Consider the following 70,554-nt stretch of genomic DNA (forward strand, 5'->3'; position numbering starts at 1 on the left):
ATCCCCCGCCATGGCCAGCAGGTGCCAGGCTGCTGACACAGGCAGGACTGTCTGCCAGCAGGCAGCCTTGGGGGATGCCCAAGGAACTCAGACGTCCCTCCTAGCTCTGAAGCCCAGGGGAATCCAGGGGCCTAATAAAGCCCAACTACCAACCAGTCAGAGGACACAGGGAGGGGCCCTCGGCTCTTCCCTGGGTAGGTGACTGTCCAGGAGCTGGATCTGTTATAGTTTCACAAAGCAAAGGCTCGAGGGTGACTTGATCCCAGTCTAGCAGTTCCCAGTTCCCTGGGGAACAGAAATTTGCTAATAAAGGACTCCTGGCAAACAAGGGTCTGACACCATCCAGTGGCTGCCCCTGAAGTGAGCAGAGTGGATTTACAATTAAACACAGAGGGCCCTGGCTCGGGGGCCCCCAACTACAGGGGGCCCCACGGCCGGCCAGCCCAGCACCATCCAGCACCCCCTGCGGGGAGAACCGCTGCAGGGGCAGAAGCTGTGGGGGAGGGCAGGGAGGGATCTGTTTAAGAGCCATGATGGAGGTGTGGCGTGCAATGCGCTCTCCCAGCCGGTAAGCTGAGCTCCTGCTGGCTCCTGGGATTCCTGCTGCAGGCTGGCACTGGTGGCCCTGCATGCCACAGCAGGCAGCCGGGGGGGGGGGGGGACACAGGCTGGTGAGGAGCTGGCTGGGGGCACACTGTGGGGGAGGCGAGTGCGCTCCCCTGGTGAGGCATCTGTCCGTGCCAGTCCTGCTCCTCTGGACGCTGGGCAGCGCAGGTGTAGTCCCTGGCATGCACTGCTGCTGGCGGCCCCTGGGAAAAGGCCAGAGGAAGGGAGCCACAGGCCAGGGGGTCTCAGCTTTCATGTGCTGCTGCCCAGCTGTAAGGTCTCCCGCCACAATACATACACACATCTCCAGCCATGAAACAAAGTGCCAGAGATTTCAGAGTTTTCAACTAGTTCGAAAAAACCTGCTTTAAAGAAGCATCGCCCCAGTAAAACTCTTTCTGTTTTTCTGACCAGAATACTCTCCCCGGAAGGAGACACCCCTAAGCAATGCAATGCCAGCTCAATGCATGGGATAGATGGAGCAAGCCCCTAACCCAACTCCCTGTTCTAAAAATTAAGGTAAGATACAGTCTACACCAGGGGTAGGCAACCTATGGCATGAGTGCGGAAGGCAGCACGAGCTGATTTTCATTGGCACGCGCACTGCCCAGGTCCTGATCACCTGTCGGGGCGGGGGGGGGGTGCTTTGCATTTTAATTTAATTTTAAATGAAGCTTTTTAAGCATTTTAAAAACCTTTTTTACTTTACATACAACAATAGTTTAGTTATATATGATAGACTTACAGAAAGAGACCTTCTAAAAACGTTCAAATCCTTAAATCAGAGTGAATAAATGAAGACTCAGCACAGCACTTCTGAAAGGTTGCCGACCCCTGGTCCACACAGAACAGACATCTCAGAGATTAAGCTGATAAGAACAGATATAACTTAGATCATACTTTTACTTCAGGATCTAAGAGGCACAGATGAGGTTTTTATCTCAAAACCAAAACCCCCAAGACACTTGATCACACCTGTGTGCCTGCCAACAAACTATTCACACTTGATTTTAACTCATAGACTGAAAAAGCAATGCTGAAAAACTGACATACACCCACCCCTGCCCCTAATGCTCTTTACCTCGCCGTGACCAGCCATGCAACAAACACCACAACTGGGTATCTCGAGGTTTCACTTCCCCGACATGACTCCAGTGGAAGGATTCAAAGCAAGACCCCTGAACACACAATTCTGTTCAAAGAGAGAGAAGTCTTGCAGCTGCCTTCCTCTTGCTGGTTTCCCTGTACACTCCTAATCTGCATAAACCCACCCACTGACCGGTGACTCGCAATCTCTCACTGTTCACTCTTAGGCTCTTTTCTGCTGCTTCCCATGAAGAAGGACCGGGTTGCCAATGGTGCTATTGGCCTATTCTCAGGGCAGGGGGCTGGGCGTGTGGGTGGGGGTCGTGGGGGTGCTCCCAGCCCCCTGCCCTGACTCCTGCACTCCCCTCACCTCCCCAGCCCCCTGCCCTCCCTGATTCCTGCACCTCCCCACCTCCCCACCTGCACCCCTCGCACCAAATAGGAGCTGCTCCAGGTAAGTGCTCCACACCCCAACCTCCTGCCCCAGCCCTGAGCCCCCTTCCTCACCCTAAGCCCTGGCCAGACCCTGCACCCCAGCCCTGAGCCCCCTCCTGCACCCTATCTCCCTCCCAGACCCTGCACCCCCAGCCCTGAGCCCTCTCCTGCACTCTAACTCCCTCCCAGACCCTGCACCCCCAGCCCTGAGCCCCCACCTGCACCCTAACTCCCTCCCAGACCCTGCACGCCCAGCCCTGAGCCCCCTCCTGCACCCTAACTCCCTCCTAGACCCTGCACCCCCAGCCCTGAGCCCCCTCCAGCACCCTAACTCCTGGCCAGACCCTGCTCCCCAACCCCCAGTCCACTCCTGCATCCTAACTCCCTCCCAGACCCTGCACCCCCAGCCCTGAGCCCCCTCCTGCACCCTAACTCCCTCCCAGACCCTGCACCCCCAGCCCTGAGCCCCCTCCTGCACCCTAACTCCCTCCCAGACCCTGCACCCCCAGCCCTGAGCCACCTCCCGCACCCTAACTCCTGTCCAGACCCTGCACCCCAACCTCCAGCCCACTCCTGCACCCTGCACCCCCAGCCCTGAGCCCCCCTGCACCCTAACTCCTGGCGAGACCCCCACCCCAACAGGTTTTTTTACATTTTTTTATAAAGGGCTCTTCTCCAAAGCACTTTACACTAGTTAGCTAACGGTACAAACAATATTTGGGAAGATCATGAAGTGGCTCGCCGAGACCCCTGGCGATTTTCAAGTGATCTGTTGAAAAATGAGTTAAACTAGAGAACCAGTCGTGGTACCTCACTTTGTTTTCAGTGACTTGCTCTTACTTATAGGAGGAGGATGAAGGGAAAACGAATGAAAAAGGCGGGGGAGGGAGATAAGAGAGAATGGTCTTTTTCTTGGCTGGGTCCCAAGGAGGGGCCCCAAAAGTGAAGCTGAGCACAGGGCCCCACTACCTCTAAATCCGCCACTGGAAGCGAGACCAGTTCAGACTGGTAATCAGGCGTGAATTTTTAGCGGTGAGGGTGATTAAGTATGGGAGCAACTCACTTGACTGGGGATCATGGTGAATTCTCCTTCACTGGCCATTTTGAAATCGGGATCAGGTGTTTTCCTGAAAGTGCTGCGCTAGGAATTATTTTGGGGAGGGTCTCAGGCCTGTGGGTGTGTCTACACTTAAAATACAGTGGCGCCGGACCAGGGAGGATCGGGGGTCAGGGCCCCACCACATTTTACCTGCTGTAAGGGTGAGCGATGGGGAAGAGGAGTCTGGGGGGCAAGAGGTCAGGCAGGAGAGAGGCCTTGGGGAAGGGGTGGTGCATGGGTGGGGCCTCGGGGAAAGGGGACAGTGCGAGGACGGGGACTTGAGGGTGGGGGGCTCATGAGGAAGGGGCAGAAGCGGTGCCAGGGTGAAAGACCTGCCACCGAATTTCCGCTGAAGGCCTGGAGTGGAAGGACCCCCCTGCCGCTGAATTTCCGCCGAGGGCAGCAAAATGCCGCCCTGCAAATCCTGCCACCCTAATGGAAGCGCCAGCCCTGGGAAAGGGTGGCATGGGGGTGGGGGCTTGTGCAGTATTGTGGGTGGGGCCACAATTCAGGCACTGGGGGTAACCCACCTCCCCGGCAGGTGGTAGCTAGGGTGATGGAAGGATTCTTCCCCACTGCAGGTTCAGTCACTCTAGCTCCATCTCTCCGGGATGCGGATGTTTCGCACCGCCTGAGCGACGAGGCTATGCCAGTGTAAGTGCCAGTGTAGACTCTTCCTAAGATGGGCACACTGGTCCCATCTGGCCTTGGGGTGCAGCTGCTGGCGATCACAGGGCAGAGAGAGGAGATTAGTGACACTGGACAGAGGCAAGAGACTGGAAGGTCTTCGCAGGGAGGATGGCGGACTCTGTCCTCCAGTGCGAGGGGCCCAGAACCCTGAGCCCAGGGACCAGGAGAGGGGGAGACACATGGGATATTGACTGACTTGGGCTGCGAGCTGCTTTGCTCCCATAAGCTACATTAAGCAGCTTTGCATCTGGCCACGGGAGCTTTCCAAGAAAAATCCTGAGGATTGACAAAATGGGTTGAGTTTCCCAGTAAGCGGAGCTGTTAATATTACCCACAATGCCCCAGTGGGGCGCTAGGGGGTGCTGAGCTGCAGGAACCAGGGTGCAAGGAACTCAGCAGGGGGTGCTCTCTCCTCGCAGTCACTGCTGGTCCCAGGGTGGCGCTAGGGGGCGCTGTGCTGCGGCGGCTGGGGTGGGAGGGGTTCAGTAGGGGGCGCTCTCCCCTCGTAGTCACTGCTGGTCCCAGGGTGGCGCTAGGGGGCGCTGTGCTGCAGCGGCTGGGGTGGGAGGGGTTCAGTAGGGGGCGCTTTCCCCTCGCAGTCACTGCTGGCCCCAGTGTGGTGCTAGGGGGCGCTGTGCTGCAGGGACCGGAGTGTGGGGGGGTCAGTAGGGGGCGCTCTCCCTTGCAGTCACTGCTGGCCCCACTGCTGCACTAGGCCCCCCCCCCCTGTGCACTTTCCCCCAGGCTCCTCTCCCTCCAGCGATGGCTGTGATTACAGGGTGGCCCTGAGGAAGCAGGGGGCTCCCTGCCCACTCGGTGCCCCACGGACGAGACCCTTTGGCAGCCTGGCCCTGGTACCGGGACACAAAGGTGGCAGGAGGGGGTGTCTGTGTCCCTGGAGGCCGTGCGGTGGGGGAGGGGTGTGCGGAGTCCAGATGTGGCGGCCGTGGACAATAGCCGAGCGGGAAGGGACAGATGGGGCGGCGCACACAATGCGGGAGCCGTTTAGCATTCAGGAGCCGTGCTCGGCTGCCTCCCCTCCTCCCCCGACACTATTGAGCCCAGCCAAAGGCTGCAGCTCTGCCTGGCAGGATGAAAGGGCCCATCTGCTCCCAGCTTCCCCATTCGGCCCAGGCTGGGACACCTGGGAGGCTCCCAGTGCCCGGCCGGACTTGGCCGCAGCCGTACAAATGGGCCCTTTCCCTGCCCTCAGACCCACTCCAGGGGGGCCCAGGGAAGGTTTGCCCCTTCCTGGGGTTTCCCCCAGAATCCATTCCAGTGAGGGACATGGAGCCACTCCGGCTCTTCTCCTCCTGCACCCCAGGGTCTCTCCCTCGAGGAATCCAGGGCCCCTTTGCCTCTCCTCAGCTCCCCCGGCGCTCCCCGGGGACTGGCGTTCCTGTGCGACACGACCCTCGCCGAGTGTCAGCAGCTCTGCAGGGTGGTACTGACCCAGCAGCTGGCTGGCTGGACCTGTCCCAGGTGGCAGGGGCCCATTGGCACTGACTTCCCCCAGCAAGGACACTGGGGAACTGTACCAGGGAGCCAGGGCCCTTCCATAAACCCTTGTGTACCCAGCTGCTAGAGCAAAGCCCCTCCCCCCCCGGCTTTATTTTGAGCTGTTATTTCATGATTACCTCCTTGCTTCCTCTTTCTCCCTAGATGTGCTCTAACCCCCAGCCCATGCTCCCTCTCGTTGCTGGGAATAGAACCCAGGAGTCCTGATTCCCCAACCTTCGCTGCGCTAACCCCACAGCTGGAGAAAGATCCCACGAGTCCTTCCGCCCAGCCCTGCCACTCTCACTATCAGAACCACTCCCCTCCCAGAGCTGGGATAGAACCCAGGATGGAGTCTTGGTTCCCAGCTCCCCTGCTTTAACCACTAGACCCCACTCCCCTCCCAGAGCTGGGAAAGAACTCAGGAGTCCTGGCTCCCAGACTGCACTCTAACCACTAGACCCCTACTCCTCTCCCAGAGCCGAAAAGAGAACCCAGGAGTCCTATGCCTAAAACCCACAATGACCCCCCTAAAACATTTCTGTATCGAACTACCCCGTACCCACCCATCCAAGCTGAATGTCACTGGGTGATCGCCCTGCCTCACAGCTCAGATTGTCCCACAGAAGCTGCTTCTGGCTGGCCTGCAGGGTGAGATGTAGCAACTAGAAACATCCCCCAGGGTGGGGGTGGGAGGCCTCTGCCTCCCTGCTGGCCTGTGGGCCCACACCCCAGCCTCTCACCCCTGGGGGGGTACTGGAGACAGCCAGGAGTGGCTGCACCCTCGGAGAGTTCCCTCCTTCTGGGATTCCCATCCTTGCTGCTCTGAAGGACCCCTCGCCACGTCCCACTTGCAAAGGTGGCGGGTATAGGAGGTCAGGGGGCGGCTTGGGGCTAGCCAGCCAGTGGCCTGGGAGCCAGGATGGCACTCTGGGGCTGGCCGATGGCCTGGGAGTTGGTTGGGCAGGCCGGCAGCTGTGGGGTTGGGCTGGTGCTCAGGGCCAGAAAGCGACCCAGGGATTGGGGTGGTTTCCAGGGATCGTCCAGTCATGGAGGGCTCAGAGCTCTGATGGGTGGGGGGAGAAGGGGCAGGGCCTCGGGCAGAAGGGGCAGGACCAGGTGGGGCTAGCCTCCCCAAAGGGGGCATTCAAGAGCCGCCCATGGCCACCTGCCAGCGGGCAGCATCTGTCAGCAAAGGTGCAGCACAGGCCTGAGATGTGAAACACGCGCAGCGTGATAGAGTTTCAGGCCAGAAGGGACCCAGTAGCCTGCCCCCCTGGATAGCACAGGTCATTCCAATCCCCCAGCTCCCCTGTATTGGAGCCGTCAAGAGATGGAGACCCCAACACTTTCCCGGGCCACTTGTTCCGAGGGCTGATCACCCGCATCGTTACCCAGCTGAGCCTGTATTTCTCCTGGGGATTCACCTAGCCACAGCTGCTGACAAGGCTGGGTGCAGCACGCCCTGATCCACCACCGAGCCTGCTCTGTAAGGGGGAAGAAGGATGGTTTTGCACCAGGTGAATTAGAAAAACACCAGGTGGTTCTGTCTATTGCACGCAGCCCTAACACATGCCCCTGTGAGCCTCCATTTCCCCATCCGTACAATGTCCCTGTGGCACGTGCTTTGAGATCTGCCCGACGACGGGAGCTAGGAATGGTTCCTGCCGGAGTTGTTGCTCTTGTCTTTGGGCCAGCACCTAGAGGGGAAGGTGGCCTGCAATTCCTCCAGCACACGGGTGGTCAATGACTATTTGCCAGATGTCAGCTGAAAGCTGGGGATCGCAGCCTGTGTCCCGGGAGGGCAGTGTGGTGGAGTGGTCACAGATGGGGGTGGGGGCAGGTCACTCATCTAGAGAGCAGGGCCAGGGCTAGGTAGCTGCAAACTCGCTAGCATTTCAACTCAGCATGCCACCCCTTTGGCTTGCAGGGGTCTCCAGGGCGAGCTTAGGGCTGGAAACATGGTGGCAAGAGCAAGTCCCGCTGACGCCAGTGGAGTTAATCCGGATTCACACCTGGGTCAGTGAGAGGGGAATCAGTCCTGCTGACACCGGTGGAGTTAATCCGGATTCACACCTGGGTCAATGAATGGAGTTAATCTGGATTCACACCTGGGTCAGTAAGAGAGGACTCAGTCCTGCTGACACCAGTGGAGTTAATCCGGATTCACACCTGGGTCAGTGAGAGGGGAATCAGTCCCGCTGACACCAGTGGAGTTAATCCAGATTCACACTTGGGTAAGTAAGAGGGGAATCAGTCCTGCTGACACCAGTGGAGTTAATCCGGATTCACACCTGGGTCAATGAATGGAGTTAATCTGGATTCACACCTGGGTCAGTAAGAGAGGAATCAGTCCTGCTGACACCAGTGGAGTTAATCCGGATTCACACCTAGGTCAATGAATGGAGTTAATCTGGATTCACACCTCAGTCAGTAAGAGGGAAATCAGTCCTGCTGACCCCAGTGGAGTTAATCCGGATTCACACTTGAGTCAGTAAGAGGGGAATCAGTCCTGCTGACACCAGTGGAGTTAATCCGGATTCACACCTGGGTCAATGAATGGAGTTAATCTGGATTCACACCTGGGTCGGTGAGAGAGGAATCAATCTCGTTGACACCAGTGGAATTATTCCAGATTTACACCTGAGTGAGTGACAGGGGAGCCAAGTTCGCCACAGATGGTCTTTCCTTGAAAACTCCAGAGCAGGGTTCACAAAATGATGCTGGTTGAAAAATTTAAGTTATGAAGAAACTGAGGAGTGTGTGGAGGGGGGTTTGGCAGAAAAAGGCTTTTTTGACCAAATGGAAATTTTCATTGATCGCATCCAGGTTTGCCAGAATTTTTTTGTTTCTTGTAAACAAATGAATGGACGTGACAGGCCGGCCTACTGCAGCCTGTCTCCACTAGGCCAACAGGTGTGTTCTGCCTGCTGCTTTACCTAACACAAGGTAACATCACACACCGCTTATCCAGGACTCCTCCAGTTTGCCCTACTGTGCTAGGGAGTCTCATCTGTATGGGAACCGATAGGACCATGCTCCTGCTTGAAATGGTTCCCTGGATGAGACGCCAAACAGACATTAATGATACCTGAGATCATTAAAAGGGGAAATCAGTTAAAATCCAGTTCGCTTGCCTTCATTTCCCCTTCACTTTTTACTGTGTCATTAGCACTTTCCATACCAAAGTTTCATTCCTACCTACACCTGTCACCTATAGAAGACCCATTTGTGCTCAGTTGCTACTTCGATTCCAAAGACACCAGCCTTCTAAAACCTACCACCCCTGGCGTGAAGCTGTCTGCCATTTTGCCCCCAGTGACAGGGTTCCCCATCTTTTATTTCACCAGGCCATTGATATTGGAGGATCAGGCCTTTTTCAAAAAGGAATTATCACACACACATGGCAGTGATTGATCAGCTGAGCCTTTCCCATGGCAACAGCGTGTTTATGGTCAGTTTCACCTTCAAGGTCCTTATTACTGCACAAGATGGGTGTCCGGCACTCCAGGGGATGGGTATTTTCACTCCCGGGGATAGGTGTCCAGAACTCAATGGATGAGTGTTGTCACTCCACAGAATGGGTATCTGGCATTCCAGGGGATGGGTGTCAGGCACTCCCAGGGGATGGGTGGCAGGCACTCCAGGAGATGGGTGTCAGGCACTCCCAGGGGATGGGTGGCAGGCACTCCAGGAGATGGGTGGCAGGCACTCCCAGGGGATGGGTGGCAGGCTCTCCAGGAGATGGGTGTCAGGCACTCCCAGGGATGGGTGGCAGGCACTCCAGGAGATGGGTGTCAGGCACTCCCAGGGATGGGTGTCAGGCACTCCAGGGGATGGGTGTCAGGCACTCCCAGGGATGGATGTCAGGCACTCTAGGTGATGGATGTTGTCACTCCCAGGGATGGGTGTCAGGCACTCCCAGGGATGGGTGTCAGGCACTCCAGGAGATGGGTGTCAGGCACTCCCAGGGGATGGGTGTCAGGCACTCCAGGAGATGGTTGTTGTCACTCCAGGGGATGGGTGTCAGGCACTCCAGGAGATGGGTGTCAGGCACTCCCAGGGATGGGTGTCAGGCACTCCAGGAGATGGGTGTCAGGCACTCCCAGGGGATGGGTGTCAGGCACTCCAGGAGATGGTTGTTGTCACTCCAGGGGATGTGTGTTGTCACTCCAGGGATGGGTGTCAGGCACTCCCAGGGATGGGTGTCAGGCACTCCAGGAGATGGGTGTCAGGTACTCTAGGTGATGGATGTTGTCACTGCCAGGGATGGGTGTCCGGCACTCCCAGGGGATAGGTGTTGTCACTCCAGGAGATGGGTGTCAGGCACTCCCAGGGGATGGGTGTCAGGCACTCCAGGGGATGGGTGTCAGGGACTCCCAGGGGATGGGTGCTGTCAGTTCAGGGATGGCTGTTGTCAATCCAGGGGATGGCTGTTTTAAGGTACATCAGTTTTAAGACATTGGTTTTTCACAGGTTTTGGTTTCTTGGTTTTTTTTTTCTTGTTCTTTTGTTTTTAAATTGTGGCAATATTTCCTACTAGGCTCAGATTATATAAACAACATTAAAGTTTGCTGGCATGTATTTTATCAGAGCCCCCGAATTAGAGAAAGAGCTTGGGGAGGCACTGGGCAGCCAGCCAGAGAGATAGACCTGAAGAAGACCTTGAAAACTTCTCTCTCTCATGAACAGAAGAGGGTCAAATAAAATACATTTCTTCACCCACCTTGTGTGTCTAATATCCTGGGACCAACATGGCTACAGCAACACTGTGTAGATAGCTCGATGTGGAGTGTATAGGGCTGGATAGATAGATTGGGGTGTTTGGGGATAGACCGATGGACTGATAGATTCATAGATAGAGATGTGTATAGCAATAGATGAGTGAGTACGAAGGGACAGATCAATCGACAGATAGATTGATAGGTGTCTGTGGGGATGGATAGATGGATCGGGGACTAGGGGGACAGGCAGGTGTAGGAAGGGATAGATCAATGGATAGATAGATAGAGGGGTGTTATGGGGATAGACAGACAGATAGATAGATAGATGTGGTGTATGGGGATAGATAGATGAGATGTATGGGGATAGATAGATAGACAGATAGAGGGGTGTTATGGGGATAGATAGATAGATAGATAGATAGATAGATATGGTGTATGGGGATAGATAGATAGATTGATAGATAGATAGATGTGGTGTATGGGGATAGATAGATAGATAGATAGATAGATAGATAGATAGATAGATAGATAGATAGATAGAGGGGGTGTATGGGGATAGATAGACAGAGAGATAGATAGATTAGTGTGGGGCCAGGCAGATGTGTAGGAAGGGACAGATGGATAGATGGGGTGGATGGGGATGTATAGATGGATCAGGGTGTGTGGGGCCAGGCAGATGTGTAGGGATGGATGGATGGATGGATAGATAGGGGTGTATGGTGAGGGATCGGGGTGAGTGGGGGCAGATAGATGTGTAGGGAGGTATAGATGGATGGATAGATGGGGATGTGGGAGGATGGCTAGCTGGATGGGGATGTGGGGGGGCAGGCAGGTGGTTAGGGAGGGACAGATTGATAGATGAATGGACAGCTGGATTGAGGTGTATGGGGCCAGGCAGATGTTTAGGGGGGGATTGATCAATGGATGGATGGATAGTTGGCAGTGTATGAGGAGGGATAGATGGATCAGAGTGTGTGGGGGAGGACAGGTGGGTTGGGAGGGACAGCTGAATGGATGGATAGTTGGGGTGAATGGGGATGGGTGGATAGATCGGGGTATGTGCATGCAGACAGGTGGGTAGGAAGGGGCAGATGGATGGATGGATATATGGGGGTGTATGGGGATGGATGGATGGATCGGGATGTGTGGGGACAGATCGGGGTGAGTGGGGGCAAACAGGTGGGTAGGGAGGAGCAGATGGATGGGTGGATGGGGATGGGTGGATGGATGGATGGAAGGGGGTATATGGAGATGGATCAGGGTGAGTGGGGGCAGACAGGTGTGAGGGGAGGGACAGATGGGTGGAAAGGAGCATATGGGAATGGATAAGGCTGAGCAAGGGCAGACAGGTGTGAGGGGAGGGGCAGATGGATGGATAGATGGGGTATATGGGGATGGATCAGGGTGTGGGGGGGCAGACAGGTGGGTAGGGAGGGGCAGATGGATGGATAGATGGGGTATATGGAGATGGATCGGGGTGAGTGAGGGCAGATAGGTGTGAGGGGAGGGGCAGATGGATGGATAGATGGGGTATATGGGGATGGATCAGGATGAGTGGGGGCACACAGGTGGGTAGGGGGCAGATGGATGGATATATGGGGGTATATGGGGATGGATCAGGGTGAGTGAGGGCAGACAGGTGTGTGGGGACGGACAGATGGATGGCTAGATGGGGATATATGAGGATGGATGGGGTGTGTGGGGGCAGACAGGTGGCTAGGGAGGGGCAGATGGATGGATAGATGGGGGTCTATGGGGATGGATCGGGGTGAGTAGAGGCAGACAAGTGGGTAGGGAGGGGCAGATGGATGGATAGATGGGGGTCTATAGGGATGGATCGGGGTGAGTGGAGGCAGACAAGTGGGTAGGGAGGGGCAGATGGATTGATGGGGGTCTATGGGGATGGATCGGGGTGAGTGGAGGCAGACAGGTGGGTAGGGAGGGGCAGATGGATTGATAGACGGGGGTCTATGGGGATGGATCGGGGTGAGTGGAGGCAGACAGGTGGGTAGGGAGGGGCAGATGGATGGATAGATGGGGGTCTATGGGGATGGATCAGGGTGAGTGGAGGCAGACAGGTGGGTAGGGGGGGCAGATGGATGGATAGATGGGGGTCTATGAGGATGGATCAGGGTGAGTGGAGGCAGACAGGTGCGTAGGGAGGGACAGATGGATGGATAGATGGGCGTCTATGAGGATGGATCGGGCTGTGTGGGGCAGACAGGTGTGTGGGGGGGGCAGATAGGTCTATTGGGGAGGGAGTGTAGCGGGATAGACAGATGACAGTAGCCCAGGCCCAAATCCACCCCCTTCTTGCCCCCCTCTGCCAGCCCCGCCTCCACCCCTGACACGTCCCCCCACCTGCCCCACAGCTCCCGGGCTGGCAGCCAATGTGCTGGGGGCGGGGGAAGGCGCGGGGCGTCGCTCCGACGTCAGGGCTGGGCTGGGCCGAGCCGGCAGCTGGGGCGAGGATGCTGCACTGGGGACCGGCGGCCGCGCTCTCCGCCTCGGGCTGCAGCGATCGCGGGAGGCTTTAGCCCTTCGCCTGTGCCCGCGGCCGGCCCCGCCGCCCCAGCTCCCGCCAGAGCCGCTCAACCCTTCCACCGCCTTTCCCCCCACCTCTCCCCGAGGGGCAGCCCGCGGAGCCCTTCTGCCTGGGGGGAGCGCAGGATCCTTTGCGCCTCCATCCCTCTCTTCCTGCCTCCTTTGTGCTCGTTCCTCCCCAAGCCCCCGCCACCCGCCCCCGTGGGGGGCGAGAGGGAAGCGGGGGGGGGAGGGCCTGGTATCACCCCCCTGAGCCCGGCTGCTCGAGCTGCCCTCCTTTGTCAATTGCATCTGGAGGCTCCCCTCCCCCAGGGCACCCCCCTGTGACCCCCTCAGCCCCCCCACCTGTGCCCCTCTCTTCCCCCTCTGCCCCCCACTCCGTGAAGCCCTAGGCTCTACCCCCCGCCCGTGCACCCCTCTGCCCCCCACTCCGTGAAGCCCTAGGCTCTGCCCCACGCCCGTGCACCCCTCTGCCCCCCACTCCGTGAAGCCCTAGGCTCTGCCCCACGCCCGTGCACCCCTCTGTCCTCCACTCCGTGCACCCCCCTTTGTCCCCACCCCGTGCACCCCTCTGTCCCTACCTCAGTGCACCCCCCATCCTGTGCAGCCCTCCTCCCCCTCCCTTCTCTACTCCCCCCCCCTCGCCTGTGCATCTTCCTCTTCCTCCTCCTCCTCCTGGCGAGGCGGCCGGATCCCGAGCAGGAGGTGGGAGATTCGCCCTGAGGATGAAGATGATGGCAGGCGGCTCGGTGCACCAGAACGGCATCTTCTCGGCCTCCCACCAGCAACCCCAGCAGCCGCCGCCCCCCCACATGGAATCGGACCCCCCCGACTCCAGGAAGAGGCCTCTGGAGACCCCCACCGAGGCCATCAGCACCAAGCGCAGCAACACAGGAGGTGAGCGGGGGGGGGGGGAGGCGGGAGTCTGCAGCACCCCACTTCCCACTGCAGGGACCTGTGCTGCCAGGGCAGATTCTCCATCCCCCCCCGAAAGCCAGCCTGCCCCCTCCCGTTCCACCCCCAACCCCCGCCCCAAGGACAGGGGTCTCCTACTCCACCCACCCGTTCTGCATGCCAACCCGATCTACCCCCCAACTATTCCCTTCCCTGCTTCCAGCCCACCCACCTGGAGAGGGGATCCCCACCCCCCATCCCACTCCCTCCCCTGATGGTGATCCCCTCATCCTGCCCCCTCCCACAGATGGGGATGTGCCCCATCCTGCCTCCCACAGATGGGGATCCCACCACCATCCTGCCCTCCACCCCACATATGGAGATTTCCTCTCCATATTGCCCGCCTCCCCACTCCAAGGATAGACAATTCCCCCCCATCCTGCCCCCCACCCTATAGATGGGGAACCCACCTCTCCATCCTGCCCCCTCACCCCATGGATGGAAATTTCCCTTCCATCCTCCCCTCCCTCCAAAGCCCCCCTGCATCTAGGATGTAAACCCTATTGCTTGGATTCCCCACCTGGGACTGACACCCCCCCCATCACACAATCCTAGTGTTAAAAAATCATAATCCGATTGCTGTGAAACGCTGGGCACTGGCAAGCATCTGCAGCCTTTGGCCAGGGGGCATGGGGGGATGTAAAATCCCAGCCCTCTCCTCCCTTTTCCCTGTGTGCCTCCCCACACACACCAAAAATAATCTCAACAGACATATCTATAGCCAGCTGCAGTGTCAAAATGGAGGCGAGAATAACTGTCCATTTGATAGCTGCTTGGTGGGGGAAGACGGGAGGGGGGTGGGTGACACACAAACACACACGCAGGATGGCAAAGCTGTCACCTCTTCCCAGCCTTTGCTGGAGGATGTGAAGGGGGCAGAGGGCAGGAAGGAAGCGGCGTGGATGCCGGCAGAGGGCGAGGGAGGGTGGCAGCTGGGGTATTTGAAAGACACTGCGTGCGTGGGGCGGGGGAAGGCTCGGCAAACAATACGGCTACATCGAGAACCTTGCAAAGGGCCAAGATGCTGGAGCTTTCTGTCTTCCCCCACGAGGGCCAGAATGCAAACAGTAAGCGGCCCGGCCGCATTCGGCGCGCCACTAGCCCCATGTGAACAGGCCCTCTCTCCAAAGCCGCTCGGATCCCTGTTTTCCGAAGCGAAGGAGGAAACTGGCGGGGGCTGAAATCCTCCACACCAGGTGGAGGATGGCACTGAAATTTCAGGCACTGGGTCGGTGCCGAGGGCCACCACTCTGGGTCTCGGCCTCGGCATGTCCTTGTGGCCCGGGATGGTGCCGATGTGCGTGTGTGAATTGGCCGCCGCGCTCGCCCACCATCACCCTCATGATGTAATTAACATTTAGAGCTGTTTGCATTTGGCCTTTTGGCGAGGAACGATAAATAGTCCAGCTGAACGCAGATTCCTCCAGGGAATCGGCCCGGCGGATTATCATCGCTGTACTGATGGGGCTAATGTACCGGCAGGGAGGAGATTTCCAAAAGTGAGGCATAAATTAGAGCGATAAAAGACCAGACACCGGGATAAAAGAACTGGGGCATCTTAGCTCCGTGGGAAGGGCTGGAATGACTGGCCGTGGGGCTGAGGGAAATGACACTGAAGCAAGGATCTGGGCTATTACCCGGATATTTGGCCGTTGGTTTTTTGGTCCTGGTTGCATTTTGTGGCGTCTCTGTTTTTTCATCGAGGACGGACGTGGGGGGATCAGATTGATCTCGGCGGTGCTGAGGTGTGTGTGTGGGGATCTCTGATTGGGGGCTGTGATGAAGAGACGGGTCGGGTTGTTGGAATCCGGCCTGCGTTGGCAAAAGGAGGCTGGTTGCCAGGGCAATGCGCAAGAGCAGATGTGTGGCGAGGGGGAGGGATCCCGGTCAAAGCTCCAAGCCAGCTGGGGTGGGGGATGCAAGGGGCGCTGGGGAGTCCTAGGTCTGAGTGGGAAAAGATCGGGGGTAGGGGAGAGTGGAAATGGGGTGGGGTTTGATGTTGTAGAGCCCCGACCTGTTTGAGGAGAGGAGTCCCCTGCAAACCCAGGCTCCATCTTAGCTGAACCCCTCAAAGCTCCTGGTCCAAGCTGCTGCCAGGGGATGGGGCAGCAGGATGCCCTCTGGCCTGAGGGTCCTTCCTCTCGGCAGGGAGGGCCAGTGTGGCTGTCTCTCACTGGCAGCCCCCTTGCCTGCTGGGGAAGGGATCTTGGCCTGGTTTGCAGCGAGGTGGTGGGTTCGGCTGGTGACCCTGGGCAAGGAGGACCGAAGCCAAGGGCAGGAAGGTGAGCGAGGCTGGCACGGGGCCCTGGAGCCAGGCTGGAGCAAGGATCCCCCAGCCCAGTTGGGATCAGCCACAGCTCCTGGTTCCCATCCCCCGGGCCTGAGACCAGCTCAGCCCACAGAACCATCATCAAAGGCAGCCTTGCGCTTGGGTCCATCCAGACTGGCTGGGGGGTCCATGGGGCCCAGCTGGGCCATGCTTTCCAGTGATGCACTTGGGGAATTTCCCAAAAGTCTTTGCTTTAGGGCCCAGCCCAGCAGCAAGACTGGTCTGACTGCTCCCCCCAGGATGGGCTGGGCGGTTTCCCTCAGCCCACACAGTGTGGGCAGCGGTGCTGGGCACTGGAAGGGTGGCAGGATTCCTGGCGTGCACTGGCACAGCAATGGTGGCACAGGCCTCCAGAAGGGGGTTGATGTATAACATGGACAGAGCCAGGTCTGGGTCTGCCTGTCAGTCCCAGCAGATAGCAGTGAGTCAGGGGGACCCTCTGGTGGGGATTTGTAGGGCTGTGATCTCAGTCACTGTGTGTCTGGCTGGGCAGCACCTGGTGTGACAGGGCCCTGATCTCGGTCACTGTGTGTCTGGGCAGCACCTGGCATGACAATGCCCTGATCTTGGTCACTGTGTGTCTGGGCAGCAACCGGCCCAATTGGGCCCTGATCTCACTCACTGTGTGTCTGGGCAGCGCCTGGCATGGCAGGCCCCTGATCTCAGTTCCTGCAAGGCTGCTGGAACAATTTATATAGTGGGTGTGCTGAGAGCCATTGAACCAAACTATAAACCCTGGATATAATGGAAAGCACTTCAAGCCTGGGCATGCAGCAGCACCCCCAGCACCCCTGGTTCCAGCTCCTGTGGGTTACTGTGTGTCTGGGCAGTGCCTGACACTAGGGGCCCCGAGCCCTAGGAGCTCCTGTAACAGCCCTATTAATGAGCAGAAACCTCAGCCCGCCTCCCCACACACCCATGCACTTCACCCCGTGTAAACGGAATGTGATGTCTTTGCCTAAAACAAATTGAGGGAGGCTGAAAAATACAGGGGTGCCCGACCACCTGCACAGTGGCAGGGAATAGGACCCAGGAGTCCTCACTCCTAGTCCTCCTGCTCTAACCACTGGCCCCAACTCCCCTCTCAGGGCTGGGAGTAGGCCCAGGAGTCCTGACCTGAAAGTTCCTTCTTGGGATGTACCTTGCACACCCAGAGGGGTGCGGGCCCATGCCTTAAAGGGACAGTGGCCCTAATGTGGCTCCCGTGCCTCCATCCTGCCTCTGGGACTAAGCGTTGGGTTTCTTAAAGCCTCTGTGCTGAGCGGTGGTTCTGAGGTCCGCTCCCTCCAACTAGGCCGGTGTCAGTGCTCTCCACAGGCGAGGGCTGGCACCCAGCAATATTGACCTAGGATCCTTGACTTGACATAGCAGAACCCCAGTCAGGAGGCCCCTAAATCCTGGGGGAGGGGCGGATTCAGGTTAAAATCTCCCAGGGATCAGGGTGCCCCTTGACACAGAGTGGGGGGTCCCAGTCGGTGGCCAGGGCTCTGGCAGAGGCAGATGCTCCGCGAGGATTGGCTTGGAATCCATTGCCTCCTGTAATGACTTAACTGGCCTAATCTACCCCAGAGGTGCCTCTTTAAGTGGATTTGGGCTGAGAAGCCTCCCCGTCAAGCCGGCTCTGTGGCAGCTCAGGGAGGCTTGAGCTGGAGATGTGCCAGCATTTCTGAGCGGTGCAGACATCTGCTGAGGGATGGGCGACATGAGATCTTGCACCTACACCCCCCGTATGGGCCCCAGAGTCCCAGCTCTGAGTGGTGTTCTGGACAGGGGCTGGCATAGGCCCTGCTGGTGGCTGGGAGACAGGTGATCGCAGCCTTACAGGTATCCGGGGCTGGGTGGAAGGGCCAGGGCATTTCCTGCTACTTCCAAGTGACAGAACTAGGAGGCACCTAGCTTATAAGGGGAAAAAATCAGGGTGACGTCAGGGCAGTGGTCTACTATGGAGGTGGATGGCGGAGTATCCAAAACACAAGACCTGGTAGTAACAGGGGACTTTAACTACCCAGACCTCGGCCGGGAAAGTCACACAGCAAACCTCAAACTCTCCAATAAGTTATTGGACTGTACTGGGGACAGTGTCTTGTTTCAGAGAGTGGAGGATGTAACTGGAGGGCAGCTGTTGGATTCTGACAGACAAAGTAGCAAATCTGAAGGTGGAAGACAACTTGGATGAAAGTGTCTGTGAAATGATAGATTTCATGATTCCAAGGAAGGCAAGGAGTGAGTGAGAATAAGGATGGTAGACTTCCAAAAAATATTTCTTAACAACCTCAGAGAGCTGGTAGGTGAGGTCCCTTGGGAAGGAAAACTAAGGGGTGAAAGAGGTCAGGACAGCTGGTGGCTGCTCAATGAGACAATAGTAGACGCACGACTGCCAACTGCAAAGGAAAGCTAGGAAGAACAGTAAGAGGTCAGTATGGCTCCATCAGGAGCACTTTAATGCCCCAGAAATCAAAAAGGAATCCTACAGGAAGTGGAAACGTGGCCAGATTGCTAAGGAGGAGTACAAAAGAACAGCACAATCATGCAGGGACAAACTCAGGACGGCTAAGGGACAAAATGAGTATCTTCTAGCAAGGGAAGTCAGCAGCATAAGAAGAAGGTCTTTAAATGCATTAGGGGCAAGAGAAAGCCGAAGGAAAGTGCAGGTCCTCTGCACAGAGAAGAAGGAGAGCCAGTAATGGACAACATCAAGAAGGGAGAGGTGTTTAATGCCTATTTTGCTTCAACTTTCACTAAAAAGGTTAACGGCGACCACAAGATACTCAGCACAATTAACAGTAACAAGCAAGGGGGGGGGGGGAAGGAATTCCAGCCACAACAGAGAAAGAACAGGTTAAGAATATTGGAATAAGGTAGATGAATCCAAGCTGGCAGGGTCTGATGAAATTCACCCGAGGATACTTAAGGAACTAGCTGAAGCTGAATCTCAGAACCCGTTAGCAATTATCTCGGAGTTTTCACAGAGAACGGGTGAAGTCCCAAAGGGCTGGAGAATAGCAAACATAGAACCTAGCTTTAAAAGAGGGAACAAAGGGGACCCGAGGAATTATAGACCAGACTAGCTTTGACACTGGGAAAGCTACTGCAGCCAATTTATTAAACAATCATGTTGTTCAAACCTGGAGGACAACAGGGTTAGAAGGAATAGCCAGTATGAACTAATCTGCCAAACAAATATAATTTTCTTCTTTGATAGGGTTACGGGCCTAGTGGATGGGGGAAGCAGCGGGAACCCTGGGTCAGAGCAAGTCTAGGGGGGCCCTCCCCTCTCCTTTTGCCTATCGTCCCGCCCCTTCTGCCTGCAGCCCCACCCATGGCCCCACCCCATTCTGCCCCTTCCCTCCACAGTCCCACCCCTGTTCCACGCATGATCCTGCCCCATTCTGCACCCCCACTACAAACTCATTTGCTCCTTTTTGCCACCACAAGATCAGAGAAGCTCTGTCCCCGCCGCCATGGCCCCAGCCACAGCAGGGAGCGAGAGCTTCTCCAGTCCCGGGGCTGCCGCTGGGTCCGGCCACTGGGGCTTTGCCCAGTGCTTCTGCCAGGAAGTGGGATCAGGGCACTAGGGCTTCCCCTGCCCCAACCGCCTGGCGCTTCTACTGGGGAGCAGAGTCGAGGTGTGAGGGCCTCCCCCCCCATGCCCTTCTGCTGAGGAGTGGGGGCAGGGCGCAGGGACTTCCCCTGTCCCTCCCTGCCTGCCTGGTGCTGCTACCAGAGTCGTGGCATGGGGACTTCCCCTGCCCCGCCTCATCCACCCAGTGCTTCTGCCGGGAGGAGAGGGGTCAGGGCCAGGGGCTTCCCCCACCTGCCTGGTGCTTCTTCTGGGCCTCCGGGCCTCCGCTGGCCAGCGGTGGATTTTTTGCCAGGGCCCCCGAATTGGCCAGGGCCCCTGGGCATGGGCCCCATCAGCCCAAGGCTAATCCACCACTGGATATATCTTGGTTTTAGAATGGATTTTGACACACTCCCTTCACAGCATTCTCATGAGCAAAGTAGGGAAAGGTGGCTCTAGATGAAATGACTGTGAGGTGGGTGCGCAGCTGGTTAAAGGATCGTACTCAAAAAGCAGCTATCAGTGGTTCGCTGTCCAACCGGGAAGGCATCTGGGGGGTCAGTTCTCGGTCCGGTCTGGTACGAGTCAATATTTTCATGACTGACTTGGATAATGGAGCGGAGAGGATGCTTATAAAGTTTGCAGATGACACTAAGCTGTGGGGGAGTGGGGTTGCAAGCATTTCAGGGAAGGGCAGGCTGGGTGGGGGGACAGGATTAGAATTCAAAACGACCTTGATAAATAGGAGAATTGGTCTGAAATGAACAAGATGAAATTCAATCCAAACAAGTGCAAAGTACTGCACTGGGGAAGGAAAAATCGAATGCACAGATACAAAGAGGGGGTCTAACGGGCTAGGCGAAAGCGCTGCTGGAAAAGAGCTGGGGTGATGGTGGATCACGAATTGAATATGAGCCAATGAAGTGACACAGCTGCGAAAAGGGCTGATATCATTCTGGGGGCATTAACAGGAGTGTCCCGCTCTGCTCGGCACTGGGGAGGCCTCAGCTGGAGTCCCGTGTCCAATTCAGGGAGAATGTAGATAAACTGGAGCGAGTCCAAAGGAGAGACAGGGCCAGGAGAACTCTCTGGGCGAGCGGGCAACTCAACGGCAGAAGAAATTCAGTGTCGATAAATGCAAAGTGATGCACATGGGAAAACTTAATCCCAACTCTGCATACAAAATGATGGGGTCTAAATTAGCTGTTACCACTCGAGAAAGAGATCTTGGTGTCATCGTGGGTAGTTCTCCGAAAACATCCACTCAACGTGCAGGGGCAGTCAAAAACGCAAACACAATGTTGGGAACCATCAGGAAAGGGATAGATAACAAGAAAGCAAATATCACAACGCCGCCATATAAATCCACGGTACACCCACATCTTAAATCCTGCGGGCAGTTCTGTTCAGCCCATCTCAAAAACAATATATTAGAATTGGAAAAGGTTCAGAGAAGGGCAACAAAAGTGATTAAGGGTATGGAACCGATTCCATAGGAGGAGAGATTAGAAAGACGGGGACAGTTCAGCCTGGAAGAGAAAAGACTAAGGGGGCATATGATGGAGGTCTATGAAATCATGACTGGTGTGGAGAAAGTGAATAAGGAAGGGTTATTTACTCCTTCTCATAACACAAGAACCAGGGGTCACCCAGTTATATTGATAGGCAGCAGGTTTTAAACAAACAAAAGGAAGTATCTCTTCATACAACACAGAGTCAACCTGTGGAACTCCTTGCCAGGAGATGTTGTGACAGGCAAAACTATAACAGGGTTCAGAAAGGAATGAGATAAATTAATGGAGGATGGGACCATCAATGGCTATTAGCCAAGATGGTCAGAGGATGCAACCCCATGCTCTGGGTGTCCTTAAGCCTCTGGCTGCTGGAACTGGGCAACAAGGGATGGATCACTCAGTAATTGCCGTGGTCTGTTCATTCCCTCTGCAGCACCTGGCACTGGTCACTGTCAGAGACAGGACACTGGGCTACATGGCCCATTGGTCTGGCCCTGTATGGCTGTTCTTATGTTCTAACTGGAGGCTCAAGGAGGCTAAGAGAACAACAGAGCTTTGACCTGCCAGCTTGTAGCACGTGTCTCTGTCCATCTCTTTGTCCATCAGTCCTTCCCTCCCTCTGTCTGTTGAACTCCCTGCTACTGGATGCAGTTGGGGCCAGGAGTGCAGCAGGATTCCAGATGCTGACCTGGATAATGGGAACAGCCCGGGTTAGGTTAGTTGGGGAAAAGCCCCTTCCTCTTCCCAGGCCATGAGCTCTGGGTTCAGGTTATCTCACAATTGTCTGCCAGGGGGTTACTCCCTCAGCTGCAGGTGGTGGCCACTGTGGGAGATGGGACGACAAGCTAGATGGGCCTGTGGTGGGATATTGACTCCTGTGCTCCCTGCCAGTCCATTGCAGCTTTCAGTGGCTGCACTGGCATGGCCGATCCCCAGACATCACACTACTGTTGTGGGGTGAGGGGCACCCCGCCACTCACTCTTTGTGTGGGGTGAGGCCTGGAATAAGCTCTGGGCCTGGACAGCCCAGACTTTAGCTGGAGTGTGGACCTCAGCTCCAAAGAGATGGCTTGGTGGGCTGCGCCGCACCTCCTCCTGTTGGTGGCCTCATGGCCATGCCTCCCCTCTGATTGATAATCAGCTTCACACCCCAGAGTCAGCCACAGCTGTGACTGATGTAACCCAGCAACCAAGCACGTGCCACGCCCCCCTCTTCTACTGGACAATCTGTATAACAACCCGCTTCTGCTACCAGTTGTGGAGTGACTCCCTTAGCTGAAGTGGCAGAGGGCCGTGTTGTGGTCCCTGAATCCGAAGCCTGCTGATGACTCGGAGGGGGAGAGGGGGTCATTATGCTAACCTGGAATAGTAATGAGGAAATTGTTTAACGAGTAGCTGGGATGATGGGTTCTTACTCAGCACCATGGGAGCAGCCCATTCTGCATGGACCATCAGATCTGGGAGCTGCTGGTCCAGGCTAGAGGGGAGGAGGCCCCAGGCAGATTGGGGGACAATGGCTTTAGCTGTGGGACTGATGGGCCTCGTTAACTAGGAGAGCACCAGGCCGGCCACTCTGGGACTGCTTGTCCTAGGCCTCAAAGCTCAGCGAGGCCAAGCTCTGGGACAGTGCTAGCCAATTGGATTGCGCAGGCAGAGGCTGCATCCTGATTGAGTCCCCAGCAGCTAATAACAGAGTTACGTGAAGTCAAGTAGCAAAATATACAGATTTCTGCATCCTGATTGGCTCATCAGATGTCTCATAAAAATACACACATGCAATATATGCACAATATATCACACATGCACTCAATACACATGTATGCTGTCACACGCAATAGACACTCAATACACACACAAACTCAATAGACACATATACACTCACATGCAATGCACACTCAATACACACAGAAACTCAATACACACGTATACAATTACATGCAATATACACTCAACACACACAATGCACATTCGATACACACATTTATAAACACACGCAATATACACTCAAAACACACAGCACACTCACATACAATGTATACTCAATACACGCACACACTCAATACACATACATACAATATGCACAATACACACATATCCACTCCCATGCAATGTATACTCAGTACACACACACACAAGCCATACACACGTATACAACCACGTGCAATACACATTCAAGCCATACACACGTATACAACCACGGGCAATACACATTCACTACATATTCAATTCACAAATACAATCGCATGCAATATACAGTCGGTACACACAATACAATCACATGCAATATATGCAGTCACACACTCAATAAACACACATGCACACTCAACACACACTCAATACATATGTGCACCCGTGAACTGAAGACACACATGCAGTATCCACACGGGCTGTAATTTCCCTGTGGGATTTCCATGGCCAGTTCTTGGCACCATTAACCTTGAGCGAGGAGAGTAACCTCACGACAGTGACTAGGAATCGAAAACTCAAATCCCTAAGCCGCTTTGCAGAACGTGAACGCTGGCTGCCATGATGCCTGTGGCCCCCTGCGGGTGGATGGATTGCACTCCGCGTTAGCAGTGACAGAGGCAGAATGGGAGCTAATGGCTGCAGCAGACGTGAGGGAAATTCACACCGGAAATACGCGGCACACTTTACCCAGGCAAGGGAATTAACTTGTATACTGCAGACCCAGGGACAAGGGGATTTCTCCGTCGCTTGGAGGCTGGGTGTCTCTTTCTAAAATCTCTGCTCTAGCTCGACCACCAGGAATCACTGGGTGGATTCTATGGCCTGCATAATGCAAGAGGTCAGATGAGATTATCCAAATTAGTGGTTCTCAACCAGGGGTACACATACGCCTGGGGGTACGCAGAGGTCTTCCAGAGGGTATATCAACTCATCTAGATATTTGCCTAGTTTCACAACAGGCTACATAAAAAGCACTAGCAAAATCAGTACCAACTGAAATATCAGACAGACAATGACTGGTTTATCCCGCTGTATGTACTGTACACTGAAATGTAAGTACAATATTTATATTCCAATTGATTTATTTTATAATTACATGGTAAAAATGAGAAAGTAGGCAATTGGTCAATTCTAGTGTGACTGTGACACTTTTGGATTTATATATTCTGATTTTGTAAGCAAGTTGTTTTTAAGTAACTTGGGGGTACACCAGACAAATCAGACTCCTGAGGGGGTACAGTAGCCTGGAAAGGCTGAGAGCCACTGATCAAATAGTTACTTCTGGCCTCCAAACCTATAATTACACCTCCAATATCCATGTGTGGTATAAACGCATCATTTACACCCACTTGCTGCTGTGGCGAGAGTACATCTGTGCGAGTATTACACATCTCGTCACGCGCACGTGCATTGCACACGCAACCTACCAGAGGGTAGTGCAAAGCAGAGAGTCATTTGCACGTGGCCCCTCGGTCATTCGCCCCAGCACCAGCTGCCTCAGATCTGCAGCTATTTCAAAGAGCAGCATTCTGGGTGGGGGAGAAAGGCCACCATGGAGCCGCTCCACCTGAAATGTTCACGAGCACAATGGAGAGGCAGGGACTGTGTCCAGCGCTGTTCGAGACAGAGGAGTTCCCACTGGAGCAGGTGCAGAGCAGGGCTACTAGGCCGATCAGGGGACTGGCGAGCCAATCTCGCGAGAGAAGACTGAAAGAGCTGGGCTTGTTTAGCCTACAGTGCAGGCCGAGAGGGGATCCGATTACTCGCTAGAAACATATTGGGGTGGGGGCGGCTCGTCCAGTCCTGTGTCCTAAGTTCCGAGATAGTTTAGCTTTTTACTAGATGCCGATTTCATTTGATTCCCCCACGCCCAGCCCTCCACATCAGGCGAGAATTCTTCACCCTGCATCCTTCATTAAAGAGCTGTGCTGCTGGTGGGGAGGTGGGGCTGGTGTGTGTCCAGAGGCTGGGGTGATGGGCATAAAGGAACGAACTGAGTTGCCGCTGAAGGTTTCTGGGATGTGAGTAGCAATACAGACCCTCACCTTGTGCTTGAGTGGGGCATCACGGCTCATGCCCTGCCCCCAAAGTACCTATCCTGTGTGGCGTCAGCGGATCTCGCTGTTTCCCCCACCCTGAAGAAGACAATATCAGTGTGGGTGCAGAGCGGTTATTGAGGCAGTGTGAGCTAGTGGGTAGAGCACAGGACTGGTATGCAAGAGACCTGGTTTCTCCCAGGCCTGCTGGGAGATCTTAGGGAAGTCACGTCCCTCCCCCATGCCTCAGTTTCCCCATCTGTACTATAGAGACAAAGATGCTGCCCTCTTTTGTAAAGCATGTTGAGCTCTACTGAAGACAGAGCTAGGTATCATTAGTCTATAGCTGGGAGCATGCCCCTGCCCCACCTTCCCAATGAGTCGACAGCAGCACCTGTCTTTGTGACATGTTTGTACAGAACCGGGCTGAAATGCAACATGCTGGTTAAGTGCATGGGTGGGCATGTCTCCCACTAGTGGCCAGGTACCGCAACTGCAACAGCTTAGTGCCAGCTCCCTTAGCGTCAATTCTATTCTTATCCCGCACTAGTCACTGGGGGACCTGACCTTCCAGTCGCGCACTGAACGGTGTGACTGACGTCTGTCACGTGTGGTTTGTTCTCTCCCCAGGGGGTCCCTGGATAAGGCCCCGTGGTGATCTGTGTAATGCCTGAGCGATGGTTTTTCTTCTTAGCGGAGCAAGACACCCATTGCGCTGGGTGTTCTACAAATCCAGAAGAGGGCTGGGAGCCAGGACTCCAGGGCTGGGAGCCAGGAAGGGAGTGGTGTCCAGTGGTTAGAGCACTGGGGGCTGGGAGTCGGGACTCCTGGCCTAGGTTCTATTCCCAACTCTGGGAGGGGAGTCTAGTGATTAAAGCAGAGAAGGCTGGGAGTCAGGATGCCTGGGTTCTATCCCCAGCTCTAGTGCTGAGCTTGGACCAGTCCCTTCTTGGGCCTCAGTTTCCACTGCTGTGAAATGAGGGCAATGGAACTGTAGCTTTGTTGGAGAGTATTTTGAAACTGACAGATGAAAAACCTGGTTAAGAGCTAAGCACTGCTGGCATTATTACTCCAGCACTCCCCAGTAATGGCCTGATACGCTACAGGGTCAGGGTAGATGCTGCAGTATCCTTCCAGGGAATATTCAGTGGGCAGGTTTGGAAAAGTAGGGGGCCTCTAGAGGAGGTGTCTAGCCCCACAGAGCTCTGGTTGGGGGCTGATCTCCCCCCTCCCCCGGTAGCCCCATCCTGGCATGGCATTACTAATGCATCTCTTCTTTCCTCTCTCTCCTCCAGAAGAGGGTGAATATTTCCTCAAGGTCCTGATCCCCAGCTATGCGGCCGGCTCCATCATTGGGAAAGGGGGACAGACCATTGTCCAGCTGCAGAAAGAGACAGGCGCCACCATCAAGCTCTCCAAGTCTAAGGACTTCTACCCAGGTGAGGTGGGCCAGGAGCTCCCGTGAATCCCTGCAGATCTGAGGGTTGATAACTGAGGCGGGGAGTGGGAGGCTCGGACCTTCTCCCCCAGTGATAGTCTCCTGCTGTGGCAGCTGGACAGGAGAGGGCCAGGTTTGCCTTGATGCCTGGGCTCCGGGCCCCTGTGATCCGTCCTGGGGAGGTGGGCAAAGGGCGCTGGCTGGGGTAGATTCGTGCCATCCGGGCGACCAGCCCATGCCTACGTTTGAGAGGCCGGGGGAAAATGCCCCTTGCATGTAACAGCCAATGAAGGTCGTACATTTTGGAGGCAAGGCTGCCGGTCTGGCTTGCAAGGCAGGAAACTGTGTCCCGGGTAAGCAGCAGCTCTGGAAAGGGCTCAGGGATCATGATGGGAATGTGCTGAGTATGAGAACAGAAATGGTGGTCACCAGGCTCCAGAGATAATGGCTCCCTCTGGAGAATGGGAGAATTCAGCCCTCTTGGAGCAATTGGTTCAGGCTCTCTGCAGACTCAGGCAGTGTCACTGTGTCAACTACACTAGGGGCGGCTTCCCCTTCTCAGATAACGTGGCCATTGGGTATGTGAGCAGGAGATGGTGAGGGGGAGCAGAGTGCTGGCCCTGCGGAGGCCAGTTACTGCAGCCAGTTCTGGTGTCCGCCCTTCAAGGATCCTGACATCTCAGCCGGGGGTCAGAAAAGAGCAACAGGCCCAAGCTGAGGGCTGGGAATCTGCCTCAGAGCCAGAGACTGGAGTACTGTAGTTGGCTCTAAAGAAGATTCAGAGGTGACCAGATCCCCGGCAGCCAGCACAGCCCTAGTGGGGAGGTTTCTGAGAGCAGAGGCAGAGAGCAAAAGCCAATGGCTGGAGCTGAGGCGAGAAATTCAGATTGGGAATAAGGCACCGAGATTTGATGGGGAGTGGAGGGAAGGGAAAGCAGTCACTCGAATGACTAATCCAGAGCTGGAAGTGGATTTTCCATTGCTTGGAGTCTTTACGCTGAGATTGGATGGCTCCGCTCTAGCTCGACCATCAGATCTGGGCTGGATGTAGGAACGACCGGGGGGATTCTCTGGCCTGCGCGATGCAGGTGGCAGGATTGGTCCCTTCTGGCCTTACCATCTCTGACTCTCTGACCATTCAGCACCGGGCTAGCAGCCAGCCCTGCATCGCTGCCCTGGGGAAAGGGTGCCCCCGCCTGGCCTTCCCCAGTGCGTCCCATTGCCACGAGCCGAGCTCCCTCGTGCTCTGGCAGTGGGATCCTGGCTTGCATGTGGCAGGGCATGTGGGATCTGTGTGTGTGTGTGTGTGTGTGTGTGTGTGTGTGTGTGTGTGTGTGTGTGTGGAGGGCCCCCCCATACTATGGGGAGGGGACCTCACAAGTGGAGGGTGGAGAGTACTGCAGCCGGTGGGAACCCAGGCCCCACCTACTCACAAGGCTGAAGGGAGACATCCCTTTGTCCCAGATCCCTGTGAAGCCCTCCTCCGTCTCCGACCTCCCAGGATAGTTACTTTGGGAAGTGGCTCCACCCCCTCTTTCCTCCAGGGCAGGACTGAGACCCGCCAGTTGGGGTGGGGAAGTTAGCACTGCCTCACCCCCCCGTGAGGTACATGGAGGCTGTCGGACAAGAGGACTAGGGGAACTGGACCTCCCATCCCCCCAGGCCAGCACAGGACCATAGCCCCACAGACAGGCCATAGTCGGGTCAACCCCCTTGGGGGTACTAGACCACATCCCCCATAACTGAGCTGGGGCAGGCAAACTCCTCCAGAACAAGGACTCCTGGGTTCTCCTGGCTTGGGAGGGGAGTGGTCTTCAGTTGTGGGCAAAAGGGCTAACCCTGTCCTGGGTTACATGAACAGGGGAATCTCAGGGGGAGCAGGGAGGTGATTTTCCCTCTGGATTTGACCCAGGTGCGACCGTGACTGGGATCCTGGTCCAGAAAGATGTTGATAAGTTGCCAAGAAGAGCCCCGAGAACAACGGAAGGATTAGAAAACCTGCCTCAGAGCGAGAGACTCCAGGAGCTCAGTGTTTTTAGCTTGACAAAGAGAAGGGTTGGGGGGACTTGATCCCCATCTATCAGTGCCGACATGGAGAACAAGGATCTAATAATGGCTCTTCGGTCTAGCAAAGGTTGAACACGAGCCAATGGCTGGGAGTTGAAACCAGACAAATTTAGACCAGAAATAAGGTGTAGTGAGTACGATTAACCCTTGGAACAATTTACCGAGGGTCCTGGTGGCTTCTCCATCCCTGGAAATGTTTAAATCAGGATTGGATCTTTGGTAAAGATCGGCTCTAGTTCAAAGAGGTGTTGTTTCTGGGCAGTTCTCTGGCCTGTGTTATCCAGGAGGTCAGACCAGATGATCACAGCGGTTCCTTCTGGCCTTGGAATCTATGAATCTGTGAGGGGAGTGGTATGTAGTGGTTAGAGTGGGTAACCTCCTGGGTTCTGGTCCCAGCTCTGGGATGGGAGTCGAGTAGATTAACACAATTTGTTGGGAAAGAGTCAACATGGTTTTTGTTGGGAAAAGGAAATCATGCCTCACCAGTCTATTAGAATTCTTTGAGGGAGTCAACAAGCATGTGAACAAGGGGCACCCAGTGGATAGAGATTTTCAGAAAGCCTTTGACAAGGTGTAACAGACTTACAGATCATGCCCACACACAAGGTCCCTCACCAAAGGCTCTTAAGCAAAGTCAGCTGTCATGGGATAAGAGAGAAGGTCATCTTATGGATCAGTAACTGGTTAAAAGACAGGAAACAAAGGGCAGGAATAAATGGTCGGTTTTCAAAATGGAGAGAGGTAAATAGTGGTGTTCCTCAGCGGTTTGTACTGGGACCAGTCCTATTCAACATATTCATAAATGATCAGGAAAAAGGGATGAACAGTGAGGTGGCAAAATTTGCAGACGATACAAAACTACTCAAGATAGTTAAGTCCAAAGCAGACTGAGATTTTAAAAAATGAAAAAAAGCAACCAAACAAAAAAGCAAGTATTTCTTCACACAGCACACAGTCAACCTGTGGAACTCCCTGCCAGAGGATGTTGTGAAGGCCAGGACAATAACAAGGTTTAAAGAAGAGTTAGATAAGTTCCTGGAGGAAAGGTCCATCAGTGACTATTAGCCAGGATGGTGTCCCTGGCCTCTGTTTGCCAGAAGCTGGGAATGGGTGGCAGGGGATGGATCACTTGATGATTCCCTGTTCTGTTCATTCCATCTAGGGCACCTGGCACTGGCCACTGTCAGAAGACAGGACACTGGGCTAGATGGACCTTTGGTCTGACCCAGTATGGCCGTTTTTATGTTCTTATGGGGTGTAGTCGTTTCAGCAGCGGTGTGGGAAGTCAGGACTCCTGGGTTTTGTTTCTGGCTCTGGGAGATGGGTGGAGTGTACCGATTTCTGCTAGGGGGAGTGTCTAGGACCCAGGACTCCTGGGTTCTGTTCTGCAGCACTTAGCCATGGCCCCTGGTAAATGCACTGTGCCAGCCCTGCTAGGTTTCCTTTTAAGGTCAAAGACGGAAGATTAGCAGGTGGTGCTGGGTGGTGGGGAGGAAGCCGGTAGCCCCAGCCCAGTTATAATCTGTGCCCTGATTGTGGGACATACAAAGTCAGGCCATCCTAGCTAAGCTGCTTTTCTCTGCATCTCCTGCTCTCGATTGGAGGATTATTGGGCAGCAAATCTCCTGGGATGGGGGGATGTTGCCAAGAGCCTGGAGAGGGGAGGGGGCAGCTTTTCGCTTAGTAATTGCCCCAGGAGAAAAGGGGTTGTTCCAATCCCTCGGGAAAGGGGGAGGCACCATCCCCCATCACCATGATAGGGAGGGAAGTCTGGGGTCTGGTCCTGGGTGGGTTTGATCAGGACTGCATGGAGAAGGCTGGAGCTCCTGGGACTGTGAGAAGGTAGCCTAGTGGTTAGAGCATGGCCCAGAGCATCAGCACTTATGGGTTCTATCCCTGGCTCTGGGAGGGGTGTGGGGTGTCTTGGTTACAGCAGGGGTGGCTGGGAGCCAGGACTCCTGGTTCTATCCGCAGCTCTGGGAGGGGAATGGGGTCTACCAGTTAATGCAGCAGGGACTGGAAGTAGGGTTGCCACATCTCAGTTACAAAGCCACCATAACATGTAGGATGGTCCTGAACCTGGACACCTGTCTGCATGCACTGAGGACCCTGACAGATTTCCCAGGACAGCTAGCTCAACAAATCAATGAGCCTGGGGAAAAGCTGTGTGGGTGACAACCCTGAGTGGGAGCCAAGACTCCTGGGTTCTATCCCTGGTTCTGGGAGGGGAGTGGGGTCTAGTGGTTAGAGCTGGGTCCTAGGACTCCTGGGTTCTGTTCTTCCCCCAGTTAGCAATGACTTCACGGGAGTCACCTCCAGACATTCCAGCTCTCACAAATTGACATGAGTGAGGCTTATCTTTAGTTAAACTTCGCTGTCAGCCCCGGGCCAGGGTCTCCGCTGGCTCTTGCTGTCAACCTTGGGACTGGGGAAGCCACTGGGTCCTGCTGTCAGCCTGGGATGGGGGCTCTGTGGGCTTCCACTGTCAGCCCGAGACGGGGACTCCACTGGGTCCCACTGTCAGCCATGGGACCCACCTCTTCCCATCGCCCTGGGGTGCACATAGTTTTGGGGAGACTCTTCAATACGCCTCCTCTGCCAGGGCTGTACATTGCCTCCCCTGGCAGCTGCTTGGCGCTGTGCTGCCTGGGTTTCTCAGCTTCTTTTGGCACCTCCTCTGGGCACTGCTGCTGCTTTTCTGACCAGGAGTAAGGCAGAGTAAGGATCCCAGCATCTTCCTGTGCATCCCCCCCCCATCGTGAGAGACGGCTTCCGGCAGGAGCGCGGCAGGATGGGAGGCAATAGTAGGGCCGCAAAAGGTTGGGGGCGTTCATTGATTTTGTGCAGCTCCATGCGTGATGCTCCTCATCAGAGAGCGAGTCTTTAACGTTGCATGCGGTTGTTCCCCCTCCCCTCCCAACAGGGGCAGGGGACCATTTAGGGGAGATGAGTGACTTTGTCATGCTGCTGCATGGGAACAAGTGACTGCCCCGTGGCCTGGGAGGGCAAGAGACGGGGAGTCAGTGGCACCTGCAGGCCCTGCTCCAGAGTGTCTCTTTGCATGATTGGGAGAGCTCCTGCTGCAGGACCCCAGCGCCTCTTCCTTCCCATACAGCTGCAAGAGGAGGCAGCCCGGGGCTAGTCCTGCATGCACTGGGTGGAAGTGGGGGGAAAAGCAAATCTTTTGGAAGGATCTCCTGATTTGTAAGCCAGGCTCGCGATTTTCGGGGTCTGACTGGTGCTGTTGGGGTTAGCAGCGCTGCTTATCCGTGCCCATTTCTTCAGTTGTTGGCTGAACGCCCGGCCGGGCCTGCCCAGGATACCTGCGGGGGCTGGGGGAGAGGGGGCAGTTTCAGGCCACAGGAAGGCTCATGGAGAGGGGTGGCAGGGTCCCCCTGCCTGCTCCCAGGAAGGGGAGGGAGAGATCCCATAACCCGTGGGCAGGGGCTGGTGTGGCCAATCCCAGGTGCCTGGAGGTGGAGGAGGGAGTCACACGGACACCACAGTGGCTCTCTGCAGCCAGCAGGGCCCTGGGTGCCTCCCCTGCCCCCAGCTGCAGGGCTAGGGGAGGAAGCAGGAAGCTGGGCAGGGCTGGACCAGGCTGGGAGGGAAACGGCTTCAATGGCAGGAAATGGTCCCCTTGATAAGTCAGGCCAGAGCTGTGCCGGCCGGTCTCTCCCCTGTGCCGGCCTGGATCTGTCCGGGGACCCCCTGCCCCTCCCCTAGCTCTGTCCTGGAATCCCCCTGCCTCCCAGCTCTATCCCGGGACCCCGAGTCCCCTGGCTCTGTCTTGGGATTCCCCTGTCTCTGCCCCCTGGCTCTGTCCTGGGACCCCCCCCCCGTCCCCCATCTCTGTCATGGGACCCCCTGTCCCTGCCCCTTGGCTCTTTCCTGGGACCCACTGCCTCTCCCTGAGCTCTGTCCTGAGACACCCCTGCCCCTACCCCCTGGCTCTGCCCTGGGACCACCTCTGCCCCTCCCCCAGCCTGGCTCTGTCCTGGGACCCCCCGCCCCTCCCCCATCTCTGTCCTGGAGCTCACCTGCTCCCATCCCCCCAGCTCTGTCCTGGCACAAGCCCCCAAACCTCCCCCCTCCCACCTGTTGCACTGGCACAGCCTCCACATACACACGCTCGTGCCCTGCTCACACTCGCAGAATCGTGTGCCAGCCTGTGGAACCACCACGTCCCCTCGCATGCCTGCCCCACACACCTGCCGTGCCTCCTACCCTGCCCTCCTTGTGCCCCCTCGCACCTCCGCTCCCTTGTGCAACCGGTGACCGTCATCCACCCCGCCCGGGAGCTCTCCACTGCCCCCCCATCCACTCCCCTCCTCCAGGGGAACCCCAGGTTAGCAGGCAGGAGGAGCACCTGGTACCAAGAGGGGGTGACAAAAATGATTCCCAGGAACAGCCCCCCCACCCCATTCGACTGCCTGTGACCTCTGCCCCAGCCCCTGGCCAGAGGCCAGCACTCACCACACCCTTTCCTGTTTATCCAGCCTTTATTAGGCCTTGGCTGGGACAGGCCCTATTGTTTTCAGGGAAGCCAATGGGGCTTTGTCACAATCTGTGGAAGCCTGATCCTGGAGTGCAGGGGGAAGAGCGCTGAGGGGGGGCCTTCCTGAACCCCTGCCCAATGGGCAGACAGTCGAATGGATGCTCCCAACAGCTCATAAAACTTTCCTCATGCCGCTTGAGGAGTCCACAACTCCCCCACCACCATGAGGCAGGGGAAGAGGTCACAACTGCAGCCACTTCTGGGGTAGGACACAGCAGATGTTTAACAACAGCAACCCTGTGCTTTAGGATAGGAAGTGAGGCAGGATACTATCTCTAGATGAAAGTGGGAATAGAACCCAGGAGTCCTGACTCCCAGCCCCGCCTGCTCCCATCAATAAGAATGTAAGAAAAGCCAGACTGGGTCAGACCAATGGGCCAGCTAGCCCAGGTGGCCAGTGCCAGACACTTCAGAGGGAGTGACCAGAACAGGGCAATTATCGAGTGATCCATCCCATGTCATCTAGTCCCAGCTTCTGTCAGTCAGAGGCTTAGGGACACCGGAGCCTCTGGGTTGTGTCCCTGTACATCTTGGCTAACAGTCATTGCTGGACTTATCCTCCAGGAACTTATCTCATTTCTTTTTTTAACCTGGTTATAGTTTTGGCCTTCACAACATCCCCTGGCAGTGAGTTCCACAGGTTAACTGCACTACGTGAGGCAGAACTTCCTTATGTTCATTTTAAATGTGCTGCCTGTTAATTTCATTGGATGATCCCTGTTTCCTGTGTTATGGGAAGGAGTAAATAACACTTCCTCATTCACTTTCTCCACCCCAGTCATGATTGTATAGACCTCCATCATATCCCCCCCCTTAGTCCTCTCTTTTCCAGGCTGAACAGTACCTGTCTTTCTAATCTCTCCTCACATGGAAGCTGTTCCAGACCCTTAATCATTTCTGTTGTCCTTCTTTCTGCCTTTCCCAATTCTAATATAGCTTTATTGAGATGGAGCGACCAGATCTGCACGCAGTATTCAAGGTGGGGGCATTCCATGGATTCATAGAGTAGCATTATGTTCTTTATCTTATCTATCCCTTTCCTAATGGTTTTCTAACATTCTGTTTGCTGTTTTGACTCCCGCTGCACATTGAGAGGATGTTTTCAGAGAAATATCCACAATGACTCCAAGATCTCTTTCTTGAGTGGTAACTCGAGCTAATTTAGACCTCATCATTTTATATGTGTAGTTGGGATTATGTTTTCCCATGTGCATTGCTTTGTCTTTATCAAGTATCAGAGGGGTAGCCGTGTTAGTCTGGATCTGTAAAAGCAGCGAAGAGTCCTGTGGCACCTTATAGACTAACAAGATGTATTGGAGCATGAGCTTTTTGTGGGTGAATACCCACTTCGTCGGATGCATGGGTATTCACCCACAAATACATGCTTGGTACTTATCAATGATGAATTTCATCTGCCATTTTGTTGTCCAGTCATCCAGCTTAGTGGGGTCTCTTTCTAATTCTTCACAGTCGGCTTTGGACCCTTTCTTGAGTAGTTTTAAATCATCTACAAACTTTGTCACTTCACTGTTTACCCCTTTTTCCAGATCATTTATGAATATGCTGAACAGTACTGGTCCCAGTACAGATCTTGGATGGACTGTGCTATTTACCTCTCTTCACTCTGAAAACTGACCATTTAGTCCTACCCTTTGTTTCTCTTCTTTTAACCAGTTGCTAATCCTGGAGAGGACCTTCCGTCTTATCCCATGACATCCTAAATACACTATATCCACTGGATCACCTTTGTCCACATGCTTGTTGACCCTCTCAGAGAACTCTAATAGATTGGTGAGGCATGATTTCCCTTTACAAAATCTGTGTTGACTCTTCTCCGTGATATTATGTAGGCCTCAATTGCAGTATTGTGTCCAGTTCTGGGCACCACATTTCAGGAAAGAAGTGGACAAAATTGGAGACAGTCCAGAGAAGAGCAACAAAAATGATTAAAGGTCTAGAAAACATGACCTACGAGGGAAGATTGAAAGAACTGGGTTTGTTTAGTCTGGAGAAGAGAAGACTGAGTGGGGACATGGTAACAGTTTTCAAGTACATAAAAAGTTGTTACAAGGAGGAGGGAGAACCATTGTTCTTGTTAACCTCTGCGGATAGGATAAGAAGCAACTGGCTTAAATTGCAGCAAGGGCGGTTTAGGTCGGACATTAGGAAAAACTTCCCTGTCAGGATGGTTAAGCACTGGAATAAATTGCCTAGGGAGGTTGTGGAATCTCCATCATTGGGGATTTTTAAGAGCAGGTTAGACAAACACCTGTCAGGGATGGTCTAGATAATACTTAGTCCTGCCATGAGTGCAGGAGACAGGACTGGATGACCTCTTAAGGTCCTTAAGTCCTACAATTCTATGATTCATCTATGTGTCTGATAATTCTGTTCTTTACTATAGTTTCAACCTGGTACTGAAGTTAGGCTTACCAGCCTGTAATTGCCAAGATCTCCCCTGGCACTTCAAAAAAAATCAGCTTTACTTTAGATTTTGGTGACTTGTCACTTTTTAATTTATCAATTTGTTCTAAAACCTCTTCTACTGACACTTCAATGTGGGACTGTTCCTCAGACCTGTCACGTAAAAAGAATGGCTCAGGTGTGGGAATTTCCCTTATGTCCTCTGCAGTGAAGACCGATGCAAAGAATTCACTTAGTTGCCCCACAAACACCTTGTCTTCCTTGAGTGCTCCTTTAGCACCTCCATCGTCCAGTGGACCCACTAATTGTTCAGCAGGTTTCCTGCTTCTGATGTACTTGAAAAAATGGGTTTTGCTAGTTGCTCTTCACAATCTGTTTTGGCCGGCGTAATTATACTTTTATACTTGACTTGCCAGAGTTTATGCGCCTTTCTATTTTCCACTGTAGGATTTGACTTCCAGTTTTTAAAGGATGCCTCTTTGCCTCTAACTGCTTCTTTTACTGTGCTGTTTAGCCAAGGTGTGTGTTTTTTGGTGGTTATTCTACTGTTTATTTATTTATTTATTTATTTATTTAAAAATCCGGGTTATACATTTAAGTTGAGCTTCTATTATGGTATTTTTAAATAGTTTCCATGCAGCTTGCAGGCATTTCTCTCTTGTGACTGTTTTAGTTTCTGTTTAACTAGCTTCCTTATTTTTCTGCAGTTCCCCTTTTTGAAGTTAAATGCTACTGTGATGGATTTCTTTGGTATTTTGTCCCCTACAAGGCTGTTAAATTTAATTACATTATGGTCACTGTTCTCAGGGCCAGATTTAGGAGCAGGAGACCCAAGCGTCTACCTGGGGTGCAGGGCTTGGGGTACGCCAGGCTCGGGGTGCTGTTTTTGTAGTTAGCGACAAAAGGGAAAATAGAATGTTTGAAGTGACCTGTCTCAGGTATTCTGTGTGTGGATTCATTTTTCACTAGCCTCCCAGAATGTTCTGGACCTGTGTAGAATATAAATACAGATTTACAGATCCTAGCATGCAAATTTATCGTCTTACAGGACAGGGATAAATCAGGCATGCAAATCGTGTATCAAAGTCATGAAATGGGCTACAAATGCAATAAAAATAAGGTATTAAAAAGTTTAACAAATGAGGAAGGCTGTGCCAAAGATGCTCCTCGACTGGGCACCATTTGGTCTAAGGCCAGCCCTGGGTTCAGCTATATTCACCTTTTGGGCCAGATCCCATGCGGTACTTAGGACTAAATCAAGAATTGTCTCTCCCCTTGTTGGTTCCGGCAGGACTAGGTGCTCCAAGAAGCAGCCACAAATGGTATCTAGAAATTTTATCTCTGCATCCCATCCTGAGTTGACATGTACCCAGTCCCTGTGGGGATAGTTGAAATCCCCCATTATTATTGGGGTTTCTATTTTTGTAGCCTCTCTAATCTCCCCGAACATTTCACAGTCACCATCACCATCCTGGTCAGGTGATCGGTAGGATATTCCTACTGCTCTACACTTACTAACCAAGCATGGGATTTTTATCCATAGAGATTTGATGGTTCAGTTTAATTCATTTAAGATTTTTACTGTGTTTGACTCTATGCTTTCTTTCACCTGTAGGGATGCCACACCCTGACCAGCATGACCTACTCTGTCATTCCTATGTATTTTGTACCCTGGTATTACCGCATCCCACTGATTATCATTGTTCCACTAAGTTTCTGTGATGCCTATTATAGCAATATCCTCATTTAATACCAGGCACTCTAGTTCACCCACCTTAATATTTAAACCTCTTACATTTGTATTTAAGCGCTTACAAAATTCGTCAGTATTTAGTTGTCTGCCTTCTTGTGATGTAATTGAATGGGTCTCTTTCTCCTTCGACTGTTTCTTTACAGTTCCTGCCTGTACTTTACCAACTTCTATCCTCTTTTCTTTATTAGGACTTAGATAAATCCTCCCCTAAGGGATGTCTCTGTCTGAGCTGTATGCTCCTCTGCACCTGTTGGTCTTCCCACACTCCTTAATTTACAAACTCTTCTATGACCTTTCAAATTTTACACGCCAGCAGTTCTTTTTTTGTTTAGGTGAAACCCATCCTTCCTTGTATAGGTTCTTCCTTTCCCAAAAGGTTTCCCAGTTCCTAATAAACCTAAACCCCTCCTCCCAACACCATTCTCATCCATGCATTGAGACCCTGCATCTCTGCCTGTCTAACTGGCCCTGTGTGTGCGTGGAACTGAAAGCATTTCAGAGAATACTATCATAGAGTTCCTGGACCTCTTACCTAGCAGCCTAAATTTGGCCTTAAGGATCTCTCTCCTACCTTTCCCTGTGTCACTGGTACCTGCATGTACCGTGACCACCGGCTCCTCCCCAGCACTGCACATAAGTCTGTCTAGATGTCTCATGAGCTCTGCAGCCTTCTCACCTGGCAGGCAAGTCACCATAATAAATAGATAATAATATATGGAGATATACCTATCTCATAGAGCTGGAAGGGACCCTGAAGGGTCATGGAGTCCAGCCCCCTGCCTTCACTAGCAGGACCTAATACTGATTTTGCTCCAGATCCCTAAGTAACCCCCACAAGGACTGAGCTCACAATCCTGCATTTAGTAGGCCAATGCTCAAACCACTGAGCTATCCCTCCTCCCATGTGGCTTGCCTACTCACCACAAACCCAACTATCCATATTTCTAACAATCGACTCCCCCATTGCTATTACCTGCCTCTTCCTAATAATTGAAGTCCCCTCCCCTGGAGGGCTCTCCTCAGTGTGTCTGGAAGGAGGGTCCTAACAATGGGATCATTTCCCTCCACTTCAGCTTAATGTTCTCCTTCCCCCTCCTCAGCAGCACAGACTGGGGGTGGGACCCACTCTGCTGTGCCCCAGAAAATCTCCTCTCTGTACCTCTCTATCTCCCTCAGCTCCTCCGGTTCAGCCACTCTGGTCTCCATAGCCTGTGCTCAGTCTCTGAAGGCCATGACTTGCTTGCACCAAACCCACTCCTCTCTCAGAACTGGGGATGGAACAAGGAGTCCTGGCTCCTATCCCCCATCCTCTAACCAGTAGATCCCACTGCCGTCCCAGAGCCAGGATAGAACCAAGAGTCCTGACTCCCTGACCCCCCACTCTAACCATTAGACCCCACTCCCCTCCAGAGCTGGGATAGAACCCAGGAGTCCTGCTCCCAACCCCCATCCCCACCGCTCTAACCGCTGAGAGATGTGGGATGACTCTGGTGGTTTGTGCATTGGTGGAAGTGGCCTGCCATAGTGTGTGGATGGCTGTTGTGGTTTGTGGGTTGGTGCTTTGGGGAGGGCAGTGGGCAGCGCTGGTGGCGGTTGGTGGTCTGTGCTCTGGTGCTAATGGTGGATTGCAGGGAGGGAGGTGTGTGGTGTGGTGAAGGAGGTTTGCGGTGCTGTGGGCTGTGGTTTGGCACACGTGGGCTGTGGTGGCACAGGTTGTGGTGTTGATGGTGTATTGAGTGTGGTCTGTGGTTTGGTGAGCATGGGCTGTGCTGCCGTGGTGCTGTGGGCTGTGGTTGGCAAGCATGCATTGGTGGTTGGTGAGAATGGACTATGGCATCGTGGTTGGCAAGGGTGAGCAGTGATGCCAGAGGCTATGGTTCGTGAGGGTGGTCCGTGGTGTTGATGGCTGTTAAGGATGCACCATGGTACCATAGGCCATGGTTGGCGAGGGTGGTCACGTGCCATGGGCTGTGGTTAGCCAGGATAGGCCGTAGTGTCAGTGTCTGGCAAGGGTGGGCTGTGGTGCCATGGGCTGTGGTTGGTGAGGGTGGGCTGAGGTGCCATGGGCCATGGTTGGTGAAGGCGGTTGTGGCATCATGGGCCATGTTGGTGAAGGCGAGTTATGGTGCCATGGGCCGTGGTTGGTGAGGGTGGGCTGAGGTGCCATGGGCTGTGGTTGGTGAGGGTGGGCTGTGGTGCCATGGACCGTGGTTGGTGAGGGTGGGCTGTGATGCCATGGGCCGTGGCTGGTGAGGGTGGGCTGTGGTGCCATGGGCCGTAGTTGCCGAGGGTGGGCTGTGGTGCCATGGGCCGTGGTTGGTGAGGGTGGGCTGTGGTGCCATGGGCCGTGGTTGATGAAGGCGGGCTGTGGTGCCATGGGCCGTGGTTGCCGAGGGTGGGCTGAGGTGCCATGGGCTGTGGTTGGTGAGGGTGGGCTGTGGTGCCATGGGCCATGGTTGATGAAGGCGGGTTGTGGTGCCATGGGCCGTGGTTGGTGAGGGTGGGCTGTGGTGCCATGGGCCGTGGTTGATGAAGGCGGGCTGTGGTGCCATGGGCCGTGGTTGGTGAGGGTGGGCTGTGGTGCCATGGGCCGTGGTTGGTGAAGGCGGGCTGTGGTGCCATGGGCTGTGGTTGGTGAGGGTGGGCTGAGGTGCCATGGGCTGTGGCTGGTGAGGGTGGGCTGAGGTGCCATGGGCTGTGGTTGCCGAGGGTGGGCTGAGGTGCTATGGACCGTGGTTGGTGAGGGTGGGCTGTGGTGCCATGGGCCGTGGTTGATGAAGGTGGGCTGTGGTGCCATGGGCCGTGGTTGCCGAGGGTGGGCTGAGGTGCCATGGGCTGTGGTTGGTGAGGGTGGGCTGAGGTGCCATGGGCTGTGGTTGCCGAGGGTGGGCTGAGGTGCTATGGACCGTGGTTGGTGAGGGTGGGCTGTGGTGCCATGGACCGTGGTTGGTGAAGGCGGGTTGTGGTGCCATGGGCCGTGGTTGCCGAGGGTGGGCTGAGGTGCCATGGGCCGTGGTTGCCGAGGGTGGGCCAGAGCACCAGTGGCTGGCGAGGGTGGGCCGTGGCGTCGCTGGTTTGGCTGGCTCGGATTTGGTCCTAGGATGGGGAGGGGGTTACATTTTGAGCCAGCCTGAGGTTCCCTGACTCATTCAGGGCCCTCCCCCATTTCCCTCCTGTCTTCTCCGAGCCTCTGACTCTGTGTGGGGATGGAGGGATGGGGCCAGGCCTCCCGCTGTCCCCCCCCACCGGGATCCTTGAGCCCCTGATGCCAGGCCCTGCGCTGGGCCTCAACCCTCGCCGTGGGGCAATGGGGGCCTCCCTGCCAGCTCTCCTCCTCCCCTTCCCCCCTGGGGCCTCTCACCCCACCCCGGGAGGGGGAGCTCATTGCTGGGGACAAAGGGTCCCTCATCGCCCAGGTAACCGGCCGATGGCAGATGAGGGGGTGTGAGTTGCCATGGCGACAGGCCTTTAAGCCTCCATCACGGCTGCTGGGGGCGGAGGGGGTTTCAAAACGCTGCAGGTTGCCATGGGAACCTGGCTGTGCCTGTTTTGTTGAGGCAGCAGCTGAGGGGGGGAGGTTGGAGGGATACCGGGGGGGGGGGGATGGGGCATGGCAAGGGGTGGGGGGTAATGAGAGGGTCAGGGCTGCCCGAGGGGGGAAGTGGGGCAATTTGCAGGGGCCCCCATGAGAATATAGTATTCTATAGTATTGCAACTTTTTTTTTTGGAAGGGGGCCCTGGAATTGCTTTGCCTCAGGCCCCCTGAATCCTCTGGGCGGCCCTGGAGGGGGATGTGGGATGTGAGGAAGGAGGGAGAGCGTGGCCGTGTGGAGGGGCAAACTGGGAGGAGCGGGGGGGGGATGTAGTGGGAAGGAAGGAAGAAGAGAAGGGGGGATATAGGGAGGGGAAGGGGATGCAGGGAGAGGAGGGGGTCTGGGGAGGAGAGAGCTGGGAAGGGGGATGTGGAGAGGGAAAGGGGGATGTTGGCCAAGAAGGGGGACATGGGAAGGGAAGGGGAAGGGGAAAGTGGGGACATGGGGAGGGGATATGGGCCAAGCAGGGGAGGGAGAGGGGAAGGGGGTTTGGGATGTGGGGAGAAGGGACAGGGGTGTCATGGGGAAGGAGAGAAGCCAAAAATCCTTGGTTTCCCTCCCTCTCCTCTCCTCTCCTCTCCCCTCCTCTGGCTCCCCCATGCAACGGCTCTGGCACCAGCTGAGGCATTTGCCCCCCAGGGTTGTACCCCACACCCTGGGGATGAATCTCCCTGCCATGAGGAATGAATGCTCTGCAGGGATTAAACCCAGAACCCCCAGCCCCAAAGCCCTAGACCCTGAGCTAAAGGGAGAGTGCCAGGGGTCTCCCCCCAGCTCTAGGTGGGGAGTGGAGTCTAGTGGTTAAAAGGGGGCTGGGTATCAGGACTCCTGGGTTCAATCCCCACACCTACCACAGGCTCAGTGTGTGACCTTGGGGAGGGCAAGTCCCAACCCCTCTCAGTTTCCCCATCAGCCGTCAGGAAAGGTCACAGGGTGGAGGTGAAAGGCTGGCATTCAAGGGAGATGGGGGGTGCTAAGCGGTCCCTTCCCTGGGGGGGCTGACACCAGCCCTGTCCCATGGCCGGGGTCATGGGGGGAGCAAAGGGGTTGTGGGGGCCCTCGTTGGCAGCCCTACCAGCTGTTGGCTTTAAACAGGCAGCAGCTGGCAGGGCATGGCTGGAGCCCGTTAACCCTCTGTGTGCCATGCTAGGCCCCTCTGGAGCAGGGGTTAGCCGGATGAGAGCTGCGGGGGTTGGAGAGGGATGGGACGCAGACAATAGCCGGGCAAGGGGAGGCCAAGGCAGTAGTGGCCGGTCAAGAGCTAGGTGTAAATACACCCGCTGGCACACTCACTCCTCTCTTACACACACATCCTCATGCCTGCTTGCACACTTGTTCCTCTGCAACCAGTTGTCCCCTTGCACACCCACTTACACATTCATTCCTCTGGCATCAATTGTTGCTCTCTTACACACTTCCTTTCCTCTTGCACGCTCACCTTCCTCCATCACCCCCATTCCTTTGGTCTCAGTTCTCTTACAAACTCACTTTCCTTTTGCACACTCATGCTTTTGGTGTCAGTTCTCCCTTTTTGCACGCTCCCTCCCTGAAAGCTCACATCAGCGCATCCCTCTCCAGCTTGGTGCCCGCTGTGCCCAGAACTCTGGGTGCTAACCTGCCCATGCTCTCCCCTCCCCAGGCACCACAGAGCGGGTGTGCCTCGTGCAGGGCACAGCCGAGGCCCTCAACGCCGTCCACAACTTCATCGCAGAGAAAGTGCGCGAGATCCCCCAGTCCGTGGTGAAGCCCGAGTCCGTCAACATCCTGCAGCCGCAGACCACCATGAACCCAGACCGCGCCAAGCAGGTGAGATCCAGGGGACTGGACACTCTCCCTGGGACTGGTGGATTAGCCACTAGGACAATGGGAAAAAAATCCACTGCTGGGCCACAGAAGCCCGGATCCCAGGCCGCCAGGCAGGATGGGGGAAGCCCCAGCATCCCAAACCCACTCCTTGGCAAAAGCTGCGAGGTGGCAGGGGAAGCCCCCAGCACCCCAACCCCGTCCCTGGAAGAAGCACTGGGCAGGCAGGGCATGAGAAGCCCCAACGCCCCGACCCTGGTCCCCCACAGAAGCACTAGGGGTGGAGGGGGAAGCCCCAGCGCCCGGACCTGGCTGTGGCCCTGGGACTGGAGGAGCTCTTGCTCCCTGCCATGGCCTCAGGGCTGGGGGAGCTCTCACTTCCCGTTGTGGCCCTGGGGAGACAGAGCTTCTCTAGTCTTGGGGGGCAGGCAAAAAGGGGCAAACAGGTTGTGGGGCCACAGCGTGGGGGCAGAATGAGGGGACTCTGGGTGGACCAGGGTGGGGCCCAGGGAAGAGACAGAAAGGGGAGGGGCCATGGGCAGGGCCGCAGGTGGAAGGGGGGGAACGGGGCTGGGACTGAAGGTGGAAGGGGTAGGCAGGCATCCCCCACTAGATCTGGCCCAGGGCTCCAGGAAACCTTAATCTGCCTCTGCCTCCAGGGAGCAGCTAGAACTCTGCGGGGGTGGCTGGACTCGTGCAGTCCCTGTGGTTGTCCTGAGCTCCCCAGATCAAGCCTGCACTGCCCAGCGTCACCACACTGGGGCTGTCAGCAGCACACACTGCCCTTAGCAGCCAGGGCAGGGGCTGTACGCACTATCCTGCACACCCACTGTAACACACCTATTAGCCATCAGCAGCCACGAATGCCTTGGTGTCTCTGGGATGCTGTAGCGTGGGGCTGGGGCAACACTGCTTGGGGGTTAGTGCAGAGATTGCTGGGGGGCAAGTGGAGTTTCACAGTCCACACACACCCCCAACCTCCATCGCTGGGGTTCTGAGTTCAGATCCTGCCTCTGGCCACACATGAAGTGAGTTGGTTGGGTCTCTTTTTTCGGTTGGGAATTTGCTGCATTCTGGGGTAGCCAGGGACTGCGGGTTGGGAGAAAGGGACACCGGCAGAGCTGTGTGTGTGGGGAGCCCAGGGCTGGGATAGTGGTGGGCTGCGGGTCAGGACTGAGGGACTCTGGCAGAACTGGGAGAGGTGGAGGCAGTGCTGGGCTGGGGGATTTGGGTCAGGATTGAGGTGCACCGGCAGAGATGGGGGGAGTCTGGGGCTGCGCGTTGGGATTGAGGGGCATCAGCAGAGCTGGGGGGAGCCTGGGGCTGCGCATTGGGATTGAAGGGCACCTGCACGGGGAGGGGGAGCCCAGAGCTGGGTTAGCAAGAGTCTGCAGGTTAGGCTTGAGGGGCATTGGCAGAGCTGGTGAGGGAGGTGCCTGAGGCTGCGGGTTGGGAGTGAGGGGCACCAGCAGAAGTGGGGTGGGGGGACCTCAGCGCTGGGCTAGCAGGGATCTGCGGGTCTGGACTGAGAGGCACTGGCAGCGCTACAGGAGGGGACGAGCCCCAGGCCCGGGTTGTGATTCAGGATCGGGTCCAGGGGTCTGGTCCAGTATCCCTGCTGGTCACAAAGGCACCAGTAGACTCTCCCCAATCCCCACCCCCTCCCTCAGGTCCTCGTGTGACACCATCCCATGTGAGGATGAACCATGTCCAGACTGGGGCCCACGTGGTGGCCTTTGCCCGGATGCCTGGGTCCCTTCGGGACAGCACTTGTCATTCGCAAGAAGAAAGTGCACAGAGATGACTTCATGTCTCCTTTGGCCCACTCTGTCCATCCCCATGGGGCCAGGGAGGGAACATCCCCTCAGTCCGTTCCCCCCAGGCCGGGGGTGGGGTCGTCCCATCCAGGACATTCCCCCCAAGGGCAATAGCCATTCTGGTTTGTTTCCCCAGATGCACAAGCCCAGCCCCCAGGGTCAATAGGACTGTAGCAAGGCAGGAATTCTGTGGGTTAGGACCAGGGACTGGGGGCCAGGATGCCTGGGTTCACTCCCCAGCTCTGGGAGGGGACAGGGTCTCTTGGGTTAGAGCAGGGGGGCTGGGAGTCAGGACTCCTGAGTTCTATCCCAACTCTGGGAGGGGACGGGCTCTCTTGGGTTGGAGCAGGGGGACTGGGAGTCAGGACTCCTAGGTTCTCCCCCCAGCTCTGGGAGGGGACGGAATCTCTTGGGTTAGAGCGGGGGGGGTGCTGGGAGTCAGGGCTCCTGGGTTCTCCCCTCAGCTCTGGAAGGGGACGAGCTCTCTTGGGTTGGAGCCGGGGGGACTGGAAGTCAGGACTCCTGGGTTCTCCACTCAGCTCTGGGAGGGGACGAGCTCTCTTGGGTTAGAGCAGGGGGGGTGCTGGGAGTCAGGACTCCTGGGTTCTCCCCTCAACTCTGGGAGGGGACGGGCTCTCTTGGGTTGGAGCGGGGCGGGGGGCTGGAAGTCAGGACTCCTGGGTTCTCCGCTCAGCTCTGGGAGGGGACGAGCTCTCTTGGGTTAGAGCAGGGGGGGTGCTGGGAGTCAGGACTCCTGGGTTCTCCCCTCAGCTCTGGGAGGGGATGGGCTCTCTTGGGTTGGAGCGGGGGGGACTGGAAGTCAGGACTCCTGGGTTCTCCACTCAGCTCTGGGAGGGGACGAGCTCTCTTGGGTTAGAGCAGGGGGGGTGCTGGGAGTCAGGACTCCTGGGTTCTCCCCTCAGCTCTGGGAGGGGACGGGCTCTCTTGGGTTGGAGCGGGGCGGGGGGCTGGAAGTCAGGACTCCTGGGTTCTCCGCTCAGCTCTGGGAGGGGACGAGCTCTCTTGGGTTGGAGCAGGGGGACTGGGAGTCAGGACTCCTGGGTTCTCCCCTCAGCTCTGGGAGGGGACGGGCTCTCTTGGGTTGGAGCAGGGGGGCTGGGAGACAGGCCGCCTGGGTTCTAATCCCGACTCTTGACTTTAACTCTCCTTCCCCTCCCTCCAGGGAAAGGGGATTGACACAGCCCATGTCCTTGCTCCCCGAGGCCCTTTTGCCTTAGTAACCTGCATCCTCTTGTCCCTCCTGTCCGCTGGGAACTAGGTCTGATCACAGCCTGCAGCCGCTCACCCTCCTGATCTTCCCCCACAGCACAGGTCACCCCGGGAAGTCCCTTGACAGGGACGGAGCTGTGGGGGCACTGGGTCCGCACCCCCCAGCCCCGCCCAGCCCTGGCTGCTTCAAAGGCAACAAGGGCTCACTTGACTTTCCTGACTGTGTCAAAGAAACAGGGCGGGAATGAGTCCGGCACCTCCCTCTTCCCGGCACACTCCTGTGCCGCTCCCCACAGCACCCCCTTCTGGGAGAGGCTGGGGCTGGCATAGCTGGGAACTCCCACCACAGCCGGCTCCTGCCTGCTCCCCACAGCGCCCCCTGCTGAGAGAGGCTGGGGCTGGCATAGCTGGGAACTCCCACCACAGCCGGCTCCTGCCCCACTCCCCACAACGCCCCCTGCTGGGAGAGGCTGGGGCTGGCATAGCTGGGAACTCCCCGCACAGCCGGCTCCTGCCTGCTCCCCACAGCACCCCCTGCTGGGAGAGGCTGGGGCTGGCATAGCTGGAAACTCCCCGCACAGCCGGCTCCTGCCTGCTCCCCACAGCACCCCCTGATGGGAGAGGCTGGGGCTGGAGTAGCTGGGAACTCCCCCAACAGTCGGCTCCTTCCTGCTCCCCACAGCACCCCCTGCTGGGAGAGGCTGGGTCTGGCATAGCTGGGAACTCCCCCAACAGTTGGCTTCTGCCTGCTCCCCACAGCACCCCCTGCTGGGAGAGGCTGGGTCTGGCATAGCTGGGAACTCCCCCAACAGTTGGCTCCTGCCTGCTCCCCACAGCACCCCCTGCTGGGAGAGGCTGGGTCTGGCATAGCTGGGAACTCCCCCAACAGTTGGGTCCTGCCTGCTCCCCACAGCACCCCCTGCTGGGAGAGGCTGGGGCTGGCATAGCTGGGAACTCCCCCAACAGTCGGCTCCTGCCCCACTCCCCACAACGCCCCCTGCTGGGAGAGGCTGGGGCTGGCATAGCTGGGAACTCCCCCAACAGTTGGCTCCTGCCTGCTCCCCACAGCACCCCCTGCTGGGAGAGGCTGGGTCTGGAGTAGCTGGGAGCTCCCCCCACAGCCGGCTCCTGTCCCACTCCCCACAGCGCCCCCTGCTGGGAGAAGCCAGGGGTGCTAAAATCTCCCAAGAAATCTCCTGTTGAACAGGACATGATGGGGGTCTCTTGCCCCTTTGGGCCCCTGGGGACATGGCTCACCCTGTGCCACGTCATCACTCCCCCCCCCAGCCTCCCGCATGCCTCGAAACAGCTGATTGCTGCAGGCGGGAGGCACAGGGAGGGAGGGGGAAACGCAGATCAGAGCACTCACGGAGTCAGTGCCTATGGCTGTGGGTCAGGGCTGAGCCAAGCTGCAGCACTCTCCTGTGGGTTAGTCTGGCCCAACGGTGGGGTCAGGGCCTGCATCAGAGACTGTTACGCAAGAGATTTTCTTGGCTAAGTGGCTGTGGTGTTTTCCTTTGCTCCCGGGCGGTGGTTATGTAATGTGGTGGGCAGGCTGCGTCCTCCTCCCTTCCCAGGCAGAGCCCCCTGATCTGCCCCTACCCCCAGGCTGTGTCACTGCCGGTGGCCAGTCTGGGGCGGGCCCAAGGACAGCCTGATTGAGGCCCTCCAGGCCAAGATCATCCCCCACCCCTTCCCTGACCCCACTCTTAGGCCTGGGTTGTACCTAGGGCTGGTGTGCTGAGCTCTGGGTGTACCTAGGGCTGGTGTGCTGGGTGTGCTGAGCTCTGGGTGTACCTAGGGCTGGTGTGCTGGGTGTGCTGAGCTCTGGGTGTACCTAGGGCTGGTGTGCTGGGTGTGCTGAGCTCTGGGTGTACCTAGGGCTGGTGTGCTGGGTGTGCTGAGCTCTGGGTGTGCCTAGGGCTGGATGTGCTGAGCTCTGGGTGTGCCTAGGGCTGGGTGTGCTGAGCTCTGGGTGTGCTGGATGCTGGGGTACTGAGCTCTGAGTGTGCCTAGGGCTGGGTGTGCTGAGCTCTGGGTGTACCTAGGGCTGGTGTGCTGGGTGTGCTGAGCTCTGGGTGTACCTAGGGATGGTGTGCTGGGTGTGCTGAGCTCTGGGTGTGCCTAGGGCTGGGTGTGCTGAGCTCTGGGTGTGCCTAGGGCTGGGTGTGCTGAGCTCTGGGTGTGCCTAGGGCTGGGTGTAGTGAACTCTGGGTGTGTTGGATGCTGGGTGTTCTGAGCTCTGAGTGTGCCTAGGGCTGGGTGTGCTGAGCTCTGGGTGTGCAGGGTTCTGGGTGTGCTGAGCTCTGGGTATACTGGATGCTGGGTGTGCCTAGGGCTGGGTGTGCTGAGCTCTGAGTGTGCCTAGGGCTGGGTGTGCTGAGCTCTGGGTGTGTAGGGTGCTGGGTGTGCTGAGCTCTGGGTGTGTAGGGTGCTGGGTGTGCTGAGCTCTTAGTGTGCCTAGGGCTGGGTGTGCCGAGTTCTGGATGTGCAGGGTGCTGAGTGTGCCTAGGGCTGAGTGCGCTGAACTCTGGGTGTGCTGGGTGTGCTGAGCTCTGGGTGTGTAGGGTGCTGGGTGTGCTGAGCTCTTAGTGTGCCTAGGGCTGGGTGTGCCGAGTTCTGGATGTGCAGGGTGCTGAGTGTGCCTAGGGCTGAGTGCGCTGAACTCTGGGTGTGCTGGATGCTGGGTGTGCCTATGGCTGGGTGTAGTGAACTCTGGGTGTGTTGGATGCTGGGTGTTCTGAGCTCTGAGTGTGCCTAGGGCTGGGTGCACCGAGCTGTGGGTGTGCAGGGGGCTGGGTGTGCCTAGGGCTGGGTGTAGGAAGCTCTGGGTGTGCTGAATGCTGTCACTGCTCTCCATGGTGCTGAAAGGGAACCCAGCTCCGGCCAGCAGTGTCTGGGCAGCGCCCCTTCCCAGCTCAGCCCATGTGTCGCTGGGAGTTACCCAGCTCTCTGAGTGGGTACAACACCCCCGCTAGGCCCCTCCATGGAGACTTGAGCATGCTTATCTCCACGCGGCGCTAGGAGATGTGCTGCAGGGAGCAGGGGACGGGTGATCCTTGTATGTCATATGGAACCCCAGAGGGGGCTGAGCTCAGCACTGGGGGGGTTTAACAGCCCTATGCCCCACCCCAGAGGGGGCTGCAGCTCAGAGCTGGCAAAAGGCAATGGAAATTGCTGGGGAGCTCATTCCTCACCCCCGCTAACACCCCCCCCACCATCTCTTGCCCTCGACAGGCCAAGCTGATTGTCCCCAACAGCACAGCTGGGCTGATCATCGGCAAAGGGGGCGCCACGGTTAAGGCCATCATGGAGCAGTCGGGGGCCTGGGTGCAGCTGAGCCAGAAGCCGGAGGGCATCAACCTGCAGGAGCGGGTGGTGACGGTCAGCGGAGAGCCTGAGCAGATCCGCAAGGCGGTGGACATCATAGTGCAGAAAATCCAGGAGGATCCGCAGAGTAGCAGCTGTCTGAACATCAGCTACGCCAACATCACCGGTCCCGTGGCCAACTCCAATCCCACCGGCTCACCCTACGCCAACTCCACGGACGTGCTGCCAGCTGCTGCCGCGGCCGCCACCGCCTCGGGCCTGCTGGGACACACCAGCCTGGCTGGCGTCGGGGCCTTCCCGGCAGCCCTGCCAGGCTTCTCTGGCAGCGACCTCCTGGCCATCAGCACGGCCCTCAACACCTTGGCCAGTTACGGATACAACACCAACTCGCTGGGGCTGGGGCTCAATTCTGCCGCCGCCTCTGGTGTGCTGGCCGCTGTGGCGGCTGGAGCCAATCCTGCCGCGGCCGCTGCCGCCAACCTCCTGGCCTCCTATGCCAGCGATGCCTCCGCCAGCACCAGCACGCCAGCTGGCGCTGTGGGGGCCTTCACTCTGGGCTCCCTGGCAGCCGCCACTGGGGCAGCCAACGGCTACCTGGGCACAGCCTCGCCGCTGGTGGCCAGCTCCTTCCTGGCCACGGAGAAGTTAGTAGAGAGTGCCAAGGATATGGTGGAGATCGCGGTGCCAGAGAATCTGGTGGGGGCCATCTTGGGCAAAGGGGGCAAGACGCTGGTGGAGTATCAGGAGCTGACGGGCGCCCGGATCCAGATCTCCAAAAAGGGAGAGTTTATCCCTGGCACCAGGAACCGTAAAGTCACCATCACCGGCACGCCGGCAGCCACGCAGGCCGCCCAGTACCTCATCAGTCAGCGAGTGACGTACGAGCAGGGGGTGCGAGCCACCAACCCACAGAAAGTAGGGTAGGGCCGAAGGGAGTCACCAAAGGGAGAAATCCATTTTAAAAGTCAAAACAAACAAAAAAACAGGCCCCCTCCCCCACCCTGCCCATCCCCTGCACGCCCCCAGACATGCATCCCCTCCAATAGGGAGGGGTTTCCCCCAATCTAATGACCAGCTCTGATCCAGACGCGATCTCCGGATCGGCCCGTGGACCTTGCCGTGCGTTCTGTCTGATATGTATATATTGCACTTCTTTTTTTTTAATAGAAAAAGAAAATGGGTCAAATTTTCTCTTTATTTCCTTTCTTTCTGGCCCCCTCCCCCCAGCCAGACCTCCCCCACCGCCTGCTCTCTCTATTCAGGGAGCAGAACGCACTTTGGGGAGTGGATCCATTTAAGACTGGGGGGGAATTGGATTTTCATCCATAATTGGGGGAGGGGTGATTGGCGCTGATCTGGACCCATGTTGAGACGACGGGGGGTGGGGAACGGAGTCTTGGCATGAGCCACAGCTGCCGTAAATCCCCCACATGCCCCCTCTGTAGCTGGGTCTTACTGAACTTCAGCTGTGACGCGGCATTTCACTGATGCGTTTTATTTTCGGCATGTAGATAGTCAAATTGTGTTGAACTCGGGGCGGGAGGGGGGTGTTAAGTTAGGACTGGGGTTGGTTTTTGTGGGCTGAGGGGGTAGTTATTCATATCTTCAGCAAAACTGGGGGGACGCACTCCCCCTCTTCCTCCAGAAAGAAAGCAACAAGTTTTTAAAATATCTCTAGGTGCGTAACTGGAAAGGTGGCTGTGCTGTTTCTGTGGGGAGTTGGGGTGGGAATCTGTCCATGGCGTAGCCACAGGGCTGAGTTTTGTCGTCTCACTCGGCAAAGTCTGCCAGACTGGATGATTGGAGGGTGGGGAGATGAGCAGAACACGAAGCTGTGACAACATGCATGGTGGTCTGTGGTGTAATGTGGCGTAGAGGGCTACTTCCTGTGATGTCATAGGCTACTTCCTGTGACATCACAAGTGCCTATCAGTGATGTAGCATGTTACTTCCTGTGGTGTAGGAGGCTACTTGCTGTGATGTAAACGCCTGCCTGGGGCACATCAGGCTGCTTCTTGTGAGGTCATAGACTGCTTCCTATAATGTCATAGGCTGCTTCCTGTGACAGACGGAGCCAAACCATCCAGGTGTGGTTTTGTTTTCCTTTAGGGCTGTTCTGTAAATGCTGATGTCACATCCATCTAGGGAGAAATCTCTCCCCCCACACCCCGAGGGAATGTGAGCGGTCTAGCCCGTCCTGCCAGAGCAGCGACGGGGCAGGGAACCCAGCCATTGCTGCTGCTCACACAGGCCCTGGGGGGCTGGCATGGCCAAGAAAGTGAAGCACTAGGCAGCCTCCCCGCAGCTGCCACTCAGTATTAAAGCCCATCTGGGACGATGGCTATTTTCTCAGCCTCAGGGGCGGATATCGGCATCTTCTCAAGCCGTGGACTTCACGACTGCCCCCATTGCTCCAGGGAAGGGACACTGCTCCTCTCCCTCTTCCTTAGAAACCCCCGCCCTACCCCCACCTCCCCCAGGATGTCTTTGATGCCTCAAGCAGTATTATCACCTTGAGCCGGCCAAGGGCTGCCCCTGCTGGCAGCGTGGCCTGTGGGCAACGTGGAAAGGACCTTGCTTCACATATCAGTGACTCAGGGCAGTCCATGAGAGCCAGATGACCAGTAACTCTGGGCTAGTGCCGCGGTATCCATTAGCCCCTGGGCTAGCACTGGGGTCAGGCCCAATAGCCCCTGGGCTAGTGCCGCGGTATCCATTAGCCCCTAGGCTAGCACTGGGGTAAGGCCCAATAGCCCCTGGGCTAGTGCCGTGGTATCCATTAGCCCCTGGGCTAGCACTGGGGTCAGGCCCAATAGCCCCTGGGCTAGTGCCGCGGTATCCATTAGCCCCTGGGCTAGCACTGGGTCAGGCCCAATAGCCCCTGGGCTAGTGCCACGGTATCCATTAGCCCCTGGGCTAGCACTGGGGTCAGGCCCAATAGCCCCTGGGCTAGTGCCAGGGTATCCGGTAGCCATTCTGTGATCAAATCAGTGGGGCCATTCTCTGCTCCATGTTTACAGCTGACCCCTTTTTAATGGACCGCTTTTGCCAGGGCCCTCCAGGGCTTCTGGAAACAGGGATGTTTTCCTTTCCACCCGCTCCCACCCCTGCCTGCTCTGGCTTATTGTTGTAGGATTCTTCGTAAGCTTTTGGCTGAACAGGCTGGCTTGTAATGTAATGTTGCTCCTGGGTCTCAGGCTTCTTACACTGGTGTGTTATTGTAGGGTTGGTTATGAGCCCTGGGGTGTATGCACCGGCTTGTTATAGTAGGGTCATTCAGAAGCCCTGGATTATATACACCAGGTTATTATTGTAGGGTTGCTCAGAAGCCCTGGGTTATATACAGTGGCTTGTTATTGTAGGGTTGCTCAGAAGCCCTGAGTTATATACACTGGCTTATTATTGTAGGGTTGCTCAGAAGCCCTGAGTTGTATGCACTGGCTTGTTATTGTAGGGTTGCTCAGAAGCCCTGAGTTGTATACACTGGCTTGTTATTGTAGGATTGCTCAGGAGCCCTGATTTGTATACACTGGTTTGTTATTGTAGGGTTCTTTGTGATCCCGGGGCAGGTTTGTTATTAGAGGGTTACTCATGAGGCAGGAGTGAAATAAGCATATCACCAGCGGGCAGCGGGTGGTGGGTGATGAGGGTGAGCGGTTCTGTACCAGTGCTGTGCTCGGAGGGACCCCGCCAGAGCCAGGCCCCTGTGCCTGGGGGAATGGGCCATCAGCTTAAGTGCTTCATAGGTCCAAATGCAATCACAACCCTTAGAAGACCCCTCCCCACATCTGACCCCTGCAGGAACCCCATTGCCTCCCCTGCCCTAGAGACCCCCTCCCCATCGGATCCCGTAACCCCCATAACTCCCCAACCCAGTTAGCATAGGCACTTACCCCATTATCTTCCCCTCCTGACACTGGCACTTACCCCATAACACCCCCACCCCAGAGCCCAAAGGAGCCCCCTCCCAATGTGACACCGGCTGTTCACCCCCCACCCCAGAGGCGAGCTGTGGATTTGTGCAATATTTTACCCTGGGAAGGAGAATCTCTTCCTGACCCCCAGCTGGCCGTCAGCCCTGGCACAGGTGGGTTTCCTTTGCATGGCCCTTTGCAGGCTCCAGAGCTCACCGGGAAGGTGCATGAGAGGCACCGAGAGTGCAGCCATGTCCACGTTGCTCCAGCAGGTAGATGGTCGGACAGCAATTGAGGACAGACTCAGGGGAAGGGGCTAGCGGTGGGTCTGGGATCTGGGGAGGGGGCTCTCCATGTTAGCTAGCAGAGATCAATCATTTTCCATTCGTTAGCCGGGGGGGGGGCTGAGGGAGGGGGGTTTGTAACCTTTTAAACTAGGGAACAAAACAAATGTGAAAATATTTACTACTAAAAAGGAAGCAATATTTAAGTAGCATCTTGCACTGAATCTCAGAGGGGAGATGAGAGGCAGGGCCGGGAGAGCCGGCCCTTTTCCATGGGTTGGGCCAGATCCTGCATTGGGGTCAATAGGCCTTGATCTGCCCACGTGGGGCGCTCCGCCCATTCCTGCCAGCTGTGGGAGTGGCCCGAATGGTTCTGGGATCTTTTGAGTCGAACAAAACGTGCTGCTGCTGTAGCCTATGGCGGGGGTGTTGCATATCAAACTTTGCAAAGGGAGACGGGAGGTCGGGTGGGGAGGTGGGTTTTGTGCCAAAATATTTGTCTGTCTTTTTCAATACATGCCTGCATAGAGCGTGTGACCCAGGGTGCCTGGGCCAGCCCTCACTGGAAATGCCAAGTTCAGGCTGCAAAGGGGCACACCAGGTCACAGGGGGATTACTTGATTTAACCCGAGAACTACTCTGGTGGCCCAAGGCTATTCAAGAAAATCTGCCCCATTGCTGGGTAATACAATGCTGGGGTGTTTTTAACGTGACATCCTCGTTAAAAATGCCACCGCCGTATCTGAAAACACCCCAGTAACACCAACCCAGTAATACTACGATAACCGGTAACGTTTTCATAAAGATACCCGAATAAAAGTACTTCAGTAATATCCTGAAACACTACAATGACACCCCAAAGTACTCAAGTATGATAAGTCAGGGTATGTTTTCATAAATATACCCTTTTAAAAGGACTACAGCAATATCCTAGAATACTACAACACCCTGAAATACTTCAGTAACACTACGATAACCTGGAGTGTTTTCCTACAGGCACCTGTCCAAAAATGCTACAGTAATAGGCTAAAATACTTCAGTAGCATAACCTGAGCTTTTGGTTACTGTTGTAGCAGGATATGAGGATACTTTTGTAAAGTGAAATGTTCCAGCGTTCTTCAATACAGCATGGTCACAAATATTGTAATAAATAGAATCAGTCACAGTTGGTTAGAACCAAAAATCGGAGTTATTTTTAGTCCTTAACACAAAACCATTTTGGTTTTCTTGGCATGTCTAATTTTTGGGGAATTTTTTCTAAAGATACTTTTCATGAACCCCTCCTCCCTCAATTTCAGCTTGCCATGTTTTCATCCAGCCCCTTTGGACTGGCCGGCTTCCTCGCAAGGTGGACTAGATTAGGCAGCATCAAAAAATGTATTTTCCTGAAATTGCCCGTTTTTAAAAAAATACCACAAATTATTATTATTGTTATTATAGAGCCCAGTTGCGGCCCAGGACCTGCTTGTGCCAGGCACTGTATGTTTTTATTACTATTAGGTGTATGATGGTAGCATCTGGGAGTCCCAGTCATGGACCAGATCTGCCGTGGACACAGAATAGAAAGACGGTGGTTGCCACTATTAAAAAAGCTACCCAGGCAATTAGGAAGATGAAAAATCTGTCAGTTTCCAAATGTGACCGGACAATAATACCTTCCAAATTTTCCAAATCCCAGTGAAATTTACACAATATTCCCCCCGCCCCTCTCAACTGTCAGAGCTAATGCTAGAGTGAGATGTGGCATTTGGGGCTAATGCTTTACAATGCCATGGTGTTTTGGATGATCCTTGCAGAAGGCTAGGATACCTGAATCAAAAATACTACAGCATCCCTCACCAAGCTCGCCCCAAATACTGCAGTAATGTTACTACGAAGGGCACCATATTCAGACTATTACTCTACAATGCTGGAGTATTTTGGATCCTCCCTGGACAGTGCTAGGAGGCGCTTCTAAAAATACCCTAGCATTGTTCATTGACCCAGCAAAATGCTGCAGTAACATTACTATGAATTGTAGCGTGTTAGGACTAGTACTCGACAGTGCCGTAGTGTTTGGGATCATCAACGGAATGCTATAAGTCTACTGTTAGGCTCTGCTATTCGTCAGTGATACTGGTGTATTTTGGGGTCATTCCTGTAGAATGTTGTAATTTGCCCTCATAAAAGACCCCTCTTGCAAATCATTACTCCAGCACTCGCCAGTAAGATCGCAAAATGCTGTAGTAACATTGTTTCAAGGTGCAGCATTTGACCGGGTTGTTACTCAAATACTGGAGTGTTTGTGGCTCATCAGTTAAGGCACTGAGGCCGAATGGATAGAGAATTGGAGTAGAACTGGGTTCTGTTCCCAGCTCGGCCTGCTGGGGGACATTGGGCGTCCCACCCCTGTGCCTCAATTTCCCCATTTGTATAATGGGCATAAAAGTAGCGACCTCTTCTGCAGAGCACTTTGAGCTCTACAGAAGAAATGGGCTATACAAAAACTAGGCGGTATTTACTGTGCAAAGCAAACCCTTAGAAAATACTAGTGCTCACTAGGATGCCCCAAAATACTGCAGCAAGGTGTAGCATCTTGGGGCTAATATGGCGTATTCCAGGCCATTCCTGAGGGGATCCATTCCCTATGCGGCATCTATCTGAAAAAGACCCGACCGTTTTTTTGAAGTGCCAAACTTTTTATTTATAGAGAACATGCAGCTATTAAAAAAGTGGGGTGGGTGAAGTTTTTAGATGTTCTACAAGATTTAAAAAAAAATTTAAAAAGGGAAAAAAATAAGCTAGAAAAAGAGACATAAACGATAGATCATGTTAGTGGATCTGAACCCTGGGTCCTTTCTTAGCAGCTTTTAAAGAAAATTAAATAAAATAATAAAAAAATAGCATAATAAACTAAAGGAGAGAGTCCTAGGGCCAGGTTGTCCAAGGGCTTTATGCACCTATCTGGATCTTTAGGTGCCTAAAGCCCTTGGGCAACCTGGGCCCAGGTCTCTTGGCTATTGCCTCAGCAACTAGGAAGTGAGACATCTCCTTCGACAACAGTTTGCTGGCCCCATTGCGTCTCGCCTTGCGGCTCCAGGGGAGGCCACTGCAGTGTCTTGTATCCTGCCTGCCCGGCCCTGCTGCTACCTTGTGGCACAGGAGGTGGGGGCCAGGGCTGCACTCTGTGGGCTAAACTTTCACCCGGGGTGTTGAGCTGCCGGAGGGGAGTCGGGGCCACTCTTAACTTGGCTGGCTCAAGAGTGCGGGGACCGGAGGAGGGTGGCAGAGGTTGTAATTTATGGTTCGAGGAGATGAGTGAGGGCCCTTGGAAAACAACCTGGGGCTGCTGGTGGTGCTGGCTGGGGGCTGCTTGGAAGCGGGAGAGCTGGCCTGCTTGCCACGCATGGGGCGCTCGCCCGGCCAGCTGGCCCCTCTAGCCATGATGTGAGCCCCTGGCAGCCCCTCTAGTTTAGGCTTTGTCTAGTACCAATGCCTCCACATGCAGCAAATCCAGGACTGGGGGTTGGGGGGATGGAGGGGGAAGGGAAGATCCCAATTCCCCATTGTGGGGGGCTTTGGGGAGATCAGCCCCCTGCCCAACCGGTGCAGAAGCCACCTCTTCCTCCCCAGGTCCCTCCCAGGCCAGACGCTGCTGGCAGATTGCCAGCCGGGGACGGAGGCTGGGCCCGGCCTGGTTGTGGGCCCCCTCTCCCATTTCTCACCCTTCCCCCTATCTAAACAGCAGTGGTTCTTGAATGTGGTGGTTCCCTCCTGGACCCGCTTCCCCCCCACCCCATTCTGGCTCCAGGAGCCTTCGCAGTGCCAAATGGAAGTTGTCTTTCCTCTTCCCCATCCTGCTCAGAAGGGCAGCAGCGGTGGAGGCAGAGCCAGGCTGTCCCCGGCCTCCACCCTCAGCTGAGCATGGGGGGCGCTCTCGGGGCAGGAGGGCGAATCTGATTTGCTGAGCCCCGGTGCCCTCCCCTCCTCACCCCTCTTGTATTTAAAGGCAATAAAGGCTGAGACTCAAACAGGAGGGGCGGGAGTTGGGGGTGGGGAAGCTGGTGGGATTTGCTCTGAGCCCGATCCGGGTTCCCCTGTGCTGTGCGTGAACTCTTTAGGACACGGCATCTCTCTGGGAGTGTACCACGCGTCCCGGGGTGGGGGGGGCAGGATCTCAGCTGGGAGGGGGGGACAGACACCCCTGTCTTGTTTCCATTTGCTCACCAATACCTGTTCCCTCGCATTTACCATGTCACTGTTTGAGCTCCCAGAACGTGATATTGACCAGAGCAGAAGGAGGCACCAACACCTTTCTCCCCGACCCCTGTGTTTGTCTCTCGTGCCTCCTCTCTCCAGTGCCAAGCAGTTCCCAATCATCCTAACTCCCTTTTAATTTCTGTCCGGACATCCATTCGGAGCACCCCTCCATACACATCGATGAGTTCAGACACACTCGCAACACACAAATCTCTATAAATATATATAGGCCGACTATATATATCTATATATCAAAAAGCTAATCAGCGAGGGACTAAAGACAGTAGCTGGCTACCTCGGGACTGCTTTTCTAAATCCACACTCATCTTCTGTGCATCGAGAACATTTCTAAGCTGGTTGCTTTTCAGAGACAACCTGTCACCAAACTCTGCCTCATCTGAACGGGATTCATCTCGAATTTTTGTCGCTGCTGCGGAGAGCCATCCTGTTTCCAACCACCGTCTCCTGAACTTCTGACCTCCACCCCACCCTCATCTTGAACTTTTTAACGCCCCACTCCTCCCCACCCCCCTTTTCTGTGTCCATCAAATCTGTTTTCTGGATTCCCCCCCCCCCCCATATTCCATGTTAAAAAGACCAACAAAGCAATTCTATATCTCATAATTCTCTTTCTAGAGCTATAGATATAGAAAGGAAGCGAAGCAACGACTGTTGAATGGCCGTATGTTGGCTATTAACCTGGACGGTCAGAGATCATCTCATTTTTCCCAGGGATGTGGGGTGGGGAATGTTTTTCCCCCCTTCCCTTTAATCTCATTGCTTCATTGTAAATACTCAGTTTTGTTCAATTGTCAGAGGGGGAAACATTTTGTGTTCGACGTCCAAGAGGAGCTGGTGCATAAAAATGTTGGTGCTTGGACAGTGAGTGTGGGGCGAATCTGTCTCAGAGAGATAGAGGCTCCCGAGGGAAAGGAAGCTTGGCCTGTGACCCTAACCGTCAGCCCCACAGTCATTCCTGCATCAAGTCACTGCAAATGGACTGCTGCCAATTTACACTGGCAGCCCTGAGCTCAGCTAGAGGGGTGTCTCTGAACAGATGAAATTGTTCAGCTCCCTGGTGCATCAATAAACCAGTTTCTCAGCTGTGTAAATCCAGCGGTTCTGCTGCTGCCCAGGCGGCTGTGTTGACGGGCCCCAGCTGAGGCTGGTGTCTTTATTCTGGGGAAGGCTGGAGGCCCAGGAAGAATAGCTGCCTTCATTTCTTCTCAAGGGGACAGAGAAGCGAGGCAAGGCAGGGATGGCAAAACCAGCAGACCTTGCTGACACATTTCCTGCACCGAAAGTGGGTGGTTTGAGTGGGCGGGGGGCTGGGAGGTAGGACTTTTGGGTTCTGTTCCCAGCACCGGGAGTTAGGATAGCCTAGGCACTAGACAAGTCGGCACAGGAAGCCAGGTATCTGGGGATCTGCTGCCCCAGAAGGGCAGCGGGGTTTAGTGGATAGAACGGGGGAAGCAGAGAGGATTCGGCAACAGGTTCACCACCCCAATAGCAATTTCAGCGCTCAAACAACAGCCAGATCTAGATGCTTAAGTCAAAGTCAAATGCAAGTTATTTGGCTCCGTAACAGGGCAAAAGTGAAGGGCCTGAGATCTATGATCTCTTCTGGCCTTCAACTCCCTGAATTTTTCTTGGAGGGCAAAGCCCGTCCCAAGAAGACAGCTGATAGCTTCCACGGCCCCACAGCAGAATAATTCTGGAACCCTCCAAGCCCAGCACGTTTTATGAAACAGCCTCTGGTCATTTTTTCTCCCTCTCCATTGACTCTCTCTTTAACGACCTATTTATTTGAATCATTCTTTTTTTTTTCTGGGTATGGGTGGGGGGTGGGAGGGGGAGTGATCTGCTAAAGGGAAGGGTCGAGACTATGTGTCATTGTTTTAAAGCGCCAAGACCTCCATTACCATGGCTAAGTAGCGAAATCTGAGTGTTCCGGTAGGTTTGTGTGTGTAAAGTTGTGTATTAACTTGTGCTTAGTGGAGTCAGCATTTTTAGTGCTTAATACTATTAACTCATTTCTGTCATGATAAATGTTCATTCACGGCATCACTTCCGTCTTCTGTTGTCGTTTTTTCTTTGCATTTCACGACACTTTTAACCCATTACTAATGGAGCGAGGCCGGCAGGGTTGGGGGGTGGGGGCAAAATGGATCCCCATCATAGGCCAGGATGCCACTGGGTGGGAGTGGCGGAGGGAGCAGAGGTAGGCAGTGGGGAGGGGCAATGCCCCACAGCGGTATTGGTAGCACTCTGGGGCAGTTTGATCAATGTGTTAGTGCTGCTGATTGGTGCCGTATTGAGGAATCCAGGCCAGATCCTCCATAGGCGGGAATCAACAGAGCGCCAGTGAAGTAGATGAATTGATGCTGATTGACACCGGCTGGGGATCTGGCCCATTGACTCCAGTGGAGCTATGGCCCATTGACACCAGCTGGGATCTGGTCATTGACTCCAACGGAGCTAGAGCCCATTGACACCAGCTGGGATCTGGTCATTGACTCCAACGGAGCTAGAGCCCATTGACACCAGCTGGGATATGGCCCATTGACTCCAATGGAGCTACGGCCCTTTGACACCAGCTGGGATCTGGCCCATTGACTCCAATGGAGCTACGGCCCATTGACCCCAGCTGGGATCTGGCCCATTGACTCCAATGGAGCAACGTCCATTGACACCAGCTGGGATCTGGCCCATTGACTCCAATGGAGCTACAGCCCATTGACACCAGCTGGGATCTGGCCTATTGACCCCGGCTGGCTCCCTCATCAGCCCAGCAGCGACAGATCCCAGACAGCAGCAGGGCAACCTGCCCCTGTCCTCGCTCCCAGCCATGTGCCCCATAGAACCCCTGTGACAGCTGCCTGCTCTGGGGCTTGTCGCCTGCTGTCTCGGCCTTGGCTGAGGACTTCGCCCCCCAGCTGGTTTTGACCAGAGAGGTGGGTTTTCAGCTGCAGGGCTGGGATCTGAGAGCACATGGAGGGTGGCTCTGTGCTTTGGTGCCATCCCCATGGCTCTAGCCACAACGCAGCCTGGCAAATCCCTGCGTGGGGTGCCCTGATCAGGGCTTCAGTCCCCACCCCGTCCTCACTTTGTTTCTCCCACATCCCTCCGTCTCCACACGTACTGCGGGAAACCCAGGGCACCAGTGCCCCTTGGGACAGAGCGGAGAGGAGCCATGCCCCAAGCTCACTCAATAGCTCCCCCTACAGGTGCCCAGAGGGATGGCAGCCTGGTGCTTAAAGCACAGACCAGGGAGGCAGAACTCCTTGGGTTCTCTCCCCAGCTTTGGGAGAGGAGTAAGCATGGCTTCCAAAGCTAGGAGCAAGGAGGATTGGGAGCTGGGACTCCTGGGCTCTCTCCCCAGCTCTGAGAGGAGAGGGGCATCTAGTGGTAAGAGCAGGGGGCTGGGAGACAGGACTCCTGGGTTCTTTCCCAGTTCTGCCACCGACTCCCCATGTGACAGTACCAAGTCACTTCCCTTCTCTGGGAAGTCATCGCTGATGCTCGTGTGCGTTGGGGAGGCTCAGGGTGGTATTAGAAGCGGTGGGCTGGGATAGCTGGTTCTAGTCTCACCTGGGAAGTGGGGGGCATGTCTGGCACAACTGCCCCCCAGGCTGGAACAAGGAGAGCATGGGCTCCCGAGGAGTGTCACAGGGAACATGGGGGACAAGCACTTGAGCGAGGGGTACAGGGGCCCTGCCCATTGTGCTGTCACTATGTGCCACATCCCATAACCCTGCAGGGTAGCTCAACCTTCAGCCATGCTCTGTCTCTGGGGGCACAGCCTGGTCTAACCCAGCACCCCAGGGGTTTGGAAGGGCACCGTGCCCAATCCCCCTGGAGCACAACTGCCAGGTGATCATGTGTCTCTGTCCAGTTACATGTGCGGCCATGCCAGCCCCCAGGAGTAGGCAGGAGGCAAATATGCCCCTTAGCGCCCAGTGGTGCTGAGAGATCCTTCCCAGCCAGGTCAGCTGAGGTCTTGGTTTGGGGATGCTGGCAGGGAGAATCCAGAGAAGGCAGCAGCCTCGGCTGGTGGGAAAAGCAGGGTCCTGCTCCCCCACTCTCCAGTCCCAGGGGACAGGGGCTTCTGATTGGCAGGAAGGGGGTGAGGTGGAGAGACACCCTCTTGGATGGCAGGCCCATTCCCTCCTGCCTTTGTTCATCCTCATGACTACAATCCCGATTGAGCCCCCTTCTGACACCCCCTCCCACCATTGTTTTTCCATCCAGCATGCAGGGTGGCTCCATTGGCACCTCCCCTCCCCATCTCTGCTGTCTGTGAGCCATCCCGCCCTTATGTGGTGCCAGCGGGCCACACCAACACTCACCCCCACCTTGTTTGGGTGCTTATGTCAGATCTGCAAAGCGGGGCGAGGGGGGGATCTCTGACCTGCTCCGCAGCACCCTAGGGGCTGACACCCCAGCTGGGCTCTCCATGCCCTGGTGGATTCCATTGCCTTACAGAATTGAGCCCAGCTAGGGCTGTGCCGCCCCCTGCAGGGCAGAAGGGGAAGACACCCACAATGGGGTCAGTAAAGTTGCCGTGGGGGACGTGGGTTATAAAGTCACCAAGCCAACCTGTGACTGGAGGGACCCATGGGTTGGGGGCGGTTTAGAGATGGAGGTGGGGTGCGGGTGGGTATTTGGGGTAGGATTGAGACTCAGGTGCCATCAGGTCAACGGGCCCAGGGCTGGATCCCCGAGCAGCAGAGAGCCACGGTCCAACTGTGCCTGCAGGTGAGTGAAAAGACACATCCAGGGCTGTGTGTTGCCAAAGCACGTGCCCAGCTTCAGCACCACGGGAGTGCAGCTGCCACCGGGGGGCAGCCCACACCGAGCAACGAGGCCGGAATTTGCCCTAAGACACCATAAGGAGCCCCTGGGTTTTATGGATGGTGACATTGGACATGTCCGGCCCTGCCCCAAAAGGCAGCGCTGGGCCAGAGGGCACTGGAGGGGAGGGGTTATTGGCACCGCCTTAAGCTATGAGCCTGGTACTCTGATGCCAGGATGCCCAGCAATGGGGAAAGGAGCAAGAGACACAGACCCTGCAAAACAGAGTGATCCAGGCCTTCATCTGGGGTAAACTGACTCCACTGACTCCAATGGAGCTACGGCCCATTGACCCCAGCTGGGATCTGGCCCATTGACTCCAATAGAGCTACAGCCGATTGACACCAGCTGAGATCTGGCCCTTTGACTCCAATGGAGCTACGGCCCATTGACACCAGCTGGGATCTGCCCCATTGATTCCAGTGGAGCTACGGCCCATTGACACCAGCTGGGATCTGGCCCATTGACTCCAATGGAGCTACGGCCCATTGACACCAGCTGGGATCTGCCCCATTGATTCTAATGGAGCTACGACCCATTGACTCCAGCTGGGATCTGGCCCATTGACTCCAATGGAGCGATGGCCCCTTGACCCCAGCTGGGATCTGGCCCATTGACTCCAGTGGAGCTATGGCCCTTTGACCCCAGCTGGGATCTGGCCCATTGACTCCAATGGAGCGATGCCCATTGACCCCAGCTGGGATCTGGCCCATTGACTCCAATGGAGCTACGGCCCATTGACACCAGCTGGAATCTGGCCCATTGACTCCAATGGAGCTACGGCCCTTTGACTCCAGCTGGGATCTGGCCCATTGACTCCAATGGAGCTATAGCCCATTGACACCAGCTGGGATCTGGCCCATTGACTCCAATGGAGCTACGGCCCATTGACACCAGCTGGGATCTGGCCCATTGACTCCAATGGAGCTACAGCCCCTTGACACCAGCTAGGATCTGGCCCATTGATTCCAGTTAGGCTCAGTGGTGTCGGGTCACAGCCTCCTCACAGCCATTGGAAGAGACCCCTCCCTGCCTCCCCGCCCCTGAAATCAGTGGGGCCAATGGGGCATTGGCCATGGTAGGATGGGCTCGTTTGTGTGGGAAGGCGGTGCCTGCTGCCCCCTAGTGGTGTCACTGCACATGAACAAGGCCCAAGTGTTTGGGGGCTGCTTCCTCCCTGGCTGCATGGGACAGGGCTGCAGAGGGGGTCACTCGCATCCTGCTGGTTGGGTGGGGTAGGGGGGAGGGTAGGAAGGCAGCCAGACCCCAGGGCTGAGCTAGCCCCCTTGGAGAGCCAGGGGCCCAAGGGGGCTGGGAATGGACCTAGGAATGCCCCTGGTGGCTTGGCTCTCACCTGGCTGTCTCCATGAAATGAGTTCACTGGGGCTTATCCCAAGACACTCTGGGTGGCTGCCCCCGACCATGGGGAGCAGTCTCCAGCGATTGCAGGGGGGTCTCCCAGGCCTTGCGGCTGGATTGAAAGTCCTGGAGACTGGTTCTTCTGTGTGACTTCCAGACACCCTTCCCTGCCCTAGGGTGCCCCTTCCAGCATGGTGGTGGGGAGCCCAGCCTGCGCTGGGGCCTTCAGAGATGGGGGGCTTCAGTGGCACATTGTAAAGTCAGTGCCTGTGGTAGGGACCCCTGTCCCTGAGCTGAGAACCCCCCAAAATCTCTTTGTACATGGGACACCAAGCAGCTGCCCCTCAGAACCTCACACTGCCCCCTGCTCTTTACCATCCCCCAGCTCACCCTCTGCCCATGTCCCCTCCCCTGCCCCCCCTCCAGGGAGAACCACAAGCTCCCTCTGGTTGCCCTATGACATCATGGGTGACATCACAAGGAAAGGAACCTTCAGAGGGGGGCCCTGGACACGGAGGGCGACCACGCAGAGGGGCTGGGTCAGGGAGGTGGCAACTTGGTGGCCAGGTAATAAATTCCCTTGCAGGCCCTGGGGAGAGCTTTCATAGGGGCCCCATCACCTGGGCTGTTCAGAACCAGGCTGGGCCCAGCCCTGGGGAATAGGCTATATGGGATAATCCTGCCCCAGGTGGGGACGGGCTAGGCAGGCCCTGAGGAGGGTGTGTCCAGTTCTTTTGGGATTCTGCTCCAGGTGTGGGGTGAGCCCTGAGGGAACACCTCCCTCTCATTCACTGGGACGAGGCTAACGGGGAGGGACCCAAGCCATGTGGGGCGGGATGGCCCAATAGGTCGCCCCACTCTCGAATATCCCTGGTTCAGTTGGTCTCAGAGAGGGAGTCACTAACGGCTGCTGGTCTTGGCGACACGGACATCTGAACCGCAGGGAGCTGGCCTAAGACCCACCTATGTCCTGTCACAGGAGTGGCCAACTGGCCACCACATTACAATGGTCTGGGTCCCTCACAGGCTGGGGCCCAGCCAGTGGCCTAAGGGAGAAGAGCTCTGTCCTTGTCCCCACATCCAGCCGCTTCCCCATCCCTCAGGTTCACCGCTTCTAAGGATCTGATTCTTGGGAACAAAAAGCTCAGTGACATAGAGGGACAGGAGCAGAATTGACATCATTGAATTTTTACAGGATTGGGGTCAGCACTGGCTGGGAGGGGAACTCAGCCCCTAGCACCACAGGGTGGCAGCAGGGGAGGAGACACACAGGAGAGCACCCCCTACAGCACAGCCCCCCTTTGTCCAACACCTGCAAATCAGATTCCAGCACCTGGGCTTTTCTTTGAAGTCACCCATCCACCTGCCCCCCCCCCCAGTAAGCACTGCTTAGCTTGAGAACTGAAAGCTTACATCTACATAGCATACTACTGAGATAGGCTTTCAGCAGCTCCCTGCTGTGTCCTGGGCCCTGCCTGTTTGCTGAAGGATTAGGGGAAACTAGCTCACAGCAGAATAATTGTGGGGGTTCAGGGCTGATCTGACACCCCCCACTTCACCCCACTGTTCTCTGCACAGCGCTCCAGTATGGCTGGGAGGGGCAGCAGCAGGGTGGTCTCCTTGGAGCGGCGCAATCAAGCCCTCGTGAGTATTCCCCCATCCTGCTCCGTATCCACCTGTGTCCTCAAAGAACCTCAGTTTCCCCTTCTGGCGATAATGGCTCAGACATGACGGAGGAGGGAGTTATACGGGAACTTTTAACCTGGCTCCCCATACAGCCCTACTTACCTCTGTTCTCTCCCTCTCGGATGACCCTCCCCCAGATGGAGAAGATTAAATCCCTGCAAGTAGCCAACGCCAACCTGCGGTACATGGTGAGTTCTCCAGCCTCGTGGATGCCTGGCCTCTGGCCTGGCTCCCCTCACCCTGCTGGGGGTGGGTTGGGTTTGGTGGGCTCTAGGCTGGCAACTTTAAGTCATATGCCTGAGTTGTAGCCCCAGAGTGCCAATGCCCAGACAGTTCCATGGCCAATGCCCAGGCTGGGGGTCTGCTCCGCTAGAGCCCCGTGGCCAATGCCCAGGCTAGGGGTCAGATCTGACAGAGCCAGGTGCTCTTCAAGACCGATAGCAAATGCAGTGGCTGTTCCTCCTGTCGCTAAGCTGGCCTGTCTGCCCTTGTCCCTACAGAATTTGCGGTTGAAGGAGGAGAATGAAGGTGAGAGGATGCAGCCCGACGGGGTCTCCTGGGCCTAGCTGAGGCCTCCAGGTTGGCATGATCAATAGGCAATGGCCCTGTCTGGGGTTAGAGACAGCGTTGGACTCTGACCAGGGCACCAGACCTCCCTCTGCCTGTGTCCTGGGCTCTCCTGTCTGCCAGCACCCACCTGAGGCAGAGACATCAGTGGCCAGCCTGGGTTTGTGGGACTACACTGGGGGCCCACACAACCACAGCTGTGCCCTGGGTTTGGGTGACTGTCACCCACTGGTTAGTGGATGGTGCAGGGCACGTGCTCTGCTGATCCACAGAGGCAAGGAGTCTGTTACACCTCCCAGCTTGAGAGGCTTAGCTCAACTTGCAGCTGCTAGTGCGTTTGTCTCTGGAAGTCCCTGGTCCAAGTCCTGGTATGATGGTAGTGATCATATTCCTACTGAAAGGCCTGAATAACCTTAACTCTGCCCTGGGTTTAGGTTACTATTTCTGAGGCCTACACAACCTTAACTGCAGTTAAGTCTATACATTTACAGTTTATAAGTATCTACACGGGGAACAAATATTTACTAATGCGCTCTTCAGTCTAGCAGAGGAAGGTCTAACACAATCCAATGACTGGAAGTTGTACTAGACAAATTCAGCCTGGCCATCAGGCACTAGCGTTGAGCAGTAAGTGTGATTAATCCTTGGAACAATTTACCAAGGGTCATTGTGGATTCTCCATCACTGTTTAAATCAAGATTGGAGAGACAAGGTGGGAGAGTAATATCTGTTATTGGACCAACACAGTCTCTCTAATACTGTGGGACCTATATGGCTATAACAACACTACATACTTCAAGCTGGGATGTTTTTCTAAGAGATCTGCTCTAAGAATTATTTGAGGGGGAGTTCTCCTGCTGGGTTATCCAGGGGTTCAGACTAGATGATCACAGTGGTCCCTTCTAGCCTTGGAACCAATGAATCTATGAAGTCTGCCCTTGGGTTTGCATTACTTGCATTACATTATTTTTGGGGCCTCCATAACCTTAACTCTGCCCCTAGATTACTGGCCCATCCCACAGTGGTCAATGGTAGCCTTTCCTTTGCCTCTGAACAGAGCCAAGCTGGGCATCCAACTGCGATTGGATGGGGGATGATTTTGTACCATTAGAGACCTGTACCGAGCACCCTGGAATTCACAGGGGGAACAGATGGAAGTTTGGGATTTTTGTTTCACAGGGGATGCCGACGTTTCAAAATTTGAAAACAAACTTTTTTGAAATGTCCCATTGTGTGAAATTTTAAAAAATATAATCATGCCAGGCCAGCCAACGTGCTCCTTTTGGGTAAAATCAAAAGGGTTTGTTCTGATTTTGACCTTCACAAAACTCCATCATGTCAAATATCTCTAAAAAATGGAATGGGAACATTTCTGAAAGGGCCTTGTGGCAACGGGGCGAGGAGGAAAGGTCCGATGGCATTTTCCAACGGACAAAGCTCTCAGCTGGAAATTTTCCGTAGATTCCTAGATTCTGAGGCCAGAAGGGACAGTTGTATCATCTAGCCCAGTGGCTCTCAACCTTTCCAGACACCTGTACCCCTTTCAGGAGTCTGATTTCTCTTGCGTACCTCAAGTTTCACCTCACTTATCATAGAATCATAGAATAGCAGGGTTGGAAGGGGCCTCAGGAGGTATCTAGTCCAAGCCCCTGCTCAAAGCAGGACCAATTCCCAACTAAATCATCCCAGCCAGGGCTTTGTCAAGCCGGGCCTTAAAAACCCCCTAAAGAAGGAGAATCCACCACCTCCCTAGGTAACCCATTCCAGGGCTTCACCACCCTCCTAGTGACATAGTGTTTCCTAATATCCAACCTAGACCTCCCCCACTGCAACTTGAGACCATTGCTCCTTGTTCTGTCATCTGCTATCACTGAGGACAGTCTAGATCCATCCTCTTTGGAACCCCCTTTCAGGTCATTGAAAGCAGCTATCAAATCCCCCCTCATTCTTCTCTTCTGCAGACTAAACAATCCCAGTTCCCTCAGCCTCTTCTCCTAAATCACGTGCTCCGGCCCCCTAATCATTTTTGTTGCCCTCCGCTGGACTTTTTCCAATTTTTCCACATCCTTCTTGTAGTGTGGGGCCCAAAACTGGACACAGTTCTCCAGATGAGGCCTCACCAGTGCCAAATAGAGGAGAATGATCACGTCCCTTGATCTGCTGGCAATGCCCCTACTTATACAGCCCAAAATGCCATTAGCCTTCTTGGCAAGAAGGGCATACTGCTGACTCATATCCAGCTTCTGTCCACTGTAACCCCTAGGCCCTTTTCTGCCAAACTGCTGACTAGCCATTCGGTCTCTAGTCTGTAGCAGTGCATGGGATTCTTCCATCCTTAGTGCAGGACTCTGCACTTGTCCTTGTTGATCCACACCAGGTTTCTTTTGGCCCAATCCTCTTTAAAATGACTTGCTTACAAAATCAGACCTAAAAATACAAAAGCGTCACATCCACACTGTTACTGAACAATGGCCAAGTTTCTCATTTTCCCATTTAATTCTAAAAGAAATTGATTGGAATATAAATATTGTACGTACAGTTCAGTGCGTAGTCCATAGAGCGGTATAAACCATTGTCTGTATGAATTCTCATTTACACTGACTTTGCTAGCACTGTGTATGTAGCCTGTTGTAAAACGAGGCAAATATCTAGATGAGTTGATGTACCCCCTGGAAGAGCTCCACGTACCTCCCAGGGGATGTGTGCCCCAGGGCCAGTGCTTCCATTAGGCAAACCTAGGCTGTCGCCTAGGGTGCCAGGATTTGGGGGGCGGCATTTTGTGCGCTCCCCATGGGGCGCACGGGAGCTTCCGGTTCTACTCCCGTTGCACCGCTGAAGAAGGGCCTTGTGCCGACGTGCCGCGGAAAACAGCGGCAGGCAATTGAGCAGCTCAATGACCGTCACTGTTGCCTGTGGCATTTCGGCGGAGGGTCCCTCTTCGGCGGTGCGATGGGAGCGGAACCGGAAGCTCCCGTGTGCCCCGTGGGGAGCGCACAAAATGCTGCCCCCTGAATTCTGCCTAGGGTGCCAGAAACCCTGGCGCCGCTCCTGGTGTGCCCCTGGTTGAGAACCACTGGTTTAATCTGAGCTCCTGGATAACACAGGCCAGAGACGTGCCCTGCAATAATTCTAACAGCAGGTTTTTTAGAAAAACATCCAATCCTGATTTAAAAATGGTCAGTGCTGGAGAATCCAGCCTGCTCCTCGGTAAATTGTTTGGGGTGGATTCTCCAGCGCAGGCCCTGTTTAAATACAGCTGGGATGTCTTCTAACAGATCTTCTCTAGGAATTATTGGTGGGGGAGGCTAGATGATTAGTGCTCCCCTCTGGCCTCGGAATCTACGAACAAAACCTGTGTTGGCCACTAGACCCTGCTCCTGGCTGGAGACAAACCCACTCCTGGGTCTTAGCCATGTGACCAGCGCTGGGGATGCTGAATGCAGCTGGCTCTGTACGATACCACACATGTTGGTAACAGCTTCACTCTTTCATCCCCTTGCCCCAGTCTTCAAGTCAACAGAGGAAATCCTTCTCAGGTACGTGACCCCCTGTCAACCTGATCCCTGGGCCAGATCCCCCAGGTTCACCCCTTTACCCCCCATATCTGGTCCCCATATCTAAAAGGGGCTGAACATTACAGAGATGATGGAGGGGGTGTGTGGAATCGTGGCCAGTCTGCCCTAGTGGCCAGAGCTCTGGACTGAGACTCAAGGGACTTGGCTCTGCCTCTGGCCTCCTGCACAGCCTTGGGCAAGTCATGTCCCCATTCCATGCCTCAGTTTCTCCCTCTGTAAAAATGGGGACAATGACACTGCCCTCCTTTGGAAAACCCTAAACAGGAGCTAGGGATTGTCATTATTTAAGATCCAGATGGCAGTGGAATAAATACGAAACCCAGGGGCCAGTTCAGTGTGTCCCAGAGATGTGAGTGGTCTAGGGGTTAGAGCAGTGGTAGGCTGGGAGCCAGGACTTCTGGGTTCTGTCCCCAGCTCTGGGAGGGGAGTAGGGTCTAATGGTTAAAGCAGTGGGGGCTGAGAATCATTAGAGCAGGCAACAGGCATCTAAGCTTGATGGAAGCCAAGTAAGGAGTGTGAAAACTCCCTGGGTATCATCTCAAGGGAAAAATGGGGGGTAGCAGAGAACACCCTTGCCCTCAGGCATAGAGCTTTCCAGCTACACCATCCCACACACACTGGGGGGTCAGCACTGACTGTCAAGGGAGAGTGCCCCCTGCTGAGCCTCCCTCCTTGTAGCACAGCACCCCCTACAGCAATGCCAGGATGGGCATGCCCAGTCCAGGCGCCAGGGTGGAGCAGGAGGGATGTGATTGTGGACATTTGCACTGAATTCCAGGGACAACGACAAGATCAAGCAGAGGATCATCCAGCTGACAGAACTGCAGGAGAGCCTGGTGAGCCGGGCTGTGTGGGTGGGCATAGGGTCTGCCCCTGGGCCCAGCGCAGGTGGGAGGCTACACAGCCCTGGCATCCTACCAGCTCCACACACCGATCCACCCCATCCCCCCAAGCCTGATCCTGCCAGGGGCGGAGGGCAGCCCTATGCTGGCCCTAACGCACCATCCCATCAACGCTAG

The 70,554-nt window shown here is 55.4% G+C and overlaps 1 protein-coding gene across 1 annotated transcript; it reads left to right on the plus strand.

The window, feature by feature from the left end:
- Nucleotides 1-13,124: 13,124 nt before the first annotated feature.
- On the plus strand, nt 13,125-50,599 carry NOVA2 (NOVA alternative splicing regulator 2). Its single transcript, XM_030544326.1, has 4 exons — nt 13,125-13,578; nt 26,340-26,483; nt 42,517-42,683; nt 48,965-50,599. The coding sequence occupies exons 1-4, from the start codon at nt 13,407-13,409 to the stop codon at nt 49,979-49,981; spliced, it is 1,500 nt and encodes a 499-aa protein (XP_030400186.1). The 5' UTR covers nt 13,125-13,406; the 3' UTR covers nt 49,982-50,599.
- The last annotated feature ends 19,955 nt before the right edge of the window (nt 50,600-70,554 follow it).

Source organism: Gopherus evgoodei, unplaced genomic scaffold, assembly GCF_007399415.2.
Source record: "Gopherus evgoodei ecotype Sinaloan lineage unplaced genomic scaffold, rGopEvg1_v1.p scaffold_34_arrow_ctg1, whole genome shotgun sequence".
In the NCBI taxonomy this organism is placed as follows: domain Eukaryota; kingdom Metazoa; phylum Chordata; order Testudines; family Testudinidae; genus Gopherus; species Gopherus evgoodei.

What these genes read in the sequence shown, in the direction of transcription:
- NOVA2 (XM_030544326.1), top strand. Translation starts at nt 13,407, where the DNA reads ATGAAGATGATGGCAGGCGGCTCGGTGCACCAGAACGGCATCTTCTCG. An exon ending in CAAGCGCAGCAACACAGGAG is followed by an intron (nt 13,579 to 26,339) that starts GTGAGCGGGGGG and finishes TCTCTCCTCCAG; the next exon opens with AAGAGGGTGAATATTTCCTC. An exon ending in ACCCAGACCGCGCCAAGCAG is followed by an intron (nt 42,684 to 48,964) that starts GTGAGATCCAGG and finishes TGCCCTCGACAG; the next exon opens with GCCAAGCTGATTGTCCCCAA.